Consider the following 69,929-nt stretch of genomic DNA (forward strand, 5'->3'; position numbering starts at 1 on the left):
TCGGTTTGATATGTAGTCTTTGTCACCTTTTCAATTAATTCCATCAAGTATGGCGCATATGCACAGATCTTCAATGGGTTTTCTGAGATGTATTTAATCTCCTCCCATATATAATCAGCCACACTGAATTCTTCTCCATTTGGCCCAAAGCATGCCAGCAAATTTCTTGCATGAAGAGATATGTCTGATGGATTTCCACCTCTCTGAGATATGGTGTTTCTGAGCAACCGGTTTAGAATGGAGTAATAGGTGTAGAGTCCGGTTGCTTTCCCTGCATTTCCTGTCTCACTCCTAGGATACATAAAATTCATTTCCTCATTTGGGAGAGCCACCTGGTTATGAATTTTGGGCCTGTTTGCATCATGCATGTCAAGTCCAAGCACACGAACAAACTGAGCAAAAGTAACTCTATAGTAGTTTCCCTCAGTCATCCAGAACATGGCTCTCTCATTTTTCAAATATCCAAAATGCACGGTGGCATAAAACTGGGCAATAAGCTCCTTGTTCCAATCCTTCTGAAATCCCATGAGATTCTTGACATGTTTGCTCTCACATGCATCTATAATACGCTGAAACAGAGGATCATTAGTCTTTTCCACGCTCCTCCAGTCAACACACTGTACCTCAATGGCAATCTTTCTGTCCCTTAGAATAACTGACTCATAGAAGTCCTGCTGGAACAAGGTGTGAAATCTAGGATCAACTGCGTTCTTTGGCTCGGGATAAGGATCAATGCTTCTCCACCTTTTCACCTCCCTTGTCATTCCCTTTCCATAATAATCAACACATTTCCTGGAGCCAAGTCTGATAGGCCTTTGTATAATGGGATAGATGAGACTCTCCTCCCTGTCTTTTTCCTTTTCTACTTCATCATCTCCAGCAGTTTCTTCTTCTTCCTCACTGCTGCTTTCTTCTGCTGGAGCCTTCCCACTTCTTTGCTCAACCCTATAAGGAGAGTCCTCCACATTATCCTCATCACTAGAGGTGTGCTCACTTTCCTCCACTATGTCATCAATAGATGCTGTTGCTGATCTCTTTCTCTCCCTAGGCCTCAACTCTCTGCCACTGATCACATTGGTGCCACTAGAACCACTCTCATCTTGATTTGCACCGCCAACATCAAATCTGCGCTTTGTTCTCCTCTCACGTCCCCCTGCCATTTTGTTGCAGATCCTGGGTCCAAGAATATGGATTAGAATGATATGAGACCACAGGAATATATAGGCATAGGATTTGTAGAAAGTTTAGGAACCAAAATTGCAGCAATTGGGTCTGTTCTGGTCCTACCGGTCAGACCGGTCTCAGAAACCGGTCAGACCGGTATCGCTCAGAGCAGAGCCAATGGCTCGAAAACTAGTTCCTAGGCAAGGATTTGATCATGAATAATTTCTATGGAGATCTAGATCCATTCTTGCATAGATGTGTTGAACACATTGTCCAGAATCACGACCTAGGGTTTCACTGGTAAGACCGGTTAGACCGGTCGGATCGACCGGTCAGACCGGTCTGGCCAGTCTAACCCTAGGTTGTGATATCTTCCAAAATATCCAACAAAACTGAAAGATCTTCTAGGGGCAGGCTATAGGATGTTGCAGGAGTTGTTCTACCAGAGGTATTTCAAATCTATGGCTTCGATAGATAGATCGATGAAAAACAAGCCATTGGGTACCTTTAGAGCCGAATCTTTGAGAGGAAAATGAAGGACCGCCTTGGGAGAGCGGTCAGGCCGGTGATGTGCACCAAAACCCCAAGAGGAAACTCTTCTTCCTTGGTTAGAACTCCAAATCGCCAATGGAGGTCTTCTTGGGCGCATGAGGAGGAGAGACACGGTGGAGGGAGGAAAGAGGTGTCGGTGGAGGGATAAAAGTGAAAAAGTTTCACTGTTTAACCCGTGAAGGGGTAAAAGGATAACTGTCCGGTTGGACCGGTCAGACCGGTATTACATACCGGTCAGACCGGTCTCACCTGAAGTGCCAGAAAATTTGCCTTCCAGATTATCCGGGTGTATATCCGGAGAATCCGGATGTATCCCAGAGTATCCGGCAAAATATCCAGAGAATCCGGGATATTGATCACAAAAAGTTTTAGAATGATAATTCCTTGATCAAATGGTTTAGCACTTCCAAAAATTCATATTTTCTGACCTTATGTGCAAACCATGAATTGGATAGGTGGATGACTAAGAAAGGAGTATTTTGATGAATACATAATTCCTAATCAAGAGCTCCTTGTCACTTCCAAGGAAGAGATGATTTTCCAAATATAACCGGTCCTTGGATGAGAGAAGTGTTTAGGATAAAGATCTATGGACTTGAGAAGGTCTCACTACTTGTGACTAGCCATCAACCAATCAATGAGAACTATAGTCACAAGTAGATTGATATGGTCACAAAGACCAAGATCCAAATATTTTCAAATTTGGCACACAACCTATCATGCTAGTTGAGTTTTTTCGAAGAAAAACATCTATCCTATAACACTCATAGCATGCTACAAGACAAGCTATCACCACACTAGAGAGCTTAGCACAAACCTTACTCAAATTTACACAAGATTGACACTTAGTCACAATTAGGAAGGTTTTAGCTAAGTATCTAGGTGACAAGATTTCTTGAGCTTGATGCATACAAGTGCACACACTAGCATTAATACTGGCCTAGATGCTCAATGGTAAAGCATAATAACTAGAAAACATACCTTTGCCTCTTAGCCACTTAAACTCGTGCTTAAACTTTTAGAAACAATCACTAGTTCTCATAGATGAGAAATAGTGTGCAATGTAGCATGAGTACTTCATGATTATGCTTTGTCAATCGATATTTGATCCAATTGATGAATAAACTCATATTAACTTATATTGGATCCATAATGAGCATAATCAATACTATAAGAGACTACACATTCACTCGAGAAAATGTTAGTCTCAAAGACACAAATTGTAAAGTGATCTCCCCCTAAATAAGTGCATAAGAGTTTTGAATTTCTTTTGATGCACTTTATCCATGTTAAGGAATTGAAAGAGGTCACTTCACAATCTTTGTCTCAAAGCACATGAATAAGATATGAAATGAGAATTGTACAAGAATTTCTTACTGCATGTAGTACATGACCCCATGAGATAATACTGAAAGCATTCACTTTTGATAAAAGAATTTTGTAAGCATCTTTACACACTTGGCTTTACTGTTGCAGCTAGCTGGTTCACACCGGTCAGACCTGTGTGATGAACCGGTCAGACCGGTCACACCAGTCAAACTGCAGAATGCTTCAATTCTTTCATGTCTTGCCTCTTTTTAAAGATTATTCATGTGTGTGTTTATACCTGTAATAAAACAAGACATTGCTCTACACAAGAGCCATTAAATGTATCTCATGTCAAATAGGGAGTAACTCAAAATAGTATGCCTTAGTTACTATTAGAGTGTCAAAACTGACACACTTGCTCTCATCTTGAGCCAAGTGACTAAGACATATAGAATTGAAAACGAGTTACCGAGATGACATTGGATGAAGATATGTAATAATTCCATAGACTTGGTCAATGACATGAATATGCAATATTCTTCTATGTACCAAGCTCTCCAATGCATCTCCATGTACCTGAAACTCTTTCAAGCATTCTTTGGTATCCAACCCTTGTTGGACCCTACTATATTAGTTACAATCGACTTGGGAACCCAAATAGCTCTTATGCTAGCATTCGGTGATTGAATTATTTTAGTAGCATAAGTACTTATTTTATCCCTTCCAAGTCTAGCAAAGTTATATTGAACAAGTTTAGAGTTGAGTACTTTACCATTTAGACAATCCTTACTCATATGCCCTTTTGCCCGACATGTATAGCAAATTCGATGTTTGAGCTTGAAAAAGGTGCTATTTACTTGTATTTTGGACTTCTGGGCATCAGTAGTCCTTCTGTGTGCAAAGGTGCTTCTTGTGGGCTTCTTGATAGGTCCAGCAACTGCACTGGCCTGGACCGGTCTGACCGGTATGGTACGACCGGTCTGACCGGTCTGGTCAGACCTGCACTTCTGTGGACAGCAGTGAACCATATGCCCCAATTTCTTGCATCCATGGCACATTCTATTTTCTAGAAGCCCTTTTTGATTTCTTGATAATTGAGCTTCCTCGTTAGACTTGATTTGACAATTTCTTGCATAGTGCCCTTTCTCTAGACACTTGAAACACCTGATGTGTTCTAGAGTTTTCTTTCTTGGAATCTTGTGCTTGATGCTCTTTTGACCTAGTTGATGAGCTGAGCTAGTGAAGTTTGAGCCCATCTCAAGCTTCTTCACCACGGGATCGCGGTTATCTTGAGATGGTCTCACTTGCCCCTTGCCCTTCAACTTGGTCACTTCTTCTTTGAGTCTTTTTACTTCACACATAAGATCTTCATTTTCTTTTGCTATGAAGTCATCACAAGATTCTACAAACACTTGCTCAATACTAGATTGGCTTGCTTGAGAACAACATGGTTTAGTGCAAGTCAAATCAATTTGAACTTGTGAGCATGTGCAAGTGTGTATGAGAGGTTCATAGGATTTTACCGTGTTAACCACAACCTCATGGGCCATTTCAATCATCACATGTGATTCCACAAGCTTCTCATAGGATTTTTCAAGTTCCATATGAGTTCCTTGTAGAGTCACATGATCACTAGAGAGCTTTTCCAATTTAGCCTTGAGCATTTGATTTTCCTTCTGCAATGAATCTATGCGACGTGAAGAGTTTGCAAAGGAAGCTTCTGATTTACTTACCAAGAAGTCATAGTTGAGCTTGAGGCATTCAAGCTCCTTTCTTATAGTTTTTATTGGCTCAACTTCTTGGACGTGTTCTTTGTTGCCATTGGCCATCAAGCATTGGTGATCAACATCACTTGAGGATGCTGATACAACTGAAACTTGTCTTGATCGCCTACGGGAGCATTTCTTGCTTTCTTTGCGCTGCCCCCTGATAGGACCGGTCTGACCGGTCTTGCATACCGGTCTGACCGGTTCCAATAGGGAACCAGCAGACTTCTTAGATCTTGCTCCTTGATCATCGTGAAAAGTCACAAGAGGATGAGTATTTATTGTTGCAGTAGAATACACCTCTAGTGACTCCTCTTCCTCATCTTCATTTTCACTCTCATCTTCATATATCTTCTCTAAGAACTTCCAAAGACGATGAGCTTCACTTCGTGTCTTTCTCAATAACTTCTCCTCTTGTATGGAATCTGAAAGTTCTTTGTCCATATACTCAAACAAGAGGTTAGTGACACGGTGGTTGCAAGACAAGCATTCTTTTTCCTCGGTTGACAATTTGGACAAATCATCAACGTCCTTGGGAAGGACACTTGCCTTGACAACACGCTCAAAGGAAGGACCCATGGTCCTTAGAATATTAAGTACATAAGTAGACCAAGAAGGATAGTTTGAGCCATCACAACGAAGTAGCTCAAACGGTACCTCACGAGGTGTCGACATCGCGATTCTCCAAGCGGTTAAGCTTCAATCCGGAGATCGTAGCTCTGATACCAATTGAAAGGACCTTAATCGCGTGATGTCGCCTAGAGGGGGGTGAATAGGCGTTTAAAAATAATCCTGCAGATTAAAGCACTTAACACAATTGTCAGCAACCAACCGGTCAGACCGGTCTGGAAGACTGGTTAAACCGGTACTAGGCTTAGAAACAGGATTCAAACACTCAGACCGGTCAGACCGGTTGAGCAGACCGGTCCTACGCAGAACCTGCACAAAAGTGTTAATCCTCCCCTTTACGAGCTCTAGCACAAATGTAGCTTGGTAAGGTGCTTCTTTAGATGCTTACAAATGTATTTCTTAACCCTGCACACACAGAAACAACAAAACCAAGTAGATCGAAGCGGAAGCACAAATAAAGCTAGAGTACAAAGTGTGAGACAAACAAAATGAAAATAATGCAAGGAGACACAGAGATTTGTTTCACCGAAGTTCGGATTCACCACGTTCACCACGTGTGAATCCTAGTCTCCGTTGAGGAAGCTTATCGCGACCACAAGGACAAGCTATCTCCTCCTTTCCACTATATGACCATGTGTCCTCGTGCCACACGATCGCTGCTGCAACAAACTTGCCGCTGCTCACCACAAGCTTGGGAGCTAGCCGGCGACGCCTAGCCGTCTAGGAGGCTTCTCCTCCAAGAGTAACAAATGCTTCAATCAAGTTGGCGACACAACCACAAGTGCTCAAGCTAGGGCTTATGCTCTCACTGCTCAAATGCTCTCTTAGCAAAAATTTCACTCAACCCAACTCAAAGGATTCAACTCTAATCACTCAAATCTCACAAAGAGAGGTTGGGGAGGACTTCTCAAGTGCTCTCACGGCTCAGAGATGGCTCTAGAATGTAATAGCTTCAGCCTTTGCGAATGGGTGAGGGTGTGGGGTATAAATACCCCTCTCTCAAAACTAGCCGTTGCTCTGTCAGACTTAGACCGGTCAGACCGGTCAGACCGGTCAGTTCAAAATAACTAGCCGTTGGACCCCGACCGGTCAGACCGGTCGGCTGGACCGGTCAGACCGGTCCAAGTAGGTTTTCTGCTCCCAAGTGTTTCTTTCTGATTTTTCTCATATGGGATAGCTATGAGCACTTTTGGTAATGTCAAACCACTGATGTTGCATCCCTCTTGATAGTACGGCATCCTATACTCAAGTTCACATAAAATGACATACAAAACACTTGAGCTTTCATGTCTTGATCAAGCCGAACTTCTTCAATCAATATCTTGAGGTTGTCAACATCCTTAATTTTAGTGAGCATGCCTACTTGAGCTAGTGACTTTGAATCTTCCTTCATATAAGAATGAAATCTATCTTTGATTCACAAGTCACTCCCATTTTCCAAATAATGACACTCTTCAACATAGAGCTCTCCATGACTCTAGGATCTCCAGTATTTTGACCTGTATCGGTTTCCTTGCTCCCCCCAAGCCAATGCTTGCGTAGCCTCTTGAAACACGCCTCTCGGTCCTCTACCTTTATCCTAGCCGTCCATCTTGAACTCATATTGATTTGTGTCATGCATGAAATCTTCGTTGTCAATTTGAATTCTCAATTCAATCTTATATACAAGCCTTCTAATTTGAGATAACATATGCACATCAACTCATGTCTCATTCACCTTTCTCTTGCTTGCTTCCCTTGTACAATAATACTCATCTCATGCGACAAGTCTTTCCAATTTGAGACTATGCAACAACATATTGTCTCATTCTCATAACCTTTACTTGTCATACGAATTTTATCATAAGTCGAATAAGCCTTTAATAGATATTTGAGCCTTCATGTCAATCATGAATACTTGCTCACATTTTTCCTTTTTCTTGTTTCGCTTGTCATATACATCCGAAACAAGCCTTCGCATATTAGAGCATTTATATCAACCATGAATACCTTGCTCTATTTTCTTTTACAACTTTTGCTTGCCACTTTGAGTCCCACATAAACTAACAAGCTTCAACACAATATTAGAGCCTTCATACTACACAAGAATACCTTGCTCTTCCATTCTTCTTTCTCATTCTAGCTTGTCACATATAATGATTGTAAATAGGACATACACATTTGCTTGTAATACATGAGCTATATCATTCCACAAATTAAATATCTGCTCATAATCTCATGCAAACAAGTTAGTCCTTTAATCGTATTGTCAATCAATACACCAAAACCCACTAGGGGCCTAGATGCTCTTTCACAACCTACGACTCTGATACCACCTGAAGCGTCCCCTCATAAGAGAAGACTTAAATGTGATACAAACATCAGTCCCAGGAGGCTGATGACACATTTATTACATCAGATGGTTCATAACCGTACAACTCTACGCGGTAGTGAGCAGAGAAGCGCCACTATCGCGAGGATTACAACCCGCACCCACACAATGATATTAATTATAAAAAGGGGGTCATCAGAGTCTTGCGCCATGCGGTATCTCCTGCGGGTGACCCTAATCCACAGGCAAGGCTGGGTGCAGGACGGTACACTACTCAACGTCCTCTGGAACGAAGTCGGGGTCTTCCTCTGTAAAAATTAAGATTGGGGTGAGTACAAACGTACTCAGCAAGTCCAACCACACCCACGGAGGGGGAATAAACAGAGTATAATGCACAGGGTAATTCAAGGATAAGGTTAAGGTTTACTTTTGCGGAAAGCAATATTTTATGCAAGGGTTCATTTGGAAGAATGACATTTCCAAAACTAGTTTTCTTGTATCGAGTAACACGAAGGGTTGATCCACACAGGATCCAAGTTTTAGACTGCTACCGGACTCCTCATCCGCCGTAGCACACGGCACAACTGCCGGACACATTTTCCAAAACAACTCACGCCAACCCATCCCACAATAAACACTAGTTATGTGACCACACCGTAACTCGCCCAGTACCGTGGGCATGGCTATTCGAATAGGTTTTAACTCTGCAAAGGTGTGCAACTTTACCCACAAGTGGGGTACCGCAACTCGATCACCTTAGTGTCGGTACAGATCCCAACAAAGCCATTACCCATCTTAGCTAGACCTAACTAGCCATCACGGGATGCACCAAGGGGTCATTGACCTATCACAGAGGTTTTAACCGGGGCATAAGTCACATAGAGCTAATCCCTTCTCCTTGATCACCCGTTGCTCTCAGCTCTCCTGATGGCTATTAGACTAACTAGTGGGGTTTATGCTAAGTCGTTGCCCATTCAACGGTCGAGTGGTTTGCACGATAGTGGAGATAGGTGAGATGACACACCAACTCGGTCCTTAGTGGTGACAAGATGGATATCTCCCTTCCTTGCTCTGCCACACAGGCACAAGCACACCAAACGGCAAATCACACAGAAATGTCATCCATCCCGTCTAGACTCATCTTTGGAAAATTTCCACTTTTATCACTTCCCACACACACATTTTCTTTATAAAACAAGTTGTATTGAGTATGAGGTCCTAAGCGTTCTAGCAGTGATTAACGTCCAAACAACACATTCAGACATTAACCTAGGTGGTCAAGGAATGGTTCTAACAAATCAAGGGGTGGCTATCCAACCGTGTTTTCAGCAGGCAAAACATATGCAATTTTGTAAAACAGGCCAATAGGTTGTGTTTATAAAAACTAGGACAAAAGCATGCATCAAAGGATGGGATTGAACTTGCCGTCTTCAAATCCTTCCGGGAGGTCCTAATTGAAGCACTGTCCTTCGGGTTCGGGGTCGTGGAACTAGTCCTCGTTCGCCTGCTCACAATACTGCTCGTCGACGGGTTCTCCCTCGTTCACACCATTATCTACGACGCATACAAACATGCACACAATCAAGAAACAGAAATAGAAGTTTTATCGTTGAGCTCGAATCGGAAACAGTTAAGTTATGGAGTCTGGAGTAATATCTTTGGGTGGTTTTCTAATGGCACGGTCAATACTATGTTATGAAATGCGTGTTATAGTTTCGGATTAATCGGAGATTGTTTGGCGCATGAAATGATAGGTTATATAAAGGTTTATGGGTTAAATAAGGGTTCAGGGCTCATTTGTAAATAGTTTTGGAATAGAAAAGGACTTAGTTGTAATTTCCAGAAATGTTCAGGGCATCTAAAAAGATGTAGGGGCTTATTTAGTATTAGGTTTATAGGGTGGAAGGGTTTAGTTGTGAATATAATGAAGGTTAGGGATTTCTTTGCAAAAGGGCCAAAGATGGAAGGTCTCTTTAATAAATAAAAGAGAGGGGAGGGGGTTTTGGGCTAATATGCCCCCCCTCTTCTTCCTCCCGACCGCAGAACAGGGGAGGGGGCCGTGCGGCGCCGGCGGCGGCCAATCCGGCCATCCAGGGCCATGGCGGCGGCCAGGAGCGAGGGGGAAAGGAGGAGGGAGGTGCGGAGGCCCGATCCCTGACCGCAGCTGGGCCAGAGGGGGCCCCAGGTGGCCTGGCCGCGACGGCCAGCGGCAGTGGGCGGCGGGTGGCGCTGGGCCGGCGCTGCAGAGCTCGTCGGCGGCCAGGGAGTGGGAAGAAGGGTGAGGAGGAAGGGAGGAGCCCGGTGCGCCCCCTGCCTTGGGCCGGGGCAACGCGGGGAGGCGGGACGACGGGAGCGGCGGCGGCGTGCTGTAGTGTGCGCAGCGGCGGTGCTGCAAGCTAGAAGAGAGGGAGTTGGAGGTGGCGGAGGTGACTGTGAGGCGGAGGAGCGGCACGGGGGTCGCTTTATAGCCCGAGCAAGGCGGTGGAGCGGCGCGGGGCAGGTGGCCGGCTAGCGAGCATCGCGGGGCGCCATTAATGGCGCTCCGGCCACTTGCTCGTGTCGCGACGCGGCGGCGCTGTTCGCTCGGCGGGCGGTGTGGCAAGGCAGGTGACGGGACGCGTCGAGCGGCGGCGAGCGGCGCGGCGGGCGTCCGGGGCACGCAGAGCGTGTGGGTACGGCGCGCGGGCAGGGCTCGGGGGCGTGCACGCGGGTGAGCAGCGCGGCTTGCGCGGACCGGGGTGGCTCGACCAGGGAGGAGGAAGCGGGTGCGCGGGCGGTGTGGCGTCGCGGCTTGGCGCGCCGAGCGCTGCGTGCGCGTGCGCGTGTGACGCGCAGAGGGGAGCAGGCGAGCAGGGGCAGGCCGGGAGCGGGGCGTGCGGAGCAGGGGCAGGCCGGGCTGAGCCGCGCTTCGAGGGAGGAGAGAGGGAGGGAAGGAAGGAGAGGGAAAGAAAAGAGAAAGAGAGAAAAGAGAAAAAGGAAAAAGGAGAAAAGAAAAGGGAAAAGGGAAAAATGGAGAAAAAGAGAAGAAAAATGGGAAAAAGGGAAAAGGGAAAAGGGGGCGAGCGCGCGCCGGTGGCGATCGTGGCTCCGGTCGGCCACGCGCGGCGTCGGTCACGCGTGCGCGGTTGTGCGCGACGCGCGGGACGAGGGCGAACAGAGGGATGTGACCGCGGGGTTCAGATGTCAGGATCGGGTCCTTCGAAAGATCGGGAGATCGGGTAGGAAAATGGTTCGAGCTCAACGACGAAAAACTTTTGAAACAATTTTAGTGTGTGATTTATTTCGGTGGATTTTGGGATGTTACAGCTGGCCATCCTTGGAGTCTTGGTGACTCGCCGGCACGTCTTCGACCCTCCGGCTTGGTGTGGAGTGGCGACGACAAGCTTTGTGCGGGGGACATGGAGATCCCTTCCTTGGTGGAGAAGCTCCTTAGTAGAACCCGGGATCAAGGTGACCGTGGACTCGGTGTCCTTGGAAGAGACTTAATTGCCGAGAAGTAATACTCTTTGTGAGTGCTTCAACAACATGGATGTAGGTGTGCCTTTGTGGCTAACCGAACCACGGGATAAATCCTCGTGTCACAAGAGTTTGCTTTCTCTCATCCCTATTTAAGCTTCCGTATTTACTTATTGCAATCTTTGTGTGCCTTTACTTTCTAGAGTAGAATCTTGATAGGATTGACTATAAATTGCATAAATCTTTTGGGATGAGAGTTTTCACACTAAAAGAACACTAGCTGCACATCTAGATAGTATACCTTACCTTAATTTATGTGCAAATAGTTGGAGCCACTGGCGGACCCAGTGGGTGGCCAGGGTATGCCGTGGCATACCCTAAGCCAGCACTTCTCTTTCTAATGACTTCTTTAATTGGGATTAATAAAATTTGAATTATAACTTGACAATCATATTAATGACACTAGACATGAGGACAGCTTCAAAGGTCTTACCAATCTTGTTGAACTCTCAGTTCTAGTTCAAATTGGGAGGCATAAGGTTTATGATATGGTTTACAATCTTCTAAAATTGGTCTTGCTTCTACCGGTAGCAACATTTTTTTTCCAAAGCCAGCTTTTCACTAGTACAGATCCAAAAGCATTTTACTCTACTTTTACTGGCTTTTGGACATACAAATTACTCACATGCCATTGATTATGTCGATACCGGTTTGTGTTTTTTTTTCGTCGCTCTCTCCTCTCTCTCGCGACCGCTTTCTGGGCGCCCCTCCCCTCCCCTCCCCTCCCCTCCCGGGAGCGCATCACAAGCCTTGTCCAGCGGGTGCGTGGCCTTGGTCTTAGGAGCGCGCGTCCCTGCCCTCATCGTCGTTGAGGCTCCGCGCCCTCCCCACGCCGCTCCCCTCTCTCGAGAGGGCCGCATCGTGATAATTGTGGATGATATGTGGGTTCTCTTAACAGTTTTTTGATAAAAAATTACAACTGCCCAACCAAATGGCCTTCTGCTTTTTTCACAGCTGTTTTTCCATGGCCACAGCTCACAGCAGCTTTTCCAAAAGTCACAGCTCAACCAAACACACCTTTAATTTACTTCTACTATTTATATTGTAATCTATACAAGTATTGAATCTAATTACTTGTATACCGAATTGCTCGTGAAATTTTTTATTGTGCACTGAATTTTTTTAGATTGTACCGAATACCGAATTGTATGTTAAAACTTTGATATGGCATACCCTAAGTTTCAATCCTAGGTCCTCCATTGGTTGGAGCTTGAGGTTAAAGTTTTTAGTTTGCCTAATTCACCCCCTTCCCCTCTTAGGCTACGAGCACCCGATTTCTTTCAGTTCTCGAACATAGTTGTTGTAAGCATTGTAAAAAGATGCGGCAATGTCTATGATAGTTTTATTTCCAAAGTTTATTTGCTAATCTTTAGCAAAACTTCTATTTATTCAATCCCTATAAAAATAATAGCAAATTTGAATCTAGCCTGCTGCGAAGGGTCCATAAACATGTTGCAAATAATCCGTTGAGAATTGATATTCTTTGTCCCATTGTGCTCCTAATATGATGATTTCTTAGGCCTTTCTAATCAGTGCACCCTGCTAGCGCACGTTACCAATCTTGCTCTATCCTAAATTATTAGTCATTTGGCTTTTCTAGATACATTAATTTTAATATACATTTAGACATGATATATTTAGATGCATAATAAAAATTATGTATATGGAAAAACCAAAACGACTAATAGTTTTAGATGGAGGAAGTTTTTGGGTGAAAGATATACGCGGTTTTAAAAAAACAGTCGTTTTGATAGTTTTTTGCATGTATAAGTTTGGACAGTCGTTTTGATAATTGGGCGGTGGATTCATATCGCATAACCAATTGTCAAATTTTATGGTCCGTCATTTCGAAAAAATTTCAGCACAGTCCTTCGGTAGCCAAACTTCGAAACATTTTGAGGGCCCATAACATGAAAAAGCTGTTGGGTTGTGGGACAGATCAAAGAAATTCCGACAGCCCAGTCGTCTTCTCCATGCACGCGCGGCTTGTCCGTAAGACGGGCCGCGAATACCCATTGACCCGCCACCCAAGCTCAAAGCAAATCCCAGGTCCATCAAGCACCTATCCGCCCTAGTACAAGAACCCGACCACCATGCCACTGCACACCGCTTGCTAGGGCGAAAGGCAGTAGAAAGACAGTCGCACACACCACCGCGCTGTCGTCCCGATCTCCTCCCCCGCGGCCGAGATCGGCGTGTGCCTCGCCGCGCGTCCCGTCGTCATCCGATCCATGGCGTCGCCGCGCCACTCCCCGTCGTCCCTGCCCCACCGCCCGCTCTCGCCGCGCAGCCGCGCGGGCGCCGCCAGCAGCCCCACGTCCCCGGCCAGCCCGACCTCTCCTCCCGGCTTCTCGCCGGGGTCGCCCTGGTTGTCCTGGTGGCCGGGGTCGGTCTTGGACTCCCCCATCTCGACGCTCGAAGCGCCGATCACGCCGACCTATAGCCTCGATTCCCCGAGTTATTCCCCACTCAGCTACCCCAACTCGCCAGATCACTATCGCCTCACCTCGCTGAATTATGGCCCGGAAGGATTCAGCGACCGGGGCCGTACATCCCCGGCGCCGGTGACGGCGCCCTGCCCCACCCCCACCTCGCAGATCCATGGAGACTGCCCAGCGGCCTACTCCCCCACCGCGCCTGGTTATGGTCCTGAATACTTCAACTTCAACTGCAACTGCTGGAACCATACATCTCCGGCGTGGGGGTCGCCGGGCTATCGCCCCACCTCGCCGATCCATGGCTACTACTGCTCGGAGGCATACTCCCCCACCGCGCCAGGTTATGGCCCTGTAGAATTCGCAACGCCCGAGTACTGCTACTGTTGTTCGGTGCCAGTGGAATATTGCTGCTGTCAGGCCGGCGACGATGATGCCGGCCCTTCCCAGTGAGCCGATGTATCATGCGGTCATGCTACCTCACTGCTGCCGTTCCGATCTCGATCGCCGGCGCCAGAAGCTCTTGTCAATGATCCCGCTGGCTCTGCAGGTTCACTCTATGCCGTTGCTGAGCAAGGCTTTGTCTCAATTACAAGTAGGTTCCGGTTGATCTTGTATTCTGGGATATTTGCCGTGCAACTCTTGCTACTCTTGCTACTCTTGCTGGATGCCGTTTTATATTTCTGCCTGTGATGTTTTAACCAAGTAACTCAATAAGTTTGTATCTGAACCTTAAACTGATAAGTTTTTTCTCTGAACTCCAGAATGCTAGTTTACCTCTTTGGTTTGGGAATTGTGTCATGAATAATGTGTGTGCTATGTATCAGCTACTGTGAAATCAGGTGTGTTGGAGGCGTCACTACCGGAAAACGGTATTTTGCCGTGTGCCAGAATCTTCGCCGTGTGCATTATTTCGGGCACACGACGAAGACCTCCTTTGCCGTGTGTCGCCAGAAGAACACACGGCAAAGCAAAAACACATGGGAAACCTTACTCTTCGCCGTGTGCCAAGGGCCAGCACACGGCAAACCTTGCTCTTCGCCGTGTGTCAGCCAGTAGGCACTATGGGGTACAATTATGGACATTCTTGATAAAACAAAGGACAATGTTAAGGCCCGAGTGGATCAAGCTAGTTTATGCAATAGACCAAAACTGAATATTCCGCCACCCAAAGATGGTAAGAAATGGAAAAAATCTCCAGCTGAATTCGTCCTGAAGAAGCACCAAAGGAAAGAAGTACTAGAATGTTTCCAAACTTTAATGTTTCCCGATGAGTTCAACTATTGTGCACATTTCCTAAAGCAGAAGATCGGGAAGTCTGAGGCGAGGGATTTGAAGCTGACTCGAGAGCAATATTTACAGGTAAGTTCAAATTTATTATAAGATGAAAAACATCGTTAAATGTCTCTTTTCTTACACGTCATGCATTTGATCACGTGTAGGTTCCTGCGTGGTGGTGTCATAATGACACCGTGTGCTGGGAGCGCATAGTGGACAAGTGGTTCGACCCCGAGTGGCAGGCTTTGCACAACGCTGGCCGGCAGCGGCGATTGCTGATGCCAGGTCCAGCGCACCATCAAGGCAGCCTCAACAACGACGAGTACAGGGCTAGATGGGTACACACTACACAGACTCATTTCTCTAATCTAACGTTCAATTCAGCATAATTTGTAATCAACTTCTTCCTTTTTCGCAGTCGTCCTCACAGGAAGGCCAGGAGTGCCCCCTGTTCCTGGGATGGGCTCTGCCCCGCAAGGGCAAGGCGACATCTAACGTCACCTACAACCCTGACGACCCGCCCTCGGCGTACAGCAACCCGTCCGTCCACAGTCGTATCCAGGCGTACACAGAGATGGGAATACAGGTCCATGGGGCAGACTAGGATCCGAGGACCCAGCCCCTTGATGGAGAAGTCATTATGAGGGTGGGAGGAGGCAAGAAACATGGGCGCTACTACATTGGCGACGGCCTTTTAGACACGGCCAGCACTCCCACTCTCTCCCAGATTCGAGCGAGGAGCCCGGCCATACGGCCACGGCTGTCCGCGTCGCAGCTCCAAGTGCAGGAACTTCAGGTTATTTCTTATTTATTCATAGTTCATTCGTTTTGTACGTATATTTGCTTTGCATTGTAACATTATCATGAACTATTGTAGCACCAAATGCAAGCGCAACAGGCGGCGTATGAGGCGGCACTGGCAGAAGAGAGGAGGATACGACAAGAGAACGAGCAGAAGCAGGCGGCCGAGATGGCCCAGATGTACAACTACATTCGAGGTCTTTCTGTCCAAATGGGTAATCCCATCCCAGCCATGCAATTCCCTATGGCTCCTCCTCCTACTACTCCTCCGGTGAGTATTTTGAAAACCCTTTAGTTTTTTTTTGAAGTATTAGATACTTAGAGAACTTTAGACTTAGAGATTGTGACTTACATTACTCACTTAACGATTTAGGGGACCTACATCTGATCCTTTAGTGCTCTATTATAACTTGAGAACTTGGTTTTTGTCTCACCTGCAATTTACTGTCTTACTTTTTTTTTGCAGAATCTATCGGCGGCATCGAATACGCCAGAATTGTCGCCGGGCATCTCACCGACGCTCCCACAGCAGTTGTTCCCGCCTCAGTTCGGCGGCGCCCCACCGTTCGACGACCCACCACAGCCATAAACTTGTTTATTTCAATATTTATGGACGTGTGAACTTCTAGATATGTATTTGTGAACTTCTGGACTTTGCATTGGACTTCTGGATGTGTTTGAAGTTATTTCCGGCTAGTTGTGATATATATGTGATATGTAATGCCTGTGATATATATATTGTGATATGGGGTCCTTTATACGTGAAAAACAAAAAAGAATAGGATCTGTTTGGTCACTTTGCCGTGTGCCAGGGACTAGGCACATGGCAAAGTGACCATGTGACTGCCCTGGAAACCTAGTTCGCCGTGTGCCAGGGCTAGGCACACGGCGAACTGACCATAATTCGCCGTGCGTCATAAGCTAGGCACACGGCGAAACTTACTGATTTGTCGTGTGCCAGAACCAAGGACACACGGCGAAGTCTGAAAGTTCACCGTGTGTCCACGGTGCAGACATACGGCGAACAGACGCCGACGCCGTCAGCTAGCCCGGACGGCGTCTTCTCGCTTTTTTTCGCCGTGCGCCTATATATACACACGGCGAAAAGGTTCGCCGTGTGCGCGACTTTTGACACACGGTAAACAAGGGCTTCGCCGTCCCTGTAGCTGCCGTCGGCGCTTTGCCGTCGGCCACCGTCTGCGAAGTCTTCGCCGTGTGCTTACGGTTCTTCGCCGTGTGCCTCGGGCACACGGCGAACTCGTGGTCTCCGGTTGTGCGTGTGCTATATCATGTATTTATATGGATTTCTTTGTGCAACAGAAGTAGTGAGCTAGCATAATATTCGTATGTTTTCTTTGTTGGAAATGAGGGGGTGGAGACAATGTTTTGGTGAGTAATGAAAGGTTAACAATTGCTGGTCAAACCATTTCGCAAGCTGCTTAGCTTGAAGGCTGATGATTTGATATTCTGGTGCATGTCTATTTGGTATAGTTTACTGTGAGTGCTAAGAATGAAGGGCTTATATATAGGAGAAGAGCATATATGTTAGTGTGTTAACACGTGCTAATTCCCTATTAGCTAGACCCGCTTTTCTTGATGTGATATGTGCAAGAGCCGCTGATTGAGCATGTAAGTTTTTTTATAACTATGCACATGTGAATAGATCCAACTCTTCTTTCCCGCCTCTCCGTGTTTGGCACCCTTGCGGTGCCCATCGCGTGGGGACACGTGGCACAAGGGCTTGCGTAACCTAACTGCTTGCGGGTACAATGCCTCATCCTCTCCACGTGCGTGGGCCCCTTATAACTTTAATTTATTCCACATCCTTTCTCTCTAATTCGGAAACGATTCCTCTAACTTTGGTCCCTTTGCATTTTGGTCACTAACATATGGACCTGGGACCACGTGTCAGTGATCGGGACCAAAGTCAAGGAAGACTCATCTCTCTCTCTCTCTCTGATCCAATGGAGGACTTCAACATAGCTTCCAGTTGTGCCAAGTGCCCCTCTCCCTCACCAGGCGGCACCAACAGACGGTGTCAATCAGCAGTAGCTCCTGCAACCGCCGAAGCCCAAGGTGGCCGCCCATGAGCAGCAAGAGCTAGATAGAGGATCAGGGCCGTACCGGCAAATTCGAGGGCCCTGTGCGAAACAATGGGCTGGGCCCTAGTGGCCTAGTGCAGGATCGCGAATACCAAACGATAGCAGCCGGCAAGCGCGATAAGCGCGATGTGCTGTGTGAAAGCACAAATGTTAGAAGTCACACGTGTGACTGGCAGTTAAATCATCACAAAAGGTCTAATAACTATTTTTTTGTTCCGGAATAATTTCTTTTATTGCTGGAACAATTGTTATTGTTTGAGCAACAAAATTTTTTTCCAAAAAAAATTTGTTTTAGCAACAAAGCAATGAGGGGCCTGGTTTATTAGGCCGGTTTTAAGTTCAAAATATGGAATCCTAGAGAGGTTGTGGTGCTGTGATAGGTCCACTCGAGATCACACACCTGACCCCGAGTAGCACCCATGTAAAAGGAAGTGATAAGTGATACGTCTACAATGATTTATTTTTTAGGAGCAATTTGGGCCATATTTTGCTACAAATTGGATTAATAATTAACTAAATTAATGTATTCACATGACTATATCTAATGTATATCTAATATTTTGGGGGCCCTTCAAATTCGGGGGCCCTGTGCGGTCGCACGGCCTGCACGTGCTTAGATACGGGCCTGTAGAGGATGCTCACCCCTGAGGAAGGGGAGGAAGCGGCAGCACCAACTGGAAGGAGTGTAGGGTGGTGGTGATGGGGATAGGGACACTAGAGTGCCCTCCGCGAAGGCAGCGGGTTGGGAGGGTAAAGGAGTAGGAGGCGATGCTCCTCACCTGCCCTAGCAACCGCAATTCCTGCTCGCAATGGTGGCCAGTCCGCTGTAGTGGCAGATCAACACACTCCATGACGACCTAATAACACGGGCAAGCAAAGCATGATGCCTCACCATAGAACATTTACGGTACAGTACCCTCTCACTTGTTCTCTTCAAAGGGCTCTAACTTACTTCAATATCAAGTATGTACATGGTAAAAGTAGCATTGTTTTTAGGTAAAAATGTCGGTACAATGTGTGTATGGGTGGGTTGGGCGGCCAAACGCAATCACCTACTATTGGTTTTCCAAGCTTGTTTTTCCTCCAACATTGCAAGATAAGAATAGGATCGGTACCTGGAATGTCGAATTCCATGCCTCTTTGGGCCCAAGTGCTGCAAATCTGATGAGAAATTGGATGCTTACAGTATTTTGTGTATTGTCATAATTTAAGCTTTTTTCTGTTAATGCGGTTAAATGGTTGAGAGTTTTCATCGTTAAAATTACACAAATCTAAAACATTTGGATCCCAAACTTTAGGAGCTTGAACTTGTTGCTATTTTAGTAGCAGTTTACTGTCCTCACCAGCAACTACTGGTTCAATTTTAGCTTACGGGCCTGCAATAATGCTTTAATTCTTTTCAATTAATAGCTTGTTGCAATTTTGGTAACATCTTCCATAAGCATGGAATCAATATCTTTGTTCAATATACGTGTAAGGTTTTTACAAAAAAAAAAAGCCATCACCAAAGTGTGGTGGACGCCTGACTCCTGCCGGAGTTGTGTGATAATGAGCTTTAGTAGATTTCAGCACTGATCCTTCCATTAGAGAAATATGGTCTTACTTAACTTTATATGATGATGGAATTCATTTACATGATTAAGTATAGCTAAATTGTCAGTCGTATATAGCCTTCAGACTGATTTACCTGAGATATGGATATTCAGGCCGGGCTAGCCCTACTGAATTTGTTATCCCATTTGCCATATACCATAAGGCACTGAATGGTAACAAGATATCTTTAGGAATTCAATTCTGGATGAGACTGAGAAATCAGAAAGAAGGTACAGTCATACAGTGACTCCATTTAAATTATTGTGCAAACAGTTTACATTTGTGCCTATTGTATATTGCTAATTAAATCATTCAATGTTTTTCAGGTACATGGGTGAGACGATAACTGGGATATATATAAGTGATTAAATCCTGTACAACGAAAATACTCCTAATGATGCAACTTACAGGCCGGTTAACTGTTGAGCCACATCATTGATGACAGTCTTGATCTATATGTGTTTGTATCTGATTCACAGATTTAATGTCGTTCGGTAGGTTTTTGGCCGGGATGAGTCTGCAGCAGGTGAAAGGGGGAACATACTTACAATTTGGAGATTGAACCAATTGCTGCTGCTATCTTTATATGCCTCCAGCCATTCTTTGGTGTAAAGCGCACCACGGAGTTAGGTAAATCAGCCAGATTCATTTCCAGTATAGGTTGGCAATGCAAACTGCATATCACTGCATGTGTAGCCACTTTCATAGTTTACATGTTCCCATGTTGGCCACTGTTTTAGGCCTTACCTTGATTATTAGACCAAAGACCATTCAGTCTGTTTTTTATTAGCCATCCTTACAATGATTATGACGCATATATATAGGAGAAGCTAAGTTAGCTAACCAATGTGTTCCTGTGTTAGGATTCAGTTGAGCTTTATTTGCATTTATTCTTGCTTAATGTTTAGTGACACATGGATGCATGCTTCATTGCTCAGTATATCTTTTGCCTATTATATTGACAAAATTTTGAGGTGCTTTGTCTCGTGTTCCTGAAATCGGCTGCTTCTAAACCTTTTTTTTTAACAGTTCATCAAGTCCCTTGCAGATTTATTTAATTCACTTTATTTAACCAGTGTACTGTACCAACAGAGTTACAGGACTTTAACCTTGCAATTAGTGAACACTGCTTATTTCCCCTTTCTCTGAGCTATCATCTAGCAGCTGTGATTCAGAATTAGTGGAACTGCTTATTGATCTCTCAGTTCTGAGTTTTTACCTTCGTCACTGTTGTCTAACTATCATTGCTTCTCTAAAGCTCTTGACATTGGTCCTTTTAATAAGGAAGGTCTTGCATCATCTTTACTTGCCCTATGAGCCTCTAGAATTTACCTGTTTTCCTCGTATCAACTACAATGTTCTTATATTAAGTTTTCCATGTTACAAATTAGCTGCTGCAGCCTGCGAACATATTATTTGTCAATATACATGATTGTATCACTATAGTTTTGTTGATTATTTGACTTGAATGACACAAAAGGGAACAGTTCGATGATAGATGGATCTGAATGCAAAAGGCTCTTGTATAATATTTTGTATCTGTGATCTTTCTGTGCAAATTAAGGATATATACCTATTATTTTCTCGAAAATTCATGCCACTTCAAAGCTTTTCTCACATATCTATATGCTTCTTAAATAAGCAAGGAAACATGGAAACATTTCATCAAATCAAAAGCATAATATACTAATAACAGCAGTGGTGATTATTCTGTGCTGCCTAGCTAAATACTCTTTCTAACTTTGCATTTACAATTTCTAAAACAATGACACACATCGGGTCATGCATTTATCAATAATAAATATTGTTATTCTACTTGTGTAATGTGATCGGAAAAATGATACTGACTCCAGATTGTCACTTTCGAACTACCAAATTATATGGTAAACTATACTTTCATGTCATCCATGCACAAAACTATTCATTGCATAGCTGATTTCATTCTTTACACCACCTTTTTTCAGGCTTTGATAGCTGGTCTGGAAAACATATCGAATACCTGGCCCTGATTGATATCCTTGTAAGTGCCAAATGTTTTGATATCGAGATAGACCTTATGGTTTAATATCCTCTTTCTCTGTTATATCACTAGCAAGCATATGTGTTTTTACTTTTTTGGGCAGAACATATTCACGCTAGCTCCTGTTTTCGAAAGATGGTGTCTATATATAGATTGCCTGTGTACTGAATGGAAAGCAAATAGATTGTGCGATGCAATTTAACTGCTGCTTTATTTGATGCTTTAACATAGCTATATATGCATTTCTTCAGTGTCTTGCATCCTGCACATTCCATCGTTTTATTTATCATGGTCATGATAGGGCGCGAAAAGCATGCAAATGTTCTAGTTCGTGAAGTACAAAAGCTTGCGCAGCTGCAATTCCTTTGTGCTACTAATTATCTGCTCATCAGGTGCAGATGGAAGTCGTCCATGTTACTTTCGTCATCAGGTGCAGATGGAAAAAATGTTCAAGAGTCAAATATGTTATGTATATATGTAACCTCAAGACTGAAGACTCAAACGTCAAACCATACATCGATCACTCCATACTGTCAGAAACACTTGTTGCCACTGGCTCTCGTGATATTTGAGTTTTAACTACTATATATATTTGATATTATTAGAACAATAATTCTAGTTTATAAACTGTATGACGAAATCATGAAAAAATATTTCTTTGAGACAAGTTACACATACATATGGTTTTTTTCTATATGTTTATAAATCAGTTATGTTAAAAATTAGTGATGGTGAGAGTGTTAAAGTTTGGCCGTATTTGATGGAAAAGCTGTCACGTATTTGTGCAGGAGGGAGTATATTATCGAAGCTTATCCGGCTCAGCTGGCAACATGTAAGTAACATCTCTGAAACTAGCTGAGCACCTACCCACCGTTAGTACTGCAGATAAATCTTTTCAGGAGTCAAACTAAATGCTCAACCTTTTGATGGAGGAGAGATAATAGTTGATTAGAGGCCGGCCGTCTCAAAGAATATCCGCATCCTTCCTTAAATAATAGGAACGGGACCCTGCCGCTCAATCCTTGGAACAATCTGTTTGTGTACGCGCACTATATATATATATATATATATATATATATATATATATATATATATATATATATATATATATATATATATATATATATATATATATATATATATATACTCCCTCCTTCCCTGTTTATAAGGCATACACGTATATCAAGATTCAAACCTTGTCATCTTTGACCAATAATTTGACTATTAAATTTTTATTTTTATAATGCAAATTTCATATGATTGGATTCATAATCAAATATATTTTACAATGATTATAAGTTTATAATCAAAAGTGATATAATATATGATAAATAAATGGTCAAAGTGTTGTTTAGAAGACCGTGTCATGTTCCACCATGCCTTATAAACGGGGAAGGAGGGAGTATATGCCATGAGCATTATTGTTTTTTTTAGGGGAAATGAGCATAATTGTTGATCGTCAGAAGGAAGAAGCGAAGCAGTACCGGCCGATCCCGATCCAAATCCCGCGTACGAGTCGGACTAATGCCACAATAAATAAGGCACAATAATCTTTTGATATCGACGCCAGCCTCGATCGCCCTAGGTAGGGAGGCAAACAACACGATCCTGCCGATCCGATCTCCCCTGTCGTCCTCCGTCTCCATGGCGTCTCCACCGCGCAGCCGGACGCCCACGTCCTTGCGCGCGGCACCCCCGCCGTCGCCCTACAGCCACGCCGACGACGATCGTCCGAGCCCTACCACTTCTCCCCCCGGCTCGCCGTTCCCGTATCCGTCGCCGCCTTATTCCCCCATCTCGCCGGTTTATTATCCCATCTCACCGGTGTATTCCCCCACCTCGGCGGGTTATTCCCCCACCTCACCGGGGTCACCGGGAGGCCTGTGGTGGCTGTTTCCGAGCTTCTCTCCCACCTCGACGCTGGACGCGCCGCGGACGCCGTCCCCGACCTCGCCGGGTTACGACGATACCCCCTCGCCAGTTTCCTTCTTCCTACCGAGCCTGCCGGTTTACAGCCCCAGCTCGCCGAGCGGCGCCCCCACCTCGCCGTGTTATAGCCCGGACAGGTACTGGGAGCGGGAGCTCACACCCCAACCCCCGGCGTCGCCCGAGTATTGCTACGGCTGTTCGACGCCGCTGGAAGATTGCTGCTGCCCGGAGGCCGCCGGGACCGCGCAGCCGCGCAGTGAGACGGCGGCGGCGGAACACGCCTCTCCATCGCCACCGCGCTCGCCTATGCTTTAGGGCAGCCCATTAGCGTCGATATATCCATCGTACAACTGGCTTTAATTTGGTTGCAATATAATGTCGCAGGTTGCATTCTGAGACTTTCAAGATTCAGTTGCTATGGAGTATGGACATTGTACTGGATCATCATGCATGCATGGCTCTCTTTTTTTATCTATCCTTCCCTGTGGTGTGATAGGCTTGTATCTGAACAATAGATAGTTTCTCCAGTTTGGTTTGTGAATTGTGATGGATGCTTAATTCTGTCAGGAGTGAGTAGCTGAGCTCATCAGGAATTCAGGAGTAGTTTCATCTGTCAAACACCATCTCCATCAGAACAAGGATATAACCCCGTAGCAACATGTCCCTGTTTACATTTTTTGCACTCTTTTTTTAACAGTCCCTTTGTCAATTCTCGTTTGAATTTTGTTTCTGCAAACTATGCTATAAATTCAGAATTCTGAACTCTCAAACTGCTGAGTCCCACAAGTCCCAACCTACCTTCGGCTGCATGTGAAATTGTGAATCGTAGAGTTCCTTCCCCCCTCTTTTCGGGCTTACATTGAAGCCCAATTAGAGAGATTCTAGATTCGGCCCACGTCCCGCTGTCTGCTGGCCCCTGTTCTGGGCCGCGTAGGCCTAATTACCAACTAGGCACTTTTTGGGCCGGCATTAGCAAAATGGTAAAATAAAGAATGATATTGATTCCGAGTTAAAATATAAGAAAAAAAATAGAAAAATGGCAGTACTTTATTTACTGCTCAACTAGAGAATTACAGACTTACAGTTTCCGGCACGCCACTGACGCGTCCAAACACCCGCATGCTACTGGACCTGGACAACCCGCGCCCGTCGGCGACCGGCGGGAGACCCTCCGCCGGGTCCCGTCCTTCGTCGTCGCGCAAGAGATGGAGCTCGTCGGCCAGCGAACGCGGGACGACGAAGCGGCAGCTCTGGCTCTGATTGTGACAGTTAGCGCCTCCGGTGAGCCGCCGCTCCGCCGGCCGCACCCCCGTTGTTTGAGGAGAAGAGGCGCCGGGGGAGGAGACGAGGTCGTAGTGCATCGTCCTCCTCGTCGCCCTCCGCTTCTTGATCGCGCCGTAGACGAAAGGGATGAGCCCCTCCATCCTCATCTCGCAACGATCTCTGCACCGCCGATACACAAGCGACCACAGATCGAGGAGGAGATTTTTTCTGCCCCGTCGAAGACTCGAAGCACTTGGTCGAGCTGCTTTGCTGCTAGTTCTAATGAGCTGCCACAGCAAAAAGGCTTCTTATAACAAATGCAGAGCCAGAACGGATGCTGGAGAGTTTGAAACTTTCCAGTTAGCCACACTGATTGAGCATGTCCGACCGGCCAGGACTCAGGCGGCTTTGAGAATTTTGTATATATCCTGGCTGCCATGGATATATGCCCGCATCTATCCGCAACTGCACCGTCGCGACATGTCAGGCTGTCAGTAGTTTATGCGCTTTGCAGCTCTCTGTTTTTTCTTTTTCCTTTTTGAAAGAAGACGCTTTGCAGCAACTGAGACTTAAACTGCCCTGAAACAAAGGCGTTTGACACATGCACTTCGCCATGAGCGGTATTGGGTAGCAGTCAACCCGGCTTTACAGCTGCTGGCAGTCTGATTTTTTTGTGGTTTGTCGTGGGTGGTCGTCTTCATCTATATCGCCTATCTGTGTTATATCGACACATTATCATCATGTCCGTTGGTGCTGCGCTACTACGACGGATGCTTTGCTGTCGTTGTGCGAGTGGATGCTTTGCGGCCTCTGCTTCGCTCGTTTGGCAGATGCTTTGCCGCTCTTGCTACTCCTATTCTGACGGATGCTTTGCCGTCATTGTTGCTACTTGTTGGTCGTCCTCGATGGATGCTTTTGCCGTCGTGATGTTTTTTTGGTGGATGCTTAGCCACCCTCATGTTGTTACAGGGTCTCAGTCTGCGGCTTGGTGGTGGTGCACTTCGTGTAGGTTCAGATGCTATTTGTCGCTTGATTTGACTTGGCAGGTTGAGTGGACCGCTCCCCCCTTTCTGTAGTTGTTGTTTAGCTAGTTTGCAGGCTGTTTGTTTTTCTGGCCATTTTTAATTTTTCCTCTGTTTTTAGTTCTCTGTGTACTTGGGTATGTCAACTTCTGTTTGGCCTGCAGCAAGAAATATCTATAAACTGTTTTCTTTTAATAAAATACGTGCTAAAACACAGTTGCAAAAAAGAAAAAACCCAGCTTTACAGCTGCACCATTGACGAGTCTGCACGCCACAACAGTTCCTGGATGTACCTTATTCAAATGATGCAGACTTAGCCGCCAGCAGTTAGTACATGTCGTTAGCACGAGTTCTAAATCCGAACCATACATTATCACCAGGTACAATCTTTTTTTTAAAAGCAAATCAGGCACAATCTAATATGGAGACAAATAGATAATGCTTGCATCCGCAGATGTTCTGAATCTGAACATATATTATCAGCAGGTACTTCGGTTCGTTCGTGCAAGCTATCACTCTGAAGAACACATGCCCCCATTTCCGAGTTTTAGTAAAATATCTTCAGTTCGTGCTTACAATTTGTACCAGGAAGAATATGATTAATTCAGTTCGATTCTGCAACACATTTCTAAAGAGGAATTCAGTTCAGCTCTCAGGTTCCTGAGGAATTTCAGTTTTTTTTTTTTGAGAGAGAGAGGGAGGGAGGAATTTCAGTTAAGCTCTTTCTTTTAGTTCTATAAAATGGGAAATGGTTGTTGGGTTGGACCATGCGGAAACTTCAAGGTGGACTGGAAGCTTCCCTTCATAGAGTGGGCCATCCGAGTTTCTTGGTTTACTTTTATACGCAGGCCAAGCTCAGTTATTGGTCAAGAACGGATCGGGCCCAGCCCGTCAAGCCGGCCGCCGGGGGAAGGAGCGGAGAACTCGGCTCGCTTCCGCCTTTCCCCTCCAGGCTCCAGCAAGCCGCCGCCGTCGTGGGGGGGACGCGACGGGGAGAGGCGGAAGAGAGATGGCGAAGTCGTGCAAGGGGTTGGCCATGGAGCTCGTCAAGTGCCTCAGCGAGACTGACTGCGTCAAGGTTGGTCGGCTCCTTCCCCCCTTCTCCTCGTCCACCCACGCCCAGCTTGCCGCTGCCTGTTCCGATCCGATTGGGTGTTAGCGCAATCCGATTATGTGCCAGCTAGTGCCGGGGGAGAGAATCAGGAAGGGGTGATGCTGAATAAGCGCTGGAGTTATCGATCTTACTTAAGAAGCTGAGATGATTTCTCTTCGGAAAAAAAAAGTTGAGATGATTTGGCCCGGCCTATTTCTAGCCTCCTGATGCGGTTGTGTGCAGGTGCAGAAGAGGCCGTACAAGGAGTGTGCCGGGGAGAAGGTGCCCAACATCACAAGTGAGTGCGTCGGACTGCGGGAGACCTACTTCAACTGCAAGAGGGGCCAGGTATATCCTGATCGCTGCAAAATACCAGTGTTATCCTAAACGCTAAACGGTAAACAGTCGGTCGCATGTCGTTTTTAGCCCATTATTTGGGCAAAACGGGTGTTTAAACGGGCAAAACGGCCATTTAAACGGTCAAAACAACCGATTAAACGAAACGGTGTACTAGTGTATAGCGTTTAAACGGTGTGTAAACAGACTAAACGACCGTTTAGGCGAACAGTGCAAAATACTACTAGTAATCGCCAGCTTCCTGTTGATAGGTATTGCTTTTTGTAGTGTCAGATAGTATGTCGTGCACCTAAGTTTCTTATTGGTTTATTAGTGCCATTCATTTTCCATATTCTGGGGTTCTCCCGGATTCCAGTCTGTGCCGCTGGACTGTTGTTCCCTGATTTGGCTACGGTGGTAGGTTTTACCGAGGTGCAGCATAGTTAGCAATTAGATTCCAATAATTAGCATTCGACATTCTTTGAACATAACATGAATACCTGTGCCTCAGCGCAAATAAACTAGTTGCTTATGGCACTATGTTCATCAGTCCATTGCTTTGGTCTCAGTCCCATTATGATGATACAAGCCAATATGGAATTATGTGACCGGTGATAAATTCAGTTTGCATATGATAGTAACTGCTAGATTGTTAAATGTTAAAACTGCTCATAGATTCATAGTGAATGTTACATGTCAATATGTGCGCAGTGTGCATTCTCAGTAATAGTTTGTTTCGCGACTTGAAAATGAGGAAAACATAAAAGTTGTGGTCCCACTTAGACAAGGTTGGGGCGTTGGGCTCTCGGTTCTTGTTTCTATTCCGAATATGGAGTCCGCGAGTGTTGTTTATTTTAGTTACTTCAAAGTGTTGCTCTTTCTAGATGAATCTTGTTGGTTTCTTAATTTCTGTGGGTAGTGGAGCTTATAAGAATATGACGAATGGCCTATGTACAAGATGGTGCTAGAAAAAATATTTCAATCTAGTGAAAATGAGTACTAAATGTACAGTGAAGATATGCTAATCTTTCCATTTGATTTTGATTCGATGACCTGAAAAAAGCTAAATCTTGGAGTTTGGTCAGAATTAGCGTCTTTCTGTAACTTCCCTTGTGTGCTAAACATCCAATTAATCCTACCTATAGGAAGTACATCAAGCTGGGAAAAGGTTTACAGTTGTAAAGTGAGAACCAATGGCCAATATCATCTCCATTTCTTGTGCCATTGTGTCTGATGGATGCATACCTTAAATAATGATACACAATTTATCTCTTGGATGTTTTCCATACCATAACTATTGCAATACGCTGATTTTTGTATGTACCCTTTTGAGTAACACCAACAAAGAACTAAAAGCACCAATCTTTTTTTCTATTCACTAAAAACACCAATCTAAAAAGCTGAAATCCTGGTAATTCTTTTGTGATACACAGTTACAAAGATATATGCAACTCCTGTCTGTATTATGTAATCAGATTACTTCTGATGGACAGCTCATTTTGTATCTTTCTGTGGAAATATACACCTCATCTGTGAAAGCCAGATAGTACAGTTTCTGAAAGTGACACATAACCTAGCTTAGGATATTGTGGATTGCATTGGCCCAGTATTATTGCATCTGGTGTTACAGCTGTTGTTGTATCCATCATATCTTTCAGTATCATGCCTGCATATACTTTTCATGTTCTTCCGTGATTTCATTATGCGGCTTCTGCATTTCCTACCATCATTTTGCCAGTTTGTACTGAATCGCACATGCTTTTAAGTGAAATTGCAAATTTCTAACTTTGTTTATCATCCAACAGGTTGACATGCGGGCCCGGATACGTGGGAACAAGGGATACTAGCTGTGTGCCTGCAATGTCCTCAACCAGTTTTGGTTTCTAGCCATTCTTGTGATTCGAGTTGTAATGATGTCACACTGTAGTCTGTCTGCATTCTAATGTTGATAGGAGAGTAATTCTAGCGAGGGTAGGTTCAAATGATGAGAGGCGTGTCTCAATTTGGCCTCTAATACATCTTTTGGAGAAAAAAAGGTTATTTCGTGCCATTATGCAGTCGGTCCCCATTTTGTTTGTTATAGAAGGCAGGAACTCAAAGCAGAGCACACGAGTTGCTCCACTTGATGAGTGGATCCAGTTTCTGATGGGCAACGTTTTGTCTTTCCGGAGAGGTTGTTCCATCATACCCCATATGTTCAGGTGGTGTGGCCTGTTGTGCTGTCTTGTTTCCCCTGTACAATGAACTGAATCTCTGGACCCATTATTAGAGAGTTCGATTTTGGGGACAGGCATGAGAATTGAGATCTTCATGAAATAAAGATTTCGCATCGGCTGTGTGCGTTTTGTGTTTCAGTTGATAAATAATTTGCTGAGCCAGCATTTCGGCCTTGAATTCACTGCATGTCTTGCCATGTTTTGGACCGAAATTATTTCACAGCTATCTTTCCTTCACGTGTTACCACTTTTTTTTATCCCCATACTATTCATTGCATATCATGAGTTTAATAAAATAAATCAACAGAAAAAATAGTAAGGTCCTTTTATTACATTTCAAAGCCGGTTTTATAGGCGTGCCGACACTACGAGTATATGAACTTCACCACCAGATACTTCCCTCTATTTCCTTCCTGTACGTAGAACGATGTGATGGCGTGCCAGAAAATTGCCGGAACCGGATCCGCTGCAGTAACGTCCCCTGCAGTTGGGTCACTGCCACGTGGGCTCCACTGCATGCAGGCCCCACACGCAGTGACTCAACTGCGGGGGACGTAACTGCAGCGGAGCCTCGTCCAAAATTGCCGCTCCACTCGCCTCCTCGATTGAATTGAAGCTTAGACTGAAGCAGCCATGATTCGACCCGATCCGACGGCAGCGATCCCAGTAAAGCGGCTTCGATGCTTTTCGCGCCGGCCGCCAGGCGTCCGGGTGCCGCAAAGTGGAACCGGACCTTACCGGCGCAAGCGACCGGCGACGTCTCGTCTGATAACCATCGCCGTTCGCCCCGTTCCTGTGTCTAGCGACCCTGATTAGCACAACGCTGCTGCGAGTCCTACAAATAGACTTCCCAAAATTCAAGATTCCGTACAGATCGGTGTGCATAGTCCAATACTTTCATCATCACTTTGATAGATTATTACATGGATGGAGTATTACAGTTAACTAGCTAAGTTCTTAACCTTTTTTTCAGAGCGAGTTTCTGAATGTTTGATGTAACGTTTGTTTCTCAAACTATTTTCCCCTAGAAAAAAAATATGATTCTCACCTATCACAATCCGAACTAGGCCTTGTGTTAGTTCATCTTGCATTTTGCATTTTTATATTTTTAGAAGAGAATTTTCAATATTTGAAGTATTAAATGTAGACTAATAACAAAACTAATTACAGATCTCGTCTGAAAACTACGAGACGAATCTAATGAGCCTAAGTAATTCATCATTAGAGCATGTTTACTGTAGTATTACTGTAGCAATTTAGCGTCTAATCACGTCCTAATTAGGCTCATTAGATTCGTCTCGCGATTTACAATCCATTTGTGTAATGCGATTTATTTTTCGACTACATTTAGTACACCATACAAGCGATTTACAAAATTTTTGCATTTTATGTTTTGGGACTAAACAGTATTCCTGACTCGGATAAGGGCGCGGTACGTCATTCCACGCCCTGGAGACTTCCGAGGCTTTGCGGCCTCCACCTGCACTCCTGCAGCTCACTGGATCACTGCACAATTCCCATCCACCGGCAGCTCTCTTTTTTTTTGTTTTGAAAAGCTAGCTCTGGATTATCTGGCAATAGTTTTTTTTATTTGCGGAAATAATTCTTAGTTTCAGATGTGTTTACTTGCTTTCTTTGACTTTGCAGGGCTGCGAGATGGGAACTGCTAGTTTTGGACCAGAGAAGAAGCTAAGGCATCGGTATTGTGAACATTCTCTGGGCTGATTTGCTTTCCGTTCACGCTCACGATGCGCTACGGTTCAGCTGCTGCTATCAAGTGCTGCGTGCGGGTGTGTGATCAAAGTCAAACAGCAGCTGCCGACGGGGGCAGAGCCGGACTGAAGGATTGGGTGGGGGGCTGAGCCAACGTGAGATTGTGTTTAGGGGTGAGATTGTGTTTAGGGGGGCTAAATACTGTTATTTGAATGCTAGATAAGAAGATGAAGCCTGGAGGCTCCATGGGCAGCCGGCCAGTAGGGGGGCTGGCCCCCGGCCCCCCTGCTGGCTCCGCCGCTCAGGGGCGGAGCCTAGTGGAGGCCAAACTGGGCTCCGGCCCCCCCTTGCCCCATGAAATTTTCTCAAGATTTGCTTCTACATGCTTGCTTGCCAAGCCGCATCTGCATGGTTGTATGCATACATGCGACATAAGCTCCCCCCTGCTCCATTTATCTACAAGAAGCAGCACTTGTTCAAACCTTTCTAGATGAACACCTCTATAGGTATCAAGTCTGAAGTCTGAACTGGCCCCCCCTTGGTTTTGGCTCACGCTCCGCCACTGCCGCCGCTGGCTGCCGATTAGTTCTGTTACGTCACAAACCCTAGCGTTCATGGCTGTCTGGCCCGTACAACAATCACAGTAACTTAATCCGTACTCCATCAGTGGCCGATTGTCTTGATCGCCTTGTAAATCACTCTATAATGATGCATGGTAACCTTTTTTTTTTTTTGAGGGGCAGATGCATGGTAACCAGACGATCTTTCGGCCATGATTCTACCACGCCCATCCATCCATCCATCCACTCCATGGAATTCAGAGTTCGGCTGACACCATCTTCCTCCTCCGGCCGGCACGCATACCCCGCGTCACCCTCCACTACGGGACGTCACCGTCACCATCATCACCGGATCGCCGTGCGCACCGGCGCATCTGGTGTCTATAGCCCTCACACTGTCCCATAGAAATTAAAAGATGAAAAGGAACCCTATCTACTTCTTCGCATCCATGAAAGATGTGCACATCCGCTTCTCTCCGATTGAAAATAAAACAAGAAAGAAAGAAACAGGCCATCAATAGCAACATTCCATCTATCTAGCTTACTTTAATTTACTCCATAATACACTTGCAGACGTCGTGTTCATGTCTACTATACATAAATTTCCATCGTCCAATGCTACTCGAATATAGTATCTCAGAGAAGAACAAATGCATTCTTAGTTTCTTTTGTAAGCAATCTCCGTGCCATTAGAGAAGAATAAGGCGGGAGAAAAAAGATTGATGGTGGTTGAGAGGAACACTTCAGAGAATAGTGGCAACGCCGCAACCTTTTTCGTCGGCTTTTGGTCGAGGTGGTGAGTGCTGAACCTGCAAGTACGAACACGGGCAAGCAGGGCGCCGGCGCAACCGGACACGTCAGGTTCTGCACTCACGGATGATGGAGAGTGCGGCCGGGTGGCCCAATCGACGGCGACGAGCACGACGTACTCACCGTCACCGGGCTTTGCCGTGGCCGCGCGGCTTTGGGGAGAGCACCCAGTGCTGGCCGTGGGGCCGGATGGTGAGCCCCTTGACCTTAGCGAAGAGCGTCACGGCGCGGCGCACGCCGCGGTCGTCGGCGGAGGTGAAGTAGTCGTGGCCGAACATGACGCCGCCTGGCCGGAGCACGGCCCAGGCCAGGTTGATGTCCGCCCACGCCGAGTGGAAGTCGTGCCCGGCGTCCACCTCGATGAGGTCCGCGTACACGCCCCACCCGCACAGCGCGGCCAGCGCGGACGCCGTGGAGAAGGGCAGCGGCAGCACGCGCGCCGCGGCGCCGTCGCCCGCCGCAGCCACGTTGGCCATGAACTGCGGCAGCAGCAGCGCGTCCCCGTGCCGCGCCGGCGGGACGTCGCGCCGGAACCGCTCGCGGAACGCCGGCCACCCGCGGAAGTCGTCGACGCAGAGGATGGCCGGGGACAGCGAGAGGTTCCGGGACACGGCCGCCATGTGCAGCGCCGACGCGCCCAGGAAGGCGCCCAGCTCGAGGATCACCTCCGGGCGCACCGCCTCGATGAGCTCCGCAAACACGGCCCCCGTCGAGCCCCACCCGCGCGGGCGCGCCTTCGCCGGGTGCAGCAGTGCCGCGGTCTGCGGCGTGGGGAAGCCCGCGTAGGGGCTCTCGCCGTCGAACAGCTTCTCGAGCAGCGTCGGCACGACGGCCTCGCTCGGCACCGGCTCCCCGCACTCCTCCCTGAATCGGAACAGGTCGTGCGGCGGCGACCGCGGGTAGCTCGTCGTCGCCGCCGCCGCCGCGGCCGTGGCGTTCGTCGCCGGGACGGTGGTGGAGGCGTCGGTGAGGTGCGCGGCGTGCGGCCGCACGATCGTCGTCTGGGACGGCTTCGGCGACGGCCGGGTAGATGAGGACAGGAGGCCGACGGAGTAGCCGACGGCGAAGACGATCAGGAAAGATGTGATCCGCGCGAGGTGCGGCCGGAGCCTGGCGGTCACGGCTGAAGCAGACGACGCCCCCGCCGGCGGGCGTGGCTTCATGGTCACGCCACAAGGGAGCCTCTTTGTCTACGCTTGCGGCTCCTTCTGGAGCCTTGACTGACAACTTATCTCTCCTTTATTCGTCGGTTTAGATTTTTTTTCAGTGGATTAGGTTTGGGATTCTGTATAGCTATATTTATAGATGAGATGGGGAGAGCCGCAGCTAGAAGCGGTCGTTAGCTAGTTCAGTTTAATATTCCTGGTTCCTGCTCTTTGGTTGGAGGGAAGATATAAAAACAAGCCATCATATAAAAAGATGATATTTTTTGGGGAAAATTATGAGAAAAGGAGAAACTTTTTTCTCGTTGAGATTGGAAAAGAGAGAAAAAATGAGATGCTGGTGATTACTCTGGTTGGTGGGTTTTGGGTGGAGAATCTGATGGCGATTAGGAGCAGCAGCTGCTGGGTTCAGGTTTCAGGAAGCTCTGAAGATTTTTCACGCGTGCAACTGAAAAGTGACAGGTGTGATCTGCAGGCACGATCTTCAGATGTCAGTGCAGTCTCCTGGCCATGGAGCATGTTCCTCAATCACGCGGCACAGATAGTCAGATACTGTGAGACACGGGTTCTGGGAGCTCTAAGGTTCAGTCAAGTGAAGCCGTGAGCCAGGGGGAAGTAGGGCAGCTGAAAGTCTAAAAAATTAGGACGAGAGGATTCCTTGGTTCGCACACAGGATGAGAGAAGAGGAGAGGCACGATGGTACCTGAAATGATCGGTTAAGTTTGAGCAGGACGATGGAACTGAACGTCTGATGGCGGAGTACCCAGATTTTGCTGGTGAAATTGAGCATCTGTGCAAGCACAAGTGCACAAGCAGCAGCTTGTCCGCTTGCTACAGCCCCAACTGCTTCCAGAGATCTAGTGCTCAACTTTTCTTAAATTCTCAACAAGACAACAACCGTGCCGGCCCGTGCGCGGCCAAGCGGTCAAACCTCTCGCTCTCAGCTCAGCTGCGATGGAGAGGGGAACAATTCGTTGCGGGTGTTTGACAAGTCATTCGGTGGGCGCGCGAGGTGAGGACAGGACCGGCCGACCGGGGTTTGGCACCGGCGAGGTCGAGGATGATGGCCATGGCCGCTGCGTGAGCGTGCCGGTTGCTGGTGGAACCACGGCAATGGCAAAACTAGGATCGAACTAATCCCGGTGCACTCTTCATTGCAACTAAGGAAACTAATTTGATTTACATGGTAAAATTTAATTATCTATTGAGAAATTCTTTATTCACACCTGGTGCATGTGCACTAGGAAGGCAGGAACAGATAACATCTACGCCCTTGAAACATGGAATTGGAGGTGTTGATTATGTTGCGACGGAGTTGTCAAGCGAGTTAGCACTCATCTTTAGCTCATCCAAGTACACTCTTAGTATTTTTGAATATATACCGTGCGCAAAATTTACTATTTTTTTAGTGCGGGCTCAAAATTTGCTGATTACTGCAATAAATAATGCAATCACGACATCGAGAAACAGAATGGTGCAGCTACTGGGCCTTGCTTCATGTCTTCCCATATGGGCCTTGGTGCTGGGTACTGGGCCTCCGAACGCACTTTGCTGTCTTTTACGGGCAGGCCATGGCGCAGGGCTCAATGGGCCGGGCCGGATTTTTCAGGTCAAGTCTTCCCTAACTTTTGCTACGCTCATTGTGGATGCCTGCTCCGCGTCTTTTTTATTTTTATATTTTTTCAAAAAAAAATTACAGAAATATATTTTTGGTTTTAGATTTTACAGTTCTGTACCCCTACCGCCCGGCAGGGGGCCTGCCGCCTGGCAGGGGGGCGATAGGGACCTATATATAAATAAAAATATTTTTTTTTGCGCAGAGGTCTTTGGCGGGTGCCTGCCGCCCCCCTGCCGGGCGGCAGGCCCCCTGCCGCCCCACCACTTGGCGGCAGGGGGCCTGCCGCCCGGCAGGGGGGCGGCAGGCTCCCGCCCCAAATATAAAACTTCACCCCTTCCCTCGCGCCCTCATTTTGTGCCCACGAGATACAGAGAGGGGAGAGGGAGAGATGAGGGGTGAGGGAGGTAATTCCACCGGTGAAGCCCTGCCGGATTTTGGATCCGAACCGCATGTAACCAATATTTTTCAACTTTGTCATTCCAGAATTTTTGTATGTTTAATTTTATGATTAATATTTTTTATTATTGTAAGCACTTAGGGTTCGGATTAGTGGTTATAATTGAAGCCATAGCATATTTCTAGATATTAGATTAATTAAAATGAAGTCTTTGGATGGCCAGATATGTCGAGCAAAGTGGCATTTCAAGTTCATTACGGTGACTTCTATAGAATTACTCATGATTCCTATGGAGTAAATCTATCAGCATTGGAAAGAAGACAGTGCAGTCTAGATAAACTCCTAGAGAGGAGTTTTGAGTCCATACGGAAATGTCTTCACAGGATGTTCAATGTGAATCCAAAGACTCATTTGCTTACGGTTCATACCTTGGCTTCCTGGGAAACTAATGGGGATTTCTGGGAGTTGACGCATATAAGTAGTACGGAAGAATGACAACATTACATGCACGCAGCTCTTGAAAGTGGGTGGCCTCTCGCAATGGTAATTCAGATTCACCAGAAGACCGGTGATTTAGATGAAGGGTCAACACACACAACATCTGACTGCAATGAAGGGATGGAAGAGGTGTACTGAAGTCTAGCAGCAAAGAATACGAGGTGAGGTGTGCAGATAGAGACTGTACATGGCGAGTGCATGTATACAAGGGAAAGTTCAAGACACACTGGGAATGTTCAATTGTTACACCACATACTTGTAGATTGACAGGTGTTGTGGGACATCATCGTAATATCACATCAACTTTCGTGGCTAAGAAGATGTATGGGGGTGATTCTTGACAAAATGGATTACGAGCCTGCATTGATAATTAGGGACATTGAATAGAATTTTCAGTATGTGATCAGCTATGCAAAGGCTTGGCGGGCTAAACAAAAAGTATTTGAGATGAGGTTTGGTACTTATGAAGCATCATATGACAACCTACCTCGTATGCTTGAAGCAATTGTGCACAGAAATTCTGAAAGTGCTTTTGATACATACAGTGTACCGAGCTTGTCAGGGGGGCCAAGCATTCTGCTGCGAGCTTTCTTCTGCATTGGAGCATGTGTGAGGGCATTCATTTACTGCTTTCATGTTCTGTGTATTGACGGCACTTTCCTGACAGGGAAATATAAGGGAACAATATTGACGGCAATCGAAATTGATTGTAACAAGCAGATAGTTCCAAAATCCGGCAGGGCTTCGCCGGTGGAATTACCTCCATCACCCCTCCTCTCTCCCTCTCCCCTCTCTGGATCTCGTGGGCAGAAAACGAGGGCGCGAGGGAAGGGGCGGAGTTTTATATTTGGGGAGGGAGCCTGCCGCCCCCCTGCCGCCAAGTGGTGGGGCGGCAGGAACCCGCCAAGGACCTCTACGCAAAAAAAATTATTTTTATTTATATATAGGTCCCTACTGCCCCCTGCCGGGTGGCAGGCCCCCTGCAGAACTGTAAAATCTAAAACAAAAAATATATTTCTTTAATTTTTTTTGAAAAATATAAAAATAAAAAAGACGCGCCTGCTCCGCGAGCTACATTGCGGGGGGGGGGGGGGGGGGGGGGGGGGGGGGCGTGTCCTGCACGAGCTTCGCTGCCATGCAGACCCCGAGAAAATGGGTCGCTCGACTCGCTCCTCCTGCAGCAGCTCGATCATGGCGGTGCCCGGTTGCTCCCAGGCCGGCCACCCCTTCTCCTGCAGGCTGCAGGCCTCATCTAAACAGAAGATGATAACGTGCACACACTGATGTTGCCTACACACGCCGCACGATCGACGCGTGCCTGTGTGGGCCGGGCCGGATTAGTACAGGCACGCACGCATGAACCCGTGAGACCGTACGTGCAAGTACCATGCCATTACACAAGCAATATAATGTTGTGTTGTTAAGGTGACGACGCCGTTCATCACTGGCCGTCCAACTACTGATCTGCTGGTAGCCTGCTGGTATAGGAGTAGGAGATGGTCGATATGAATCGCATCTAGCTAGCTATTCCCGACAAAGAACACACACTGACCCACATTAAAAAAAGAAGCTAAGGTACCTTACGTACGTAATTAATAACGACCGGCAAGGCAACATCGTCGAAGAGACCTAGCGCCCTGGAAGGGGAGAGGTGGCTTCATCGGCATCCCATCGGCGACGGATGGAGAGGGTCTCGATCGCCACTCATGCAACACACATGCAAGGAAGGCAAACTCTATGCCACTACTACAATAATTATTAACCAAAAAGGTCAAAAATTATTAAACGAGGTATTTTTCGCAACTGCCTCGGACCAAAGGTCACGATAAATAACTTATTTTTTGAGATAGCTGTCTGCCCACCTCGGTTGATCGAATAGAAAACAATAAAAGAAAATAAAAAGCATGTGGACAGGCCCACCAAACCCATCCATAGGCCCGCCGAGCCCATCCATGGGCCACCGCCGCCGCCGCCGCCCCGCACCGTACCGGCGTTGGATCCAGCACCCACTACTAGAACCCGGTAATAATGATTAAGAATCAGCACCGGTTAGTGCCATAGACCGAGACCAATGAAGGAAACATATTTTAGTACCGGGTGATAGCACGCACCGGGATTAAAACGTTAGAATCATCACCAGTTAAAACAAGCACCCGGTACCAAAAAGATCGCCGGCCTCCCTCCTCGATATTTTAAGTGCCTGGCCACCGGCTCCCCCCTCTCTCTCATCTCTCTTACCTTTCATCCCTCTTATCTTATCTCTGGAGCAAGCCGTCAAGGGCAGCCGGCCGCTGCCGCTGTGGGGCGCTCGGGCCGCCACCACCGCGGGAGCCGGCCTCCGCCTCTGCCGCCGCGGGCGCGGGCCGCCACAGCCGTGGGAGCCGGCCACCGCCATCGCCACGGGAGCTGGCCGCCGCCGCCGGCGTGGGGCGCGCGGGCCACCGCCGCTGTGGGAGCTGGCCGCCGCCGGCGGCGTGGGGCGCACGGGCCACCACCGCTGCTGGAGCCGGCCGCCGCCGCCGTGGAGCGCGGGCCGCCGCCATGGGGCGCGCGGGTCGCCACCGCTGCGGGTCTGCTGGAGCCGGCTTCTGGTGCCGGCCACACGGAGCGCGCGTGTGGGTCGCCATCGGGGGAGCGAGCGGGCCGCCGCCGCCACCGGAGCCGGACGGGAGCCGGCCGTGTGTGATATTTTCTCTTTTTTATTTTTTAGAAATAGATATGCATGTGGGATTATATGGATTGTATCTATCTTGTTCTTTGAATGATTTGTAGGATCTATGAGTATTTTGTATCGATCGATTTAATATTTTGTGCACGATTCTTTGGAGCATGTGGTTGATTGGAGTATTTTGTATCGATCTATTTAATATCTTGTGAATGATTTTTTAAAAGCTACTGCTAGTGGAGGATGCGAGGGGAACGGGGGAGAGGATGCTAGAGAACCGCCGTAGTGGTCCTGGGTACCGGTTGGTGTTCCAACCGGTACCAATGGAGGTTTTGGGTACCGGGTGATTTACCCAGTGATGATGACAGGTACCATTGGTCTCACTTTGGTAGCACCAGTTGGAGAACCAGGACTGAAGTCAGGTTTCAACCGGTACTAAGAGCTCTTTTTCTAGTAGAGTGACCACCGCCATCGGACCTGGCCCTGACGCCGCCGCCGCCGCCCTGTGCTAGGCGTCCCGCCACGTACGCGCCCGCCGCCGCTTCGCGCAACTGTCGCCGGATCTGAGCAAGAGAGGGGCACGGCGTAGGGCAGGGGAGAGCGCGACATAGGACGCTAGGTAGGATGCGGCGTCGGGAAAGAAAGGGTCGTGGGGTCAGGCTGAGGGAGGGGATAAGTGAGTGAAACTCTAACTCCCTCTGTTATATATATATTAATATATACGAACCCGATAGCGGGCTAAATACGAGCTTTTGGTGGGCCTCGGGAATATTAATCGAGGCGGGTTGAGATAAGAGGTCCGCCCACGTGAATGGGGGTATTTTTGGAGGCAGACACTTATAAAGCCCGCCTCCGTTAATGGATTTTCATAAACACTTATTTTCCAACCGCCTCCGTAGATCGATTAACCGAGGCGGTTGATCGTGATCGCCTCGATCAATCAAAATTGCCTGCCTAGGCGGTTCAAAATTATGCCCACCTACGAGGATCTATTTAAAGATTGTGGTAAATCATTTTTTGTAATAGTGTGCGCTGGAATCTTTTTGAACATGTGTACTTCGTTGCGGAACGGTGAGAGCCGGTAGGGCAGCGCCTGACCGCTGCTGAGGGGCTAGGGATGGAAATGGATCGGGTGCGATTCAAGAAAACCCTACAAACCTACAATATGGTAAGAACCAGTACATCTGCATGCAACCATATTTTGTTGAAACTCAATTTGTAGGATTCAACTCCTACAAAACCTCCACGAGCAAGTACATTGCTATACATCAGTGGTCTCATAGGTTGCTCGTGCAGATCCATAGGATTTTCGATGATGTGGAGGAGAGAGGGGGAGGGAGAATGAGGTAGTTGCTTCGCGAAATAACCATCTCGTAGGCTAAAATTAAGGACTATGATACCGCTTACTCACCATTGTATGATCAAGTTTTTATTGTCATACTACTCATAATATTTTTATTTTTCATTCCATAAATCAAGGGCTACAGTACTAATATCAGCAACACAAATGACAAGCTATTGTAGAGGTTGTCTATTCAGTCGTCTTAAGATGACATGTCATTTGCATGAGATCGACTATTGTACAGCTCCAATGTACTTGACCTTAGGAATGAGCTAAGGGGGAAAATAGAAATTTACCACCTATCATTACTCGCAAGAATATGGGAAAACATGGAAACGGTAGCAAAAAGGCCAGTTAATAAAGTGGAGTTTGGTTTTGACCTCCATATTTTCTTGTCATTTTTACTTTTATTTTCTCGTTTTTGTCTTTGCCCTCAGGGACGACCAGTCTGCCATGTATTCATGGGTATTCAATTGAATACCCAACATTTTCGGTAAAAAAATTTATATACATAGTGCATAACATGCATGTGTATCCAAAAATGGAAACTAAAATAATCTATAAAAGGATTCTTAAATCTTAGTTTCTAACTCTCTATATCCTTATCCAGAGGGTCATTATAAATATTACTTCTCCCTGTATTCTCATGTCCATCAGTTCTCTTGTACCGAATATTCTATTGTTTGAACCTCAACATATTAGGAAACATGATCCACGAATTCGAAGAATGAAGGTCTAAGATCCAGTATGGTTCTAAAATGGCATGGCCTGCGAGTATTTGGGATCGGATGTGGATTTTTGTTCTCAGATCTGAAAAGGGAGAGAGATGATTTAGAATGTTTTTAATTGCTACCTTGAGGGATTGATTTTAGAGAACTGTTGGAGAAAGGTTTTCCACTAAACAGTCCTAATTTTGTAATTAGAATAGCCTTTTGGGTTTTTCCACTAAACGGTCCTAATTTCGTAATTAGAATAGCCTTTTGGGTGTCTCTCGGAGATGAGCTAACATTACAAAATAGACTTCCCAATCTCATTTTCCTCTTGTGCTCAAATTGCCCACTTTCTCTCCTCTAGGCATAGCCGCGACGACCAGTCTTGACCCCCGGCCAAACCGACCCTAGATCCCAGCCCCATCCATCCCGGTTCCACCCTCCTTCCACGTGGCCACATCCTTCTCGATTCTGGCCTGCAGTAGCGAACCCTAGCAGCGTGGTGGGCGATAGCCGCTTGCGATGAGACGCAAGCGGCCTGCTAGAGTGGAAACTGCGCAACACATAGCGGCATCCAATTTTTTTATCTTTGAAAATGTTGAACACCCCGCTACTGTTTGCCCTTGTTTTCACTTTTCTTCCTACAAACACACCTTGTGAGTTGTGACCTATTGTGATGGTAATCTGTGGAGGGTACCCATGAAACCGGACACACACGGCTGCCACGTCAGGTGTCCTCCAGTCGTTTCATTCGGACACGTTGGCGTGATTCGACCGTCGAGCTGAACAGCTTGTACCGGAGCGAAGCTACAGGACGTACGTACGGTATCCGGCTATGTCCTGCAATTTATTTCGGTTGATATACTGTATCATTCGCCGGACATTCGTCTTCTCCTTTCTAGTAGGTGGCAAGTGGATTGTATCTGTAAGTGCTACGCTTTTACTTCCCTCCGGCCACTGCAGCGTACTCAACGCTGTTCGAGAGTCGAGACTAGCTAGCTACGAGAGCGTCAAAGCCGGCAGATGATTGGACGCGTTGGCTCTTGGATGCATGGAATCGGCATTGGCAAATATAGGCGTCACTAGTCTTCGCCTCCTAGACACGGAAGCTGATCACCATATAAAACCTCATGAACACCAGTTGCCACCTTCAGTAGCAGTGGCGCGGCGGAACGTGCGACGCCATGGATGAGCATCTCTCCCCATCCTCCGTCTCCAGACCCGCGCCTTTCTCCTTCTCTGAGGCGTCATGCACGATTCTTGAGCTACCGTCCTTCGAAGTCCCGGAGCAGTGGCTGCTGGCCGATGTCGTGGCGGCGGAGGGAGAGAACGAGAAAGATGACTTGGGCGCCTGCCTGGGGGAAACGCCTCCGGCGGCGGGCGGCGTGCTCTCCCCACCAGACTCGGAGCTCTCAAAGCTGCTGCTCCCGAGCCCCTCCCCCTCGGCACAGGCGTCGGCGCCGGCGAAGCGGCGGGGCCGGAAGCCCGGGCCGCGCCCCGGCGCGGGGGCCGCGGCCGCCAGCCACGTGGAGTCCGAGCGGCAGCGCCGCGAGAACCTGAACCGCCGGTTCTGCGACCTCCGCGCCGCCGTGCCCACCGTGTCGCGCATGGACAAGGCCTCCCTCCTGGCCGACGCGGCGCGGTACATCGCCGAGCTCCGCGCCCGCGTGGCGCAGCTCGAGGCCGACGCGAGGCACCACGCCGCCGTGGCGAGGTGGGAGCCGGCCAGCGCCGACGGAGACGCGGGCGCGGCCGTCGGCGGGGAGCTGCACGTGCGGAAGGTGGGGCGGGACGCGGCCGTGGTGCGCGTGACGAGCGGCGCGCGCCACGCGCCGGCGTGGCTGATGGGCGCGCTCCGGTCGCTGGAGCTGCAGGTGCAGCACGCCTGCGTGAGCCGCGTGCGCGGCGTGACCACGCAGGACGTGCTCGTGGATGTGCCCGCCGGCGCCACAGCGCTGCAGGACGATGACGACCTGCGCGCGGCCCTGCTCCAGAGGCTGCAGGACAGCGGCTAAATTCGTTCAAAATCGTGTGTGATCCCACAGCATTATGTTCTCTTCGTTGTAATAAGACATGTCGGTACTTAACTTATCGAAAAAAATGTCGGTACTTAACTATTACTATGATCCTTAAGTACTTGTTGATCCAGTTAGACGCGTGTTAGCGTTTTTTTTCTGGCGTGAAGTGTGTCAAATGCTTAAACACAGCAATACGCAAAATCTTAGAGGGACACCACGGGACGAAGAAACCATGAGTTGGGGCCGCCTTTGATCACGGTTAGCAAAGAATTAAGCATCGGACAAGATGCGACCCCAAGAAAGCAGAAACAAGCCACGTCACGAGCCGTCACGTGCGCGACAAACAGAACTGTGATTAAAATCCGATGATATTTGCTAATTTATAATAGAGAAAAATCTGAATTACGCCCTCAAACTATCGCAGAAGTCTGATTTTCAACATTCAACTACAAAACCGGATAACATAGGCCATCTAACTATCAAAACTTGATAAATTTAGACCTTAGGGTGGTTTCGAAGGTGGTTTTGTATTTTTTAAGAAAATTAAAAATTCCAATTAGATCTCGAAAATCAAATCAAATTCATATTAAATCAAAAAAATATGAAACTAGTACCAATTTTTTTAAAATGTAACCTATCTATTATTGCTCTATTTGAAGCTTAGTTATTTAAAAATAATAGACATAACCACAAGCAATAAAATATTATGAGAATAAAATTTTTTGATGTGAATTACTGAAATGTATGATGCCAATAGATATGTTACATTTTTAGAAAACTTTTGATACCCGTTTCGTATTTTTTTTATCTAAAATGAATTACTTATGAATTTTTCAGTTTAAATTTGAATATTTTTAATTTTAATAAAAATACAAAACCACCTTAGAAACCACCTCAAGGTCCAAATTTGCATGATTTTGACTGTTCGTTGGCCTATGTTATCCGGTTTTGTAGTTAAAAGTTGAAAATCGAACTTATGAGACCGTTCGAAGGTGTAAAATAGACTTCTTTCCTTATAATATGTGAAATTAATTGAATTTCTGAAGCAACAAGCACTAGCATACCATTTAGAATTAACAGTGAGCAATTAGCACAATAGCCATACCAAAAAATCGCTCATTATTTGATTAGTTTGAATCATCACCCGCGCTGGGGCAGCTGCCGCATACCTGCTGTATTGGGAGCTACGCCTCTGCACCGCAAAGCCCCTTTAGCCTTGGGGACGCTGGATCTATCCTCTATGCATCCGATTCATCTTTCACAAGACTTTAGCTAGCTAGGTACATGGATCATAATACCTTGATGTCCGATTGATCGAATAGGTGCGTAGCTAGCCTTGTGATTAACATTTCAGATGATCAGATCACCGTACTACGCTAGCTTCTTAGTTGGGTAGCCATCCGATCCGTCACATATATCCATCGTATGCACGCCCTTGGCGTTTCATCGCCGCCGCAAAAATCCCAGCATATACTATACGCGGGCGGTGCAGCATTGGATCGGAGAATGAAGAAGCCCTTGAGCCCTGCATCTATCGCAGGGCCCCCAGCCAGGCGGAGGCCATCAACGACGACGACGCGTCGACGGCGGCGCTCTCTGACCCCGGCCGTCGTCCGCGCGCGCGGGGCATAGCCACATATAGGTAGGGGCACGGACAGATAGCTGCAGCCAGCCAGCAATAACATTGTGCTGGTTACGCAAAGAGAGACAACGAAATAATAAAGCGATCGAGCTTGGTTCGGTTAGCTTTTGCGACATTGTTTATTTGGACTTCTGGCATCTTGGATAGATTGTAGTGTGGCCGACGTGGAGACGTACTCGAGTGCTACAAATTTTTTAAATCGGATTAAAAATAGGGATCCCTGAAAAATGCTTATATGTATCTCACAAGCGGGCTAATTCGTATATAAAAACTTACTATTTAGAAGTATCAAATATAATATGTTTATAAAACTTTATGCACAGATGGGTGAAAATTCGCGAGACGAATCTAATGAGCCTAACTAATTCATAATTTGCTACAGTGATGCTACAATAACCTCTTTAATTATTGATTAATATATTTCATTAGATTCGTCTCGCAGTTTAGCCCCGAGATTCTGCAATTAGTTTTATAATTAGACTTTATTTAATCCTTCTAATATTCTTTTTGACGTGACATAATCTAAAATTTAGCCTCTCAATTCTAATGCATGGTTTTCCGTTCTAATTTTGTTTTATCCATTCGTTCCCCCGGCTCTTTCGAAGTAAGCACATGTCAGAGGCTGCAAAATAATGTACATTTCTATAGATGAAAGTTCGTTCCCACGGCGCACAAAGAGATTGGCCACGTCGGCGGTAAAATTTTGTGCCGTCGGATTTGTGATCTAACGGCTAGAAATCGGCCGGGGCCGCAGTTATTTTTCATTTAGGCCCTCGTATTTTTTGAAAATCAACCTGCAGTCCACGGTAAAAATATCTTCTCTCCTCTTTGTCTCGGAATTTACCAATTAAGCCCTTATTGTTTTTCGAAACCAACCCGCAGTCCGCGGTTAAAAAATCGCTTGCCCCTCTCCTCGTCCCGTTTCACGGTGGCAAAAAAAACTCTCTTCCTGCGCCCTCCTCCCTCCTCGCTCGGCGGCGCTGGCGGAGTCCACGGGGCCACGGCGGCGGCGGCCATGGCGCATCCGCTGCTCCCTCTCCTTCTCCTCCGCCGCCCGCACGACTCCTCCACGCCGCGCCGTCCCCGTGGCTCCTCCCTATCCCTTTCTCCATCGCCGCCGCCGCCGCCTCGCGGGTCCGCCCCGGCGCAGATCCGCTCTTCCCTCGAGTGGATCCGGCACGGGCGGCGGCGGATCAGCGCCGGATGGCGGCCAACCGGTTCGAGCTCGGCGGCGAGCCCCTCCTCCTCCCTCGGCGGCGTCGCCTTCCCCTTCGCGTCGGACATGCGGAGGCGGGCCTGCGGCGGCCGACCCACGGCGGAGCCATGGTGAGAGGGCGAGCGCGCGGCTGGATGTGCTCCTCCTCGGTCTCCTCGTTGTGCCGGCGGCCAAGCTCCGCCGCCCCCTCCTCCCTCCTCCCTCCTCCCTTCCGCTCTCATGGCGGCGGCCGGCGGCGCTGCTGCTGCTCCAGGTCGGGCGGGGCGGAGATGGTTCCGAGCGCGGCAGAGCGGGCCGGCGCGGTCTGCAAAGGCGGTCGTCGCCCTAGGGGTGGAGGCGGCGGCGGCCCAGCGGAGGGAGGGGCCACCTGCCTCAACCGCTCTTGCCTGCGTCCGGCCCCTCCCTTGCAGCAGGTCTAGCGGCGGCGAGCCCCACCCACCATGGCCTCCGACGCGCGGCTCGTACTGCCGCTCCCGCCCGTCTCTTCGGTCAGCCTCCTCCCAGAAGACGGCGAGGACGCGGCGTCGGCCACGGCCGCCCCCTGCTCCTTCGACTCTGGCTCCCCACATCCCGCCTTCCTGCTCCTCCGATTCCCGGCCATGGGGGCTGCCAGGCGCCAGATCCGGCCGCAGGAGGCTCGTGGGTTGCGAGGCCAGCACGGCTCCGGCCACGTGCTGTAGCGGCGACGGCGGCCGCTGTTCAACCAGGCGCGTTCCTGGTGGCGGTCGACGGCGCGCCTGGCCGCGGGGCAAGCGTGACTCCAGCGGGCGCGTTTCGATTCGAGCCGCTGCGTCCGTTTGCTTGCGATGCGTCATTTTTTCCCCAAAACATTCATATTCCGGTGACTTGCTCCAGGACATTGGATTTCTTGATGGGAGACGGTGGCAGCCAAGAACCGGGCCTCAGCCGCTTAGTGGATGGCTTGCCGCAGAAGCCTGCGCTGGGGTTCAATAGCTTCAGGTTTTCATTTTTGAGCTCCTTTCCCCCAACAAATCTTGTGTTCTTATGGCTGATTTCGTTTTGGATCTTGTGTGCTTACATGATCATCTTGCTGTAACTTGCATCTGTGTGTTCCTTTCACGGCCGGGAGAAGGGAGAAACTTGCCTGACCAGGTCTGCCAGGCATCGATCTGTCCAAACATGACATCACGCCTTTTCTCTTCTATTCTTGCTGATGTCTCCAGCAGCTGGTCTCTTGAATCGAGTTCTCCCCAAGTTGATTGAAGAAAGGTGGGTCGAAGCAAATGATGATTGCATTTTTGAAAAACTCTGCTATTTTGGGATATTGCTGAGTAATATTTACTTATATTGGCTTTGAATTTGTTTCTGAATTTCAGGCTCGTAAGGATATCACCTTTTGCAAATCAGCTGTCATTTGATGCCCTTCCAGCTGTTCGACGTCTCAGATGTCTAGCAAATTTTGAAGCCTTAAAATTTTCTAAACTAATCACAACTATATCTAACACCTTAGTTTCTCGAATGAGAGGAAAAAGTGCTGGAAACAATGGGAAATATGTAGCAGTGCATCTCCGCTTCGAAGAGGTTAGTTTTCTATCCAATATTTATTCTCATTTCGGTTGTGGACAACTAAACATCCCAAGATTGTTGAATAACCACCAGATTTTTCAGAACTGCTAGGTCCCAGACCCCTGGTTTTCAGAAGTATAGCAACAAAAAAAATCACTTTCTGTTTGTTTTCCTCTTCTGTTGATATGCACGCAGTGATTAGACAGGATAGCCTCAGCAATTGATAGTTCCTTTTCAGGATATGGTTGCTTTCTCTTGTTGCATATTTGATGGAGGTGACAATGAGAAGAAGCAATTGGATGTAGCCAGAGAAAAAGGTTGGAGAGGGAAGTTTACAAGGCCAGGACGTGTAATAAGGCCTGGAGCAATTAGGATGAATGGGGAATGTCCACTGACACCGTTGAAGGTATGTCTGTATTTAAAAGATGATGTTTCTGCTTGGAAAGAAGCCTCAGGAATATATCTCTATGAAACATTTTTTGGAAACAATATTTTCCCCTTTGTTATGCCCCCATCATGTTCCCATGCAAACAATTTTAGAAATATACTACTATTCCCAACTCTGTAACCCTGCTTTGCCAGGCATTTAATGTGTGTTGCCCAACTCCTATTGTTGTCACCTTTTGCCTCCTGCTGTACGTGCTGTCATACCTCTAAACTCAATAAGTTGTTACTTTGTCTATTCAAACCATGAAGACAATTGAGTTCCTAACCACTTCTGGATGGAGGCAAACTTTAGGTCTGGTTCAGTCTGTTTGGTATAGTATACTCAAGTTCCTTTCTCCTGGCATATAACCATAGGCAGATGACCAATAATTGGCTAGACAGCACTGGAGGACTTTGTGCTGCATTTGATTTCACAACAAAGGGTAGTTTTCAAATCAGGCATGAAATTCCGCTGCAGGAACAAATTGTCTTTTGCAATTCATCTGATTATTAATGTTGTTTCTATCAGGGAGCTGTCAAAGGAGAGCTGTGTCGGTTGCAAGATCCGGAAGGAAAACCACCTGTGATGGGATGGTGGCCTTCAAGATCAGATACATTTGTTGAAAATCATAACACAGGGTCAACTCAGGTATAATAATCCTGTCATCCTTCTTTGGTCTGCACCAGCTTAGCCGTGTTAACATTTGCCAAGTATTCACGTGCTAATAGAAACGCTCACAATTTCAGGGTCATTGGCCTTTTCCATCTGATCATATTAGGAAGGTATATTGCCTCTTTCAATTCTTCGTTTTGACTACTGGACCCTAATAAAGAGAAAAAAAAATTGAGTTACTGGCTCCGTCGCTGACAATTATAATTTCATAAAGTTTAGTTTCATATGTAACAACTTTCACAGGTTATAACACTTCTAAAATCTGATTTTTTTAACCAACATAGTCACTCACCGAGTCATTTTTGTTTTAGACCGGCTTACTGTTATTTTTATTAGTACTCTACTTGCTGATTGGCACATGTATAATCTGACGGTCTTTTAGGGATATGCATATATACTCACCCACCTTGGCATTTATTGTGATGAATAAATTGGTTCCATTTTCTAAATTTCCATCGTTCTGAATGCCTTAAAGATGCTCCTATACTAGCCTTGTGAAATAAAATGTGAACAATGTTCAATTATTTAGCATGTTTTTTCTCCCTTGTTGCTTGTTACATGTCAGGTATAGTTCTTAACTAAATGGTGTGTATTTACATTCCAGGTTGCTGAAAGAGTGCTTATGAAAAACGGCAGCATTCCATTCTTTAATATGCTCTTTGCCTGAATTTTTATGGGTTGTTACTTAGAGTCCTATTTAGATACATGTGGGCTTTTCGTCCGCTATGATCTGTTACGAGTCCTCACTGAATTAGAATGGGTTCCTGATGCAATGTGGGCTTTTTGTTCCTTTACAAATGCATGGAGATGCTAGGTTGCTATTTCAGAAAGGATCAACATTACCGTTTCGAGGTATGAATATATCCACCTATGTCAATCATGAACATTATGCTTCCTATTTGACTCTGTTCTCCTCTTGATTGTTAGGACTGAAGAGTTTGGCGGCGCGCAGTGGACGCCTTTTCGGATTTGCCTTGGTAGAATATACAAAGGTAAACAAAAAGGTATGCTGCACATCCAACCGCTAGCAAACCATTCCTGCCCATTCAGCCACACTTTCACACTTCCCACAACAAGCACAAGGTGATTAGTGCTTATGATTTTGCTTTTGCTGCTGGTTCGTTCGTTGTTTGTCGAACGACTTCATTGACTATCACCTGCGAGTGCTCTCACATTTACTTGAATGCATCTGCTCGCTGTCCGCTTAAATCACATACTAAGCCCGCAATTCACATTAGAACGCCCTCTTCCTCTTCTACACATGGAGACCCCTTCAGGTTAGAGTGCTTGGTTACTGATCCAAGGCTGCTCTTTTATCTTCTGTACAATGAACTGCTATATCCTCTCCTATTTACACAAGTTATTTCAACCCAAAGATTCACACACATGAATTAGTACTGGTATTCTACTTTTCTCACTAGCACTGCATTCCTCAACCAAATAACCTTCTCTGTATTTTAGGAATGAATTATAAAAACTAAGCTGTACATTACAATTACCTATCCTGAGCATTTCTACTCGGAATAATAAACTCATATGCCAGAGACCACTTTATGTTTCAGTGAGTCTGCATGATTAAAAAAAGAATGTTAGCACACTCCCTGATGCCTTCTACAGGTTTAAGATAAACCGAAACAAAGCGGCTATCATGCATGCAACCGCAGCTTCTACATTGGATTGTCAACGTCCAGGTAATGTGCTCACAAGATTTTCCTAATTCTACTGAATGTGTATATGCAGCAACGTCTTTTGCCCACAAATGTGGTGCCTCCTTAAGTATTAATCAGTCTACCATCCCCCAGCTCCTAGGATGAGAAACCTGTAGATCCTGATTGTATGCTAAGCGGTGCCTTCCAAAAAACTGATGTGAACCTCTCCCGTCTGTAACAAGCACAGTATTGTGTACTGCTTTATTTGGACAGTCAATCCGCAGCCATCATGACAGACCGTTTATGGCCACTTATTGCTGAAACCGCACGAAAAAATCGTTTAAAACAACCACCAAAGCATGGAATCACCATTTATATCATTATCTTAAACTCTATCAAACCATGAAAATTATACTCTTTTCCAATGCTCACGCGATAGGAAGCAACCTCTCCAGAACATTGTCAGTGCCCTATTGCTAACTCTGGCGCACTTTGTTTCCCTTTAATGAACGGCTTCTACTCATCTGCTGTAACTAACCGCTGCACCTCATTCGTAAACATTTTTTAAAAAAGTTACCCCCCTAATCCACCTCTACATCAAAAAATTATTACAGATTGTACTGGTATGTTACCCAAGCAAATTTGTTTGGCTCCGTGCATATGCATAAATGCTGCCCAAACATCTTGTAGTCTAACTTCTTAAACATGCGTCATGCAGATATATCTACATCAATGTTATCCTAGCAACAAAGGCACTCAGCATCTACTGCCGTTATTTCCCCTGGTTCGCCCACGCAGCTACTTCGGCAACACACTTTGACAGCATGTACTTGGGTACCCAGTGATTATGTACAGTCAACGGCTCACTTTTTGCTCCCAAACAGAGTCCTTTGTTCGCCTTTCAGTTATGTACCCCTCCTATGTGAACAACCGCTTAATGATTGTACTGTAAATTATGGTTCCAGCCGAGATTGTAATGCAGACTCTCCATGACATGTGTAGGCTCTAATGCTGAACTAAAATACGGCTGCTACTAAGCTGCTTTATTTGCCTGCTGCGTCTTTCACAAAAGCATACCATCCTATGCCACTTTTACGCAAAAAAAACTAAACAATTGAAACCATGTTTGCGCGCGATAGCGCGCGTCCAGCACTAGTGATACATCATATGTGGGCAATAATCTTTTAACGGGGGCTACATCTAAGTTCCTGTTCATCAGGTAAAGAGAACCCATGAAACATTTCATGCATGTGCCAAGTACTGTTATTACCTAGCAAGGTACCAGGCTAGTATTGCCTATTCGGTGCTATTTTCGTCATCGGTTTGTGGGGAAGCAAATCACACTACTAGTTTGCCTCACCTAGCTATTGTCAGAGTCTGAGCGCATCATCTTACAACTCCGGCGTTGCCGACAAAGCGGACGAGATGAGTATATATATGAAGCCATGAGGATGACTATAGGCCGTGTTTGGTTTTTTACCGGCACGATTTCCGAGAAAAGAATCTCTCATGCATGGAGTATTAAATGAAGTCTATTTGCAAAATCTTTTCAGGGATGAGTGTAATTTTCCGAGACGAATCTAATGACGATAATTAATCGATGGTTTGCTACAGCCTATGGTGTTAGCTAGCTTACACTAAAGCACATATATTCCACCTAGCTAGCTAGCTGACAATCCTATTGTGTTTTTTGTTTCTAGAAAAAAACGAAATACTGATGAATTTCACGAAATTTAGGTAAAATTATGATCCATGACCGCAGCTTGCGATGATCACCAACCGGTAGCAGATCGAGCGTTCTGCTATCCGGTCTTCATCTTCATGGCTGCTGCATGATGGATCTCGCCTTATATTGAATAAAGTGTTTTAAATGATCTTAGGCTAAGACATTTAGAGTGTGTTCAGCCCTATAAAACAGCTAATAGCTGGTTAAATGGAAAAACATTAGCGGCAATGAGAGATTAATTACAAATGGGAGCAAATTAAATGACCCGAACCTTCTTGGCTGTGACTGATGGCTGGTGCTGATTTGTTATGAGAGAATAGTACCGCTGACTGGCTGGTAGCTGGTGGCTGGTGCTGATTTAGTATGAGAGTACAGTACTACTGATTGGTTGGCTGACAAGCCAAGCAAACACAGCGTAGCCTAGCGGGAGATATCAGACTAATATAGACCACTTTTTAAAGACTGAGTACATGCGTATGTAGCACACTGTCAGATAAGTTTGAACCTATCATTTCAAGGGGCTTTTGTTGGTAGCGGTCTTCTCAGTTTGATGATGTGGCCGGTGCGGAGTAATACAGATAGAAACAGTTAATCCGAGCTAGTATAGCTAGCACAGTACTAATAGCTCAACCAACCATACACTTAATGTGGAGCGGGTTGAAATTTGTTTTAGGCCAGTCTCAATGAGAGGTTTTATAGGGGTGTTTTCAAAGTTGACACATCATCTTCACAATCTTGATTTGCGGGATGAACACCCTCTCTCAATGCATAGTTTCATAACACATTTTCATAGACTAGTCTTAACATTTAGTTGTTGCATGGTGTTGTGATCATTTGTGACATACAAACTATGTAGCCAAATCTAAACTTGTTGCCATTTGCATGGCTGCATGCTTCTCGTCAGTTGCTGCACCATTTGGTCCATTTTTTTTGTTTTCTTTTGTATACTAGAACATGATCCTTCCTCCAGTGAAACAATAGCAAGCCAGCAAGTCCATCATCTGAACCCATCCACTCGACAAACTAACAAGAGGAGCATCCTTGATCTGCAACATAAGAGAAGAAAAAGTACTAAGCAACAATCTTATTACAATTTCTTTTTTCATGGGACAAGCAGACAAGCAATTTCAAAGCCAATGCAAAGAAAATCAACTGGTTCTCCAAGATGATTCCCAGTTAGCTAGCTATCAGAAGATAGAGCATAGAGCTGCAGGGCCATCTATCGCTACATGGTCTTTCTAATTTACTTAAGGAAATAGATGATTAATCCTCATTCCCATCTATCACACATCAAGGAAAATTAAAGAGGACTTTTACCATGGATTTGAATTCAGTTTCACCATGCTGCAAGTCCAAATGCCTCATCCATCGGCATCTTTGAATATACGTGCTCTTTCTAATTACTGAGCAATGCATCATCTACTAATCTGTTCCATTGTTGGAAAAAAAATGGATCATTTGTTCATAGCGCAACAACATAAAACCAAGATTTTTCAGTCAATCTGATGCATTCACACAAGTAACAAACAAACAATGAGGAAAGCAAAGATGAGATTTACCATGAATTTGGAGCAAGGTTTCCTTGGGGGGATCGGACATTTGTCCTGCTGTTGCCTGCAAATACGGGCCGAAATTGCACCCCTTCCTGTGGAGGTTGCAGTGGCGGAGGAACTGAGATGGCGGCGCCGGCGAGAATGAACTCAGTGAAGAAGACGCCTGCTTCTCTCGTCGGGTTCCCGTTCCAAGGTACCGCTGCTGGGATCTTCGCCGGTGTTGGAGGTGCACCGAGCGCGAGAGGGAGGGAGGTAACGGCGAGTGCCACCGAGTGCTAGACGAAGATGCAGCGAGCGCGGCAAGGAGAGGCGGGGAGCGCGGGAAGAACAGGCAGCGCGCGCGCCCGGCGGCGGGGATGGATTCATGGGAGAGGAGCGAGGCACATCTAATCCGATGGGTTCGGCGGAGATGAAACGGAAGGCCCTCAGTGCGGTTTCATCGGGGTTTCATCCCGTTGGAAACGGTGCAAACCGGGTGTCGTGGGGATGAAACGATGTTCTTCTCTCTCTTCTCAAAATCCTTGCCATGTCATCCTTCCTGCTGATGTGGCACCTATTAAATGCCCATGAAATCTCTATGAAACTTGCATTGAGAGTGACCTTACAGGGTGGGTTAGTTGTGTTGTGGACTGTATTTAGTTTAGTGAGTCTGGGTGGATTGGATCTACCCAAGTGTACTATTTCAACAAAACAATTTTTAAGAAAGGTGCTGAATATTTTAATATATTTTTATTGGTCTTGAACGATATTTGTAAATATTCAATAATTTTGTGCAGATGCTGAGATAGTTGATAGTTGTGGAACTAGGTTCTACCAAATGTTGAGTCAAATCTTTCGAAATTTTGAATGCAAATAATATGTGTAAAACCCTAACTCCATAACAGCGGAAAAAATTAATGAGCTGTACGTAAAAGGGAAAGGGGAAAACAAGACAACCGTTGGCGATCTAATTCCTCTGGTTATTTGGTGGTGGGTGCGAGTACAAAACAAACTAGTGAGGTGACCAACACATTTACACAGCTAGTATTGATATTCTAAATATATCAAGCATTTTTATGTAATTATTATTTATAAACTTAAATTTTTCTCATCACATGCTACATGCTCCAGTTATCAAGAGTGCTTCTCTGCTGCTAGTGCAGTGGTGCCTTCTTTTGCATACATTTTTCTTTCTCAATGATGTGGCCACATGGCAAGCGCACAACCCTAATTCTGTCACGACTGTCTATCTCCTCTATCTTAGCTACTACCATCCGTTGTAGTATAGAAGTAACATATTTCTTATCTGTCAGCCCTTGCAGTAATGCTGCCCACTGCTCAGTTCAACTAACTCAGTTGTTCTTTTGCTAGCTTCCCTACTTTATAATCCTCTTGGTTGTCTATTGCTACTATATTTATGAAGCCATACCTTCATGGCCTAATTTATGTTGGGAAACAATTGATCCAAATTTTTTGCTTTTTTGAAGCCAACAAATCTTCATAGTGCAGAGCACAAGATTCCGTTCAGAACTTCAGCAACCTATGTTCATGTCTCAAGCTTGATGAACTTACTATACCAATCATGGCCTGATCAATATTGTCTTGGTTCCTGATCTGCTTGTGGTGTTAATTTTTCTGAGCTTGTGGTGTTAATTATAAGGTGCGGTAGTGTCTTGTAGCAATATTGGCAACAAATCTTTGGAGGGCAAAGTCTAGAATTATCTTGTTTATTTTGACTAATAATAATATAATCATGAAGGTACATTTGAGATTTTGGTAATACAATAATATATATGTGTGGTAAAATATGTTAATTATTTGTGTAGCTAGTATTCTAAACGATGGATAAATTTATATTTATAAATAGAAATATACATTAATGGCACTGATGGGTAATTTATGAACATGTATAGGAATATTTTAGGGTTTTTTCATAATAACAGTGGTGGATAATTTTAATTTTTTTTCCGATTAACGTGGGAATTTCTAGACCTTGATAGCGAACGTGGAGCCGTGGAGGCTCCGTTTGTTGGCGTTTTTTTTATTTTTATATTTTTCAAAATCGTTTTTTACATAAATATATTTTCAGTTTCATAATTTACAGATTTATACCCCTACCGCCCGGCTGCGGGGCGGCCGGCCCCCTGCCGCCCTCCTGCCGGTCGGTAGGGACCTTAATGTAAATAAAATTTATTTTTGATCACATTTTGGCCCCTGGGGGAGCCTGCCGCCCTGCGGCCGGGCGGCAGGTACCAGCCGCCCGGTGGCGGGGCGGTAGGCCTACCCACCGCCCGGCAGGGGGGCGGCAGGCCTCTCCCGCAGGTAAAACCTCGCCCGTCAGTGCGGCATTAGATGTGGTGACACATGAGAACGAAATAAGTATAACATGATGACATGTTCATAATAAAAATACAGAAACAACTAGAAGCACCTCCTAACCACCCCGGCCATGTCGACCTCTTTTACGCTGTGTGTGGACGTGGTCTGTAGGGTATGTGTGTCGGTCTGGAGGCCCTACGTCTCTACCTGGACGTCCGGTGGCCATAGGTGTCTGGAAGGTAGGATCGGCCTGCTGGTTAGGTGTAGAAAATAACCGACTCCAGTCTTCGAAGTTCGCCTCCAAGGTATCTTGTGTGGCCCATATGCAGTAACAATTAAGATATCTTAATCATCGTCTTATAAGTCATCTATTTGGGTACATATTCATCATACGTACCTGTTGGTGGTGGATACGAAGAAGGACCCATATCACGAAGCTGGTGGTGCGATCCTGTAAACTATTCAATTATTTAAAATACTCATAGAAATAAGAAGAACATGATAAATTCGGGTTATGGATTAGGTATTTACCTTGCGTTCCTTCTGCTGTCGCCATAGGGTCATACGAAGAAGGTCCCGCATCATATAAGTATTGTGATCCTATATGTAAATGCAAAAGGAATTAGACTTCATACCAAAATTAATTGAAATTAAGATATGGACTATATGTTTACCGAAATGTCGTGGTGGTGCCTGTGTTGGTTGAAATGACATCCCTGCAGCTGGTGCCATGGTACTAAATTGGGTCCCTCCGTGAGGTTGATAAAGTGGGTGTCCATCACCTGTATGGACTGAGAATTAATTGTTGTTATCAAAGTAGGAAGTCAGTAAGTATCCTCACACACCTAGATAATGCTGCTGAGACCAATAAGGTGCTGGGGAAGGCTGCTGCTGTGTGGGACCACAAGGAAACGAGGTCGAGGCTTGAGACGAACCGTAGGAGTCCTCGTACGATGTCCCGCTACCAAATGCTTCAAGCATGGAATAGGCTCTTTGTGAAACTCGGGTCCAGGCCGACTCTTGCTCATTCCTATCCATCATAGATCCCGCTCGAATCCTCATCAAATTCGCCCTGGCATCTACGTCCATCAACCTGCACATTTCAAACTGCATGCAAGAAACAGAAAGACATTAACACTCTAATCCAAAGTATTTGAAAAGCGATGACAACTTTGACTCACCGCCCCAGCTAATGTCTCATCCCTATGTCGTGCATAGCCATCTTGTGGGGTCGCAACATGCGGCTCTGGATGCATGTCAGCATATATCAAGCGGCAACGAGTCTTAGGCTGGTACCAGCTCAGGTACGCCCTGTACGAAGCCTCCGTGGGTGCAGGGGTCGGAAGCGCCACGTTCTCCTCTGCCTGGTCCCAGCCATCGACCCAAGGCTACACCCTTGTCACCCACATGTTCTAGAAGGGTTGACCAGCCCTCGACAAACTAAATATTGATTAGTTAAAGCAGCAATGCATTATCACTGAAATGACATATGAATTGTTACCTGTGGTCATGACGTTGGACCCGATCCAATGCTGACAGCACAGGATACAACTGCCTTTGACCGAACTGCCTCCTGACTCTGTCCGGGCAGTGGGCCTTAATGTAAACGTCGTACACCAATGCTGTAGTTGTCATCCAAAGGCCCTGATCCTGAGAGCAAACCGAAGATATCCCGAACGGTGCACGAGTGTTTATAGCCAACTGGGAGTAGGGCTCCCACACAACGTCTTCAGGTGTCAACCGATCAAACTCAGCTATAAACTCAGGATAGGACCGCCGAGACTGTACGTGGGCCCAACTCTTCTGCACGAAATTAATAATATATACCAATAAGAAATACAAAGAGGGTCAAACAAAACAACAGAATTGCCAACAGAATAGTACGAGTAGCAGTCATTTCCGTACCTGATGAGCGTACCAGAGAGTCCCCATGGTCGGCCTATCATCCTCGGTGTCACCGTACATATCCGGTTCATACGGTGAGTAGTCGCTAATCGGACGACCAATTGCTATCCTCTCGTACGACCAAAGCTGTAGCAAGTACCGATGCCTTGTGCATTGTGCTTATTTTGCACCGATGCCTTGCAGAGGCCATGGTACATGGCTGCAAGTACCGCTGAACCCCAACTGTATTGAGGCATTTCCTCCACAGCTGCCTCTGCGATCTCTTGTGTGTAAGGCACAAGCACCTATCCACATAGGCCCCGTGTGAGTTGTTGAACATTATGTATCCAAAAAACTACAATAGGTATGCCTCAAGGGATCGAGTGACGCTATCTTCATCAGCATCATATGCCAAATTGTCGGACTGCATAGAAAAGATGAACATTTATGAGTACAAGATCAATTATAAAATAAAACCATAACTGCACTAGTCAAAAGCATAACTCTAACATTACTCATAACAAAACGAGGTATGTACCTGGAACTGCAGAATCCATGACTTGGCACGCCCTGTTGTTTTTGGGTGCTCCTCTACATCAATCGCGATGTCAATATTTGCAAAACGCTCTTCTAGATCGTCCAACCACGTAGACGGGACAACGCGAGGCCCTACGGCATCCCCACTGATAGGAAGACCCAGTAGCATCGCAACGTCCTGTAGGATCGGTGACATCTCCCCACAAGGGAGGTGGAAGGTGTGTGTCTTAGGCCTCCATCTATCAACCAGAGCCGTCAGTAGGGACCTGTCCAGCTTTGCCAAATCACTCTCAGCAAGACGGCCTATAGTAAGAAGACCAGCCTCACTCAACCTGAAAAGTAGAACGATCAAAGGTAAGTACATTATGTAGGAAACGTATACGAAACAAACGTATTCTCAGAAACATAATCCGACGACATATCACCTGGGCACTCATCGTGGGTCAACAGGAATCAACTCCGCTGGTGGACGTGGACGCAGCACGTTAAGTTTCACGCGCTGAACCACTGCAAGGAAGGACCGGTGCGATGAGTCTATGACTCGGTCAAGTAGGGCTGGCGTATCTTCGGCCATACCTAACACAAAAAATATAAGTTTTCTACATTTTCTACAATTTATTTGAAATTTTCATAAACTTTTCTAGCATTTCCTACCATTTTTGTACAATAAATTTTTATAAATAAATTTTTCTAACAATTTCTACAATTTTTCTGCATTTTCTACAATTTATCTGAATTTTTCATATACTTTTCTAGCATTTTCTACAATTTCTGAGCATTTTTTAAAAAAAAATTCTTGCATTAAACAACTAATCAATACCAAAAAAAAGGTTGGTAAACCTAAATGGTTTTTCTAAAAACTAATCTTAATTCTACATAAATTATAATAAAAACAGTACCTAAATCGCTAAAATATCATTACTGGTGCATACACTAATTATAGAATTAAACATACAAAAAATTTAGAATAAGAAAGTTGTGAAATATTTATTACCTGCGGTTCGGATCCAAAATCTGGCAGGGCTTCGCCGCTGCAACTCCCTCCCTCACCCCTCCTCTTTCCCTCCCCCTCTCGGGATGTCGTGGGAAGTAAATGAGGGGGCAGGGGGGAGCTCAGCTAATATGTAGAGGGGGGCCTGCCGCCCCCTTGCCGGGCGGCGGGTACCTGCCGCCCGGCTACCGGGCGGCGGGGGTACAAAACTGTAAATTATGAAACCGAAAATATATTTCTGTAAAAACCGATTTTGAAAAATATAAAAATAAAAAAAAAACACCGTTTGTTAGACAAACAATAAGATAATAGATGGGCTTCACGTGGGCTCGCTCCGTGTGTGGGCCGTGACCATTCTCTAGCTTCCGCCCTTCTTGTGTTGCATGTGTGTGTCCTATGGCTGATGTTCATCGTCTTAATCTGTGCGAACCCAATGCAGCAATCACCTTCGATGTACATATATATATTATGATATATGTGCGTTCGACACATCGTACAATGGTCTAATCCTGCTTGCTGGTTACGTGCGCAACAGGACAGCGACGATATATAATTATATATAAATGGCGATTTTATTCCCCTCTGGTCCCTCTGGCCGCCGTCGACAGCCGTCCTGCCTACTCCGTACTCGCACATACCATCGCTGCGTTGCGCGGATGCAGATCCACAGAGGGCAAATGCAATGCACATTGCAACTTTGTTTGATCGATCATTCTTGGTCGAATGCCTAGCTCTATGCCAACGGGCAACGGCCGTCCGTCAACCACTGTACTTATGCACGCTTTCTGCATTCCTCTTGATTGTCAGCAGCTGTCACTCATGCAGTAGTATAGCTGAAACCAATGCAAACCATTCAATTGGGGGATGGGGCGGTCTCAGCTTGATTATCTGTCGTCCATTGAAGAAAATGGAAAAACCATCATCCACTCACATACAGTCTCTCACTTTTTTTCTTTACCAAATAAAAATGTAGATGTAAAACTAAGCATGTTTGTGCTCATCAAGAACTTCAGTTCAAACGAACACTGCAATGCTCAGCCGACCAAAGGTCCTTCGGGCTTTGGCCTTTGTGGTCCGCGGGCACCGTAGCCCCCAACCCTTTGTGGTCCTGTGAGGCTACTGCTCTGCGAGATGGCCCAAACATTTTTCTTTTTGCAGGTCATGCATGCAAAGGGGAACAAGCTAAACCCACCACGCATCCAGATTGCTTTAGTTTTCTTCCGGACGATGATGTGCAGTACCCGGCCTACGTACTGGTTTCAATACTAATCATGATTATTCCAGAATAATGTACGTGTAAACTTCCACACCAACAATTCATACTTTCAACTCAAACATTGCAAATGTCAAATAAATGATGCTACACCCAGTGAACGTTTCCTCACTACCACTCCATGATTGTCACCGCAACGGTGTGGACAATTTTGTAACAGGCAAATGCATCCTACGAAGGACATATATATAGCGAAGTAACTGTCGGTACCTCTAAACCGCCAAAGAAAACAGCGTGCAAACTCAAAAAAGCAAGAAAAAAGTGTGCTTGCTTGATGGTTGGCCGATAAGGAAACTTGCATTAGGGGTTTTGAGCGTACGGTTCAGTTTCCTGATAGTGTCTGCTAGATCAGCTCCTTCCATTTGACAAACAATACAACTAAACCACTTCATACGTACAAATGGTAACTGAGTCTCCCGCCGTGAACATTATTCATCAGCTCGCCTCCATTTGGATGGAAGTATGTGTTCAGCATCCATCAAATGCTGATGCTGGCCGTGCTATCATCGCTCTGTACAAATTTAATTGTTTGCCAAAATCGTTTTGAAAATTTTCAAATTATAACAGATTCATCATCCTATTCAAGCATATGAAAAAGGCGGTGTGGATTTAGACCAACATACCTACTATATGACTTCGTTTCCTAGAAAATCTGTGCAGTAGATATGATCCTGTACTTGACACATTACAAGGTCCACACCAAAAAAAAATTCTTTCTTAAATGATGGTATCTCCGTGGATAGCAGTTAGCAGCTCAGGATTAGCCGTAGGAAAAACTTAAGGCGAGGTTTCCTACCAGGGAAAAACAGTCTTTACATGTAACTCATTTTAGCTGGTTTTGCATGACCAAGAAGCGCACCGGTTTGGCTGGGTAGCCTAGACGTAGCCTGGAAAAACCTGAATTAATTATTATCTATTTTTTTTGGATAAACCAAGTTCGTGAATATGGAGATCAAAAGGTCATAGAATCGCTTACTTTTTTAGATTAAGGAAAAATATTCCGGTCTTCAACATTCACATGTGAATGTCTACGACCACAAAGAAACAAATCTGGCCATAAAACCAGAAATTACATGAGTGCTTAGACTCTAAACCTCCAACCGAGGAATACAAAAGACAAGAAAGAAAGAGAAAAGAAAGAAAACTTGAACAACTAAGGTTCAAACTTCTTCTACGTCCTTCCTCCAATCTTAATTTGGTCCTCAAACATTATCTCACATCAGCAGTCTTCTTAGAAACTTTTGATGTAGAACTCACCGATGGGTATGTGCTGCCATGGTGTCGCCAACAAGGACTCCAAGACGCCGCCTCAAGAGGAGAGCATCATCTGATGCCGTCGTCCGAACTAGTTATTCGGTTCTTTGGTTTTCACTAGGATATGTCCCTGCACGATGAGGTTCTCACGGCAATGCCTTCAACAAGGAAAATGATGCCCATAACACCATCATCACCGACTAAAGTTATACTTTCTTCAGAGAACCTGCACACCAACAAGCAAAGCACGGCTTCTGCTGGCCCTGTAACCCCACCAGAAAGCCTGTAGGACATCCGGCAGGATCCGACGGAGGGCGGCATATTGAAGCAAAGCTCCCATGGCGGCGACCACCGGAGCGAAGAAGACATATCCACCTTGAGCTTAGCCAAGCAGAGGATAATTCCGCGCGCGCAGCCATCGTCGCAGCCACGGGCCACCGCCGTCGCAGCCTCGGTGGCGAACCGCCCGCCGGCGACGCGTAGGGGTAAAGCCCGCAGCCCCATCGTGGACCTCGACGGCCCCAAGGTGTTGTGCTGCCAGGCCCCCGCACAGGCACAGGGAGCTGCGCCGCTGGCTGCCGGGCGCCAGGCCCCCACAACGGGGAACCGCGCAGCCAGCCGCTGGATCCCCGCACAGGGCCACCAGCCGCCGCAATCGACGCATACACCGCCGCTCGCGAAATCTCGATCTACATCCATAGGAAGGGGAAAGGGGGAGGGGAAAAGGGTGTGGAAGACGAGGAGCTCCTCACGGCCGTCGGGCTTCCAGCAACCCTCTCAGGCGGTGGCGAGGTTGGGGAGCAGGAGGGGCGAGGTTGGGGAGCGGGAGCGCCTGGGATACCTCACCTAAAATGTAAAAACGTGATGCTTTAGGTGAGGTATCCCATAGACCCACTAGTTCTACAAACACTAGAAAGTATATCATAAGTCATTTCTTTAGCCATAAAAGAATACAAAGCAAAGTCCAGCCCGGCCGAAGAAATGCAGTAAAGCTGCCTCCGAAGAAATTAGGCAATGAGTAGCTCTTAGAGTGAAATGTTTGGTGAAGTATATGGCCCAAATTCCTAATCTTTCACAACAATCTTTGCTCTAAAGCTTCCAAATCCCGATCCCCAATACTCAAACATAGCACCTGAAACACCAAATAAATCCCCTAATCCACCCATCAGAGGCTTGATCTCGCCACAAATGGAAGAGAGAAGGGTGCAATAACCTCACCGGAGTCAAAGAGGAGGGTGAAGAAAAATAAGGTGTGGATAGCTCATCAAGACAACAAATCACTCAGGTTTCATATAGGCAATGCAAATCCGTAATATATAATTAAGCAACACATATGATATATAAGTACGTACACCTTGGCCAATCGTTATTCGGCACCACCACTTTTTGGAAGGATCGTCAGATGATGTTGGATCCAAGCCCTTGATGAGCAGCAAACACTTTTTATTCCATGGAACAGGCAGAGACGACGTCCACGCAATCCGGATTAGCCATGATCGATATTCCATCTTGTTTTGTTTCAGCACCCTCTTAATCAACATTAGCATTACCTACCTTTGATCCGCTCCATTTTAGAGCTGCTCGTACGCGATGCGAGAACTGACGATGTGACGGTACGGACGGGGAAGGAGGAGGTCCATGCATGGTATGGGCTCCGCGGTCGATCGAGCTGTGGCTAGCCGCTGTCCTGCTCCTGCAGCACCTGGACCAGCGCGGCGCGGAGGCCGTCGTCGTCCTGAAGCTGGGCGGGCACGTCGACGACGACGTCCTGCACGGTCAGGCCGTGCACGCGGGTGACGCAGGCGTGCTGGACGTGCAGCTCCAGGGAGCGGAGCGCGCCCATCAGCCGCGCGGCCGCGTGCGGGGCCGCGCTCGTCGCGCGCACCGAGGCCGCGTCGGGGCCAAGCATCCTCACCTCCACCGCCTCGCCGCCGTGCCCGGGCGCTCGTGGGGGGCCGCAGGAGGCCGCGACGGGCTCCCACCTCGCGGCGGCGGCCCGCCTGGACTCGGCCTCGAGCCGCGCGACGCGGGCGCGGAGCTCCGCGATGTAGGCGGCGGCGTCGGCGAGGAGGGAGGCCTTGTCCATGCGCGACACGGTGGGCACGGCGGCCCGGAGGTCGCAGAACCGGCGGTTCAGCTTCTCCCGGCGCTGCCGCTCGGCCTCGACGTGGCTCACGGTGGGGCCCTCCGGGCGGGGGCCGGGCTTCCGGCCCCGCCGCTTCCCCGGGGGCTGCGCCGCCGGGACCGTGGCGCTCGGCTCCTGCTCCTGCTGCGGCGGCGGCGCCGGCTGAGACGGCGGCGGCGGCTGCACGGAGAGATCGGAGTCCGGCGAGAGGGAGCTCCACAGGTCGTCCCCGTCGTCGTAGCCGGCCTCGTTCTTGGCCACGACGACGTCGCCGAGCAGCCATTGCTCGGGGACCTCGCAGGAGGTGAACTCGATGATCGGGTGGCCGGCGTGGGAGAAGAAGGACGGCGGCGAGGGCGGGGAGAAGGAGGAGCACGGGGAGAGGAGGTCGTCCATTGCACCCACTCACACTGGTGGTGGTCACGGCCTGCCTAGCTACCTGATCAACTACTGAAGTGGAAAACGGACAAAGAGGCGCTCTGCACCTTTGGTTTGGTCATGCAATGCAATGTGCAGTAGCATCTGTGGAGGTTCTGCTTTTATATATAGTGCCGGCCGGGTCGGCGGTGCAGATTTGCGTTTAGGGCCCTCTGCATCGGTGACACAGGTTTTGTTGCGAACAGGGGCCCCGGCCCATCCTTTACTTTTGGCATGGGAGGAGTTGGGAGTTGGAACGATGCTTTGCTTTTGTCCAAGTGGAACTAAAAAAGTGTAGATGCTATGAGAGGCACAGTGAGGAGAAAGTGTGACGAGTTATGGAGCAGGGAAAATTTTCTCACCGAAAATTTTCGAGAAAACCGATAATCACATTTATCATTGGTGATCGGTTTGATAAAAATTCTCCCTAAACTACATATCTTCTCATTTCTAAGCATTGTGATGTCTGTTTGGAGATAATTTAGATTATTTTGGGTACAGTTTGAGAGATTTTTTTCTAAAAAATTTCTGAGAAATCCAATAAACACGATTATCGGTATCTCTATTTTTTACTTACCGGTAAGGTTAACCCTGGTTGTGCAACATACTAGAAATAATACAGTACATCACCAAAATAGTTGACCAATGCAAATAATATAACAAGAAACAAAACTAAGAGTGTGTATAGTTCCCAGTTTTGGAATTTTGAAAGGAAATCTTTTCACATTTAAAATATTAAACATTGACTAATCACAAAATTAATTACAGAACTCGTCTGTAAACTACGAGACGAATCTAATGATCATAATTAATCCATCATTAGCATATATTTACCATAGCTTTACTTTAGCAATTTAGTGTCTAATCACGACCTAATTAGGTTCATTAGATTCGTCTCGCGATTTACAGTACATTTGTGTAATACGATTTTTTCAACTACATTTAGTCCACCATGCAGGCAATTTACAAATCTTTTAGAATTTTGAACTTTGGATCTAAACAAGATCTAAGGTCAGTTTGCGTATACATACATGCATTTTGAACTGTTCCCTTGTTTGTTTTGGAGGCAGCATGCAGGTCTTTTTCTTGCCAGCTATTTTCCTTGACCTTTGTGCTTTTACACTAGGTGAATTTTGAAGCCTGCTGTCAGTCAAGAACTCAAGATCAAAGTCTCTAGTAGTGCCTCTGTGGTTAATAACGAATATTACATCATTATTACTACATATACGAGTATTTACCGACCATTAAATTAAATGATCAGCTAGCTAGCGATCGCTGTTCTCGTACGCGCGTGTTACAGGTATGTACAAGTGAAAAGGAACGAGTGCATGATGTACTGATGTACACGTACGTACACGCGCGGACATTCATGACCAGCATATATGCGTGTTGCAGAAATGACCAGTTCCAAGATAGGTGGAGCGTACTGCTAGCTTTCTTGCTGAAAATAATACAAGCCGCGGGCCGTGCATGCATGTTTTCGAATAGCAGATTCATCACTCGATCATGTTTGAATCTGCTTCATGACAATATTGGCCTGCAGTATGCGTGCGAGGAATGAAAATAAACACATTGATATAGATGAGATGAACAAGTCCTACGTAGGGGCGATAATCGACCATGGCCCTAATACTCTCTTCACAGTCCAACTTGACTCTTAACTTTTAGTTTAAAATTGAATAAGATTAGAGTCTGGCCCTTTTAGAGTCCAGTCCTTAGATTATCTAGACTAAAAATTAAGACTCTTTACCACCCCTAGTCCTACAGCAGCTCAGGTCATCGCATGCTTACCTTTCGGTCCCGTCACCCTGTCGTATGGCCACTGGTCACATCGACATCATCGTATGAGCCGAAGAAGACTTCTCCAACCGTGTGCTGTATGTATATAGCCGCCAGGGGCGTAGTGTGTTGAATTTATATAGCCGCCGGGGGTAGCCAGGATTTGGATTAAGGGGGTGGGGCCAAATAGTTTTTAACTAGCTTTGAGGGGGGATCGATATAGGCTAATCTTGATAATTAGCACCACTTCATTAGAGGGTATTAGGAGGTAATAGTGGTGTTAAGGGAGAATTAGGGGGGGGGGGGAGGCCCCTACGCGGCCCCCTCGTGGCTCCGCCCCTGATATCCGCTATTAGACTATTTGCAGTGGCAAAATCCACTGCTTAGTGGAGGACGCAGATAGTGTAACTGATGCCGCAACGGGTACTGGAAAGCCATTCGCTACCTAATCAGGCCGTCACCGTTCATCCAAATCTAGCGAACTCCCCTTTCCTTCTCTATAGGCAACCATATGGCGCTGGCCCCACCGTGGTGGGACTTCTGCTCCTCCACCGTTGAGGGTAGGCTGCGGCGCCTTGCCTCTCCGTCGCCGGCCGGAAGGCCGTTGTAGGGCTGCCGCTGTGGAAGCCGCGAGGAACCCCGCCGCTCGCTGCCGTCGGGGCTTCTCGCTGCTCGCCACCGTCGGGGTTGCGGAACCGCCGTGGTGGAGGCCGCAAGAAGCCCTGCCGCTCATCGTCGTCGTGGGTAGGTCGTCATGGGGGGAGGCTGGGGAGAGAGAGGGGGGAGCTGGAGTCTGGAGAGGATGGTGGATGTTGGGAGTAGGTAAGTGTCGGGTACCATGATTAGAGGCTCGGGGACGGGTCCGGTGTCGCCACGTGTCCCAGAGACGGAAATAACCAGCATCTGTGGCCGAGGACCCGGACCCTCGCAGATGGGTCCGGGACCTCCACGTACCTATCCGGACCCCCGTGAGCTCTCGGCTCAGCTAGCTGCTCGGGAGGGGTCCGGAGCCACCACGTGTCACGCGGACGTGGGCGCGGGCACAAGCCTTCCGCTGGGAGCTCCCTCATCCACCCGTATTAAGCGCGAGTGGTTGAGGCGTGCTCTTCTGACGCCGGGCAAAGCCACCCCTCGACAGAAAGGACAAACGGTCCTTCCGCTCACCCGCCCGCCGTGGGGAGGCATTAATGCCAACCAGTTCTCCACAGCGGCTGGGTCTGACGGTGCCAGGCCGCCATCCCCCACAGTGGCTGTGACCGGAGTCTTGTCCGCCAACTCCGATCACTGCTCTACCATTTCGGATGCTGTGACGACACTGTGGGAACCTGCGACGCAGTGCAAGACGTGCTCGACACTGCTCCAGCTACTATGCTGCCAACTCCCCATACCTCTTTCGTACTTTCCCTTCCGCGGAACCCCCGAACGGCATGAGCACGACTCTCGGAAGCGACTCCGGCCTTGACTAGGACAAGACGCTGGCCTGCAGGACCTTCGGAACGCCGCTACGCCGCCCGCTGGAGCCGCCAGGATGCCGGCGTGATCTCCGCAAGACCAAGGACGATGCCCAGGACAACAGCCACGCCCGGCGCCATCCCCCACAGTGTACTTCCCACAGTGCTCGACCACTGCACCCCCGCGATTCGAGGAAAAGACGACGACTTTCATGACCCCCTGTGCATGTATACCGTCCCTCCTTATGTCTATAAAAAGAGGAGGCGGGCGTTCTCTTAGGGGGGGTCGGCCTATTCGGTAGGACACAACGCTTCGCACTACTAGCAGAGCACACACGCTCCTCTGAACCCCAATATTGGCGCTTGCCTCAATCAACTCCTTCTCTAGCAGAGACTTGGGAGCTTCCCTCCCTCTCTCGCCTTGCCTGTACCCCTACTGCAGGCACCCCTGGTGCAAGATAGTACAGTGCCCTCGCACACCCCTTTGCTTGACGTACGGCCCCCCGGCCGGAACCAGGATAAATCCGTGTGTTACTGTATTGCCTCTTGCATCAACATCTGGGACGAGAAACACGCAGCATCATCACTGGTTGGGTCCGGACCACCGGGTCAGGGCACCGACAGTAAGGTTGGGTGAGGCGAGTTCCACTTGTCAGCTGTTATAGAAGAGGTGGGATTTAGGTAGAAAATATTGATGACTAAAATATAAAGTATGTAATATAGGAAATATGGGTGCGTGAGAAATTAGTATAGAGCAGATAAATTTTGATGATTAAAATAGAATATTTGTTTAGAGGATGTAGTGATGTACAAGTGCGGACGCTTGGACCGTATGTATGGATCCGCGTTGGGAAATTCCTCCATATCGCAGGGCGCGCATCGGAACAAGGCGCGCCGCGCAAAGCGTCAGAACTCGGCTTGGGAGAGGACGAGAGGGTTGGGGGGGTTGCATTGGGACAGCTACGAGCGAGGCAGCAGACGCCGGCCGGCCGAGCCAGAACCAATAAATCCGCCTAGCCAGAAGGATTCTTGGCAGGGATCGAATCAGGCTCTCCGCAGTGGGCTCTGTAAGCCACGCGCTACCCCGTTTAGCGAGCGCCTTTAGCGTTTTTTTTCGCTGCAGCGGGGCGCGCTAAGCGGCTCTGGAAAATGGAGTTTGAGCTCTCGCGCGGCATCCATGGCGCGGTACGGACGACGCTGGGAACTGACGCGCGCGGACCCGCTTGTCCTTCCCGCAGTCGTCCCCAACCGCACGCCGTCCCCCGCCCGAGCTCGGCGCCATGGCCACGCGGCCGAAGCTCGGAGCCCATGCGCAATGGGAGGGGGCGGGAGGAGGGAGGGCCTCGAGCCCAACGTGCGTGGGGGCGACGGCGTCGCGGCCTCCAGCTCCGGGGCCTCGGCTCCGTGGGCAGCGACGAGCAAGGCCAGTGCCGTCTCGCCGGCCCACCGTCATGCCGTCATGCCGCCGCGGCTGCACAGCCGCGCCGCGTCCGCCCCGTGCTCACGCTCGAGGAGCAGAGCAGAGGAGGGCTGCCCAGCCGCTGCTGCCTCGCCGCGCGCCATGGCGTTGAGCTCGAGGGGCGTGGGGAGGCGGGCCAGGAAGGGGGAGGAAGGAGGGGCCGCCGTCGGGGAGGGCGCTCGGGACAGAGAGGAGGAGGCCGCCGCCGGCCATGGACAGAGAGGAGGAGGCCGCCACCGGGGATGGGGCCACGCCACGCACTCGCCGCCGTGCCGCTGTCCCGAGCTCGAGGGAGGCGCCATGGCGTGCCCGCCGCCTCCGAGATCCAGAGGAGGCCCCGCCGCCGGATGTAGGGGAGGGATGAGGGGCCGCCGGCGACGCTCCACCTACGCGCCCGGAAGGCCCGCCATGGCCGGCGTCGAGGAGGTTGACGGCGCCCGCTCCACCAGCCGAGGCCCGCCACGGCCGCGCCGAGCTCACCCGCACCGCGGCGGAGCGGAGCTCGCCGCGGCGGCGCTGCTCGCTCGCCTGCGGGCCGCTGCGGCACGCCGCCGTGCCTCGCGCGCCCCACCGCCCCCGCGCCGGCGCAGCAGGGGAAGGGAGGGAGCAGGGGCACGCCATCGGCCGCTCCGCCCCGCCGTGGCCGATGCGCCGAGGAAGGGAGGGAGGGAGGGAGGGAGGGAGAGATCGTGGTGGGAGAGAGAGAGAGAGAGTGGGGAGGGAGGGCCGGTGCTCGGGCGGGCGGAGCTCGGGCGAGGAGTGGGGCGCAGGGCGAGCTCAAGGCCGCCGCGCCATGGCCGCGAGGGAGCAGGGGCTGCGGAGGGGTGCGCTCGGCCGGCGTGGGAGGAGGGAGGAGGAGGGGTGCCGGCAGAGGAGGGAGGAGGAGGGGTGCCGGCGGAGGAGGGAGGAGGGAGGAGGAGGGGTGCCGCCTCGCGCCGCGCGAGCTCCGGTCCGTGGGCGCTGCCACGGGGCAGCGAGCGCAGAATGGCTCGCCGCCGTCCGGCCCCGCGCCGGCGCAGCAGGGGAGGGGGAAGGGGGGCGGCCGGCGCGCGCAGGGGAGGTGGAAGGAGGATGGCCGGTGCGCACGCGAGCCTCGCCATGGCCGCCGGCGGAGGCCGGGGGAGGAGGGGCGCGGTGGCGGAGGGAGAGAGGAGGGAGAGAGAGAGAGAAAGGGGCTGCGGGGGGGGGGGGGGAGAGCGGGGAGGGAGGGCGGGGGTAAA

The 69,929-nt window shown here is 47.7% G+C and overlaps 7 protein-coding genes and 1 long non-coding RNA gene across 12 annotated transcripts; 4 read left to right on the forward strand and 4 right to left on the reverse strand.

Annotated features, from left to right (window-relative positions):
• The first annotated feature begins 23,120 nt into the window (after window positions 1-23,120).
• On the forward strand, window positions 23,121-23,720 carry LOC120662762 (DNA-directed RNA polymerase II subunit RPB1-like). The gene has a single exon (XM_039941841.1). The coding sequence runs from the start codon at window positions 23,121-23,123 to the stop codon at window positions 23,718-23,720; it is 600 nt and encodes a 199-aa protein (XP_039797775.1).
• Window positions 23,721-24,434: 714 nt separating this feature from the next.
• On the reverse strand, window positions 24,435-25,260 carry LOC120658920. The gene has a single exon (XM_039937039.1). The coding sequence runs from the start codon at window positions 24,833-24,835 to the stop codon at window positions 24,476-24,478; it is 360 nt and encodes a 119-aa protein (XP_039792973.1). The 5' UTR covers window positions 24,836-25,260; the 3' UTR covers window positions 24,435-24,475.
• Window positions 25,261-26,525: 1,265 nt separating this feature from the next.
• On the forward strand, window positions 26,526-29,473 carry LOC120661265 (cytochrome c oxidase assembly factor 5-like). Its single transcript, XM_039940028.1, has 3 exons — window positions 26,526-26,768; window positions 27,027-27,131; window positions 28,925-29,473. The coding sequence occupies exons 1-3, from the start codon at window positions 26,700-26,702 to the stop codon at window positions 28,964-28,966; spliced, it is 216 nt and encodes a 71-aa protein (XP_039795962.1). The 5' UTR covers window positions 26,526-26,699; the 3' UTR covers window positions 28,967-29,473.
• A 2,648-nt stretch (window positions 29,474-32,121) lies between these two features.
• LOC120661266 lies at window positions 32,122-33,770 on the reverse strand. The gene is made up of 2 exons (XM_039940029.1): window positions 32,542-33,770; window positions 32,122-32,417 (listed from the first exon to the last, which is right to left on the reverse strand). Exon 1 carries the CDS (start codon window positions 33,579-33,581, stop codon window positions 32,544-32,546), a length of 1,038 nt encoding a protein of 345 aa, XP_039795963.1. The 5' UTR covers window positions 33,582-33,770; the 3' UTR covers window positions 32,122-32,417; window positions 32,542-32,543.
• Window positions 33,771-41,995: 8,225 nt separating this feature from the next.
• LOC120659160 (transcription factor MYC2-like) lies at window positions 41,996-42,826 on the forward strand. Its single transcript, XM_039937206.1, has one exon. The coding sequence runs from the start codon at window positions 41,996-41,998 to the stop codon at window positions 42,824-42,826; it is 831 nt and encodes a 276-aa protein (XP_039793140.1).
• Window positions 42,827-46,394: 3,568 nt separating this feature from the next.
• LOC120661267 (protein ESMERALDA 1-like) lies at window positions 46,395-51,014 on the forward strand. 5 transcript variants are annotated; one of them, XM_039940031.1, is made up of 9 exons: window positions 46,655-46,917; window positions 47,025-47,229; window positions 47,453-47,620; window positions 48,170-48,289; window positions 48,388-48,423; window positions 49,128-49,165; window positions 49,241-49,317; window positions 49,931-50,004; window positions 50,681-51,014. In XM_039940031.1, the coding sequence occupies exons 1-8, from the start codon at window positions 46,862-46,864 to the stop codon at window positions 49,939-49,941; spliced, it is 711 nt and encodes a 236-aa protein (XP_039795965.1). In that variant the 5' UTR covers window positions 46,655-46,861; the 3' UTR covers window positions 49,942-50,004; window positions 50,681-51,014. The 5 variants fall into 5 exon arrangements, with proteins under 5 accessions (XP_039795964.1, XP_039795965.1, XP_039795967.1 ...); XM_039940030.1 differs by lacking the exons at window positions 49,931-50,004; window positions 50,681-51,014 and adding an exon at window positions 46,395-46,647 and having other exon boundaries at window positions 46,781-46,917; window positions 49,241-49,698; XM_039940033.1 differs by lacking the exons at window positions 49,931-50,004; window positions 50,681-51,014 and having other exon boundaries at window positions 49,121-49,165; window positions 49,241-49,306.
• A 6,843-nt stretch (window positions 51,015-57,857) lies between these two features.
• Window positions 57,858-59,012, reverse strand: LOC120658921. Its single transcript, XR_005668883.1, has 3 exons — window positions 58,955-59,012; window positions 58,386-58,536; window positions 57,858-58,292 (listed from the first exon to the last, which is right to left on the reverse strand). It is a non-coding gene; the product is annotated as an uncharacterized LOC120658921 (long non-coding RNA).
• A 2,975-nt stretch (window positions 59,013-61,987) lies between these two features.
• LOC120658922 (transcription factor MYC2-like) lies at window positions 61,988-64,095 on the reverse strand. The gene has a single exon (XM_039937040.1). The coding sequence runs from the start codon at window positions 63,997-63,999 to the stop codon at window positions 63,154-63,156; it is 846 nt and encodes a 281-aa protein (XP_039792974.1). The 5' UTR covers window positions 64,000-64,095; the 3' UTR covers window positions 61,988-63,153.
• Between the last annotated feature and the right edge of the window lie 5,834 nt (window positions 64,096-69,929).

The sequence above is a fragment of the Panicum virgatum genome, chromosome 2N (genome assembly GCF_016808335.1).
Source record: "Panicum virgatum strain AP13 chromosome 2N, P.virgatum_v5, whole genome shotgun sequence".
NCBI lineage: Eukaryota > Viridiplantae > Streptophyta > Magnoliopsida > Poales > Poaceae > Panicum > Panicum virgatum.

What these genes read in the sequence shown, in the direction of transcription:
- LOC120658920 (XM_039937039.1), bottom strand. Translation starts at nt 24,835, where the DNA reads ATGAGGATGGAGGGGCTCATCCCTTTCGTCTACGGCGCGATCAAGAAG.
- LOC120661265 (XM_039940028.1), top strand. Translation starts at nt 26,700, where the DNA reads ATGGCGAAGTCGTGCAAGGGGTTGGCCATGGAGCTCGTCAAGTGCCTC. An exon ending in GCGAGACTGACTGCGTCAAG is followed by an intron (nt 26,769 to 27,026) that starts GTTGGTCGGCTC and finishes GGTTGTGTGCAG; the next exon opens with GTGCAGAAGAGGCCGTACAA. An exon ending in TCAACTGCAAGAGGGGCCAG is followed by an intron (nt 27,132 to 28,924) that starts GTATATCCTGAT and finishes ATCATCCAACAG; the next exon opens with GTTGACATGCGGGCCCGGAT.
- LOC120662762 (XM_039941841.1), top strand. Translation starts at nt 23,121, where the DNA reads ATGGCGTCTCCACCGCGCAGCCGGACGCCCACGTCCTTGCGCGCGGCA.
- LOC120661267 (XM_039940030.1), top strand. Translation starts at nt 46,862, where the DNA reads ATGTCTCCAGCAGCTGGTCTCTTGAATCGAGTTCTCCCCAAGTTGATT. An exon ending in GTCCACTGACACCGTTGAAG is followed by an intron (nt 47,621 to 48,169) that starts GTATGTCTGTAT and finishes TGTTTCTATCAG; the next exon opens with GGAGCTGTCAAAGGAGAGCT. An exon ending in ATAACACAGGGTCAACTCAG is followed by an intron (nt 48,290 to 48,387) that starts GTATAATAATCC and finishes TCACAATTTCAG; the next exon opens with GGTCATTGGCCTTTTCCATC.
- LOC120658922 (XM_039937040.1), bottom strand. Translation starts at nt 63,999, where the DNA reads ATGGACGACCTCCTCTCCCCGTGCTCCTCCTTCTCCCCGCCCTCGCCG.
- LOC120661266 (XM_039940029.1), bottom strand. Translation starts at nt 33,581, where the DNA reads ATGAAGCCACGCCCGCCGGCGGGGGCGTCGTCTGCTTCAGCCGTGACC.
- LOC120659160 (XM_039937206.1), top strand. Translation starts at nt 41,996, where the DNA reads ATGGATGAGCATCTCTCCCCATCCTCCGTCTCCAGACCCGCGCCTTTC.